Source organism: Rhinoderma darwinii, chromosome 7 (assembly GCF_050947455.1).
Source record: "Rhinoderma darwinii isolate aRhiDar2 chromosome 7, aRhiDar2.hap1, whole genome shotgun sequence".
Lineage (NCBI taxonomy): Eukaryota > Metazoa > Chordata > Amphibia > Anura > Rhinodermatidae > Rhinoderma > Rhinoderma darwinii.
In genome coordinates, this window is record NC_134693.1 from 76,076,147 (window position 1) to 76,148,235 (window position 72,089).

Consider the following 72,089-nt stretch of genomic DNA (forward strand, 5'->3'; position numbering starts at 1 on the left):
CCTGTCAGGAGCGGGGCAATGGCTGTATTACACAGCCGCAGCCCCGCTCTATAACGCCGGAGATCAGAGAACCTCTCATCTCCGCCGTTATTCCCCTGAATGCTGCGATCACAGCGGACTGCAGCATTCAGGGGAAAGTGAGAAGGGGGGATGCCCCTGGATCGCATCACAGGGAATTCCTGTGACGCGATCGAGGGCCATACCATATATGGGCAGACAGCCCAGGGTCTATTGACGGACCCCAGGGCTGTCTGACCATATCTCTTGTTGTCAGGACATACCCAAGTATGTCCTAACAACAGCCTGTGTGCTATCTGTCCACAGGCTAATGTACTGGCACATATCTGATATATGTCTGTGTGTTATCTGTCCACAGGCTAATGTACTGGGATATATCTGATATATGTCAGTACATTAAAGTTTAAAAATAAAGTAAAAACAAAGTATGGTTACATTTTTAAAAAAATATACACCTTCACCTTTTTTACAATAAACATTAAAATAAGTCTCAATACATAAAATACACACATTCAGTAATGGCGCGGACAACAATGTTTTTGCATCATTTATGATGTGTACGCTGTAAAAAAATGAAATAAACACGGCTTTCATTCACTTATTAATGTGAGGCGCGAGGTGCGATGAATTTACCCTCCATGTTCCTCACATTAATAGTAATTAACCCCATCATGTACCTCGCCTATCTGCGCATGCGCGAGTTCAAAGAGACAGAGAGTCCTGGGTCCTGCCGCCGATGGCCATAGTGAAGCGCTCCTGCACGAAATGGTGAGTATATCTTAAATTCTATATTTTAAGGGTAAAAGTTGGGGGTCGTCTTATACGCCCAGTCGTCTTATACACCGACATATACGGTAGTTCTTTGATGGCCTGATAAGCATTGGCGGCAGTGGTGAGCGGCAGGGAGCATGGACTACATTTCCCATAACTCCCTGCATAGCCGCGCCGTCTGCAAGCACGCACCTGCGTCCCCTAGTGAAGCGGCATCTGCCTCCTCCCTTGTGTCTCCCTTGGACGTTCCAGAAACCCCTGGCTGTGCTGCTGCTTTGAAGGTGAACATTATAACATGGAAATTGTTACACAGCCTCATGGTCAGCAGCAGTGAGCTGCATCAATAAAGGGGCTGTGTAATACAGTGTGTCCCACCAACCCCCCCTTCCCACTTCACCCCTGAAAATAATCCCACATAATCCATAATATAGCCCCCCCCCAAAAAAAAATAAAAAAATATGGCCTTAAAAAACATCTGCCACCCATATTACACTCTTGGGGGCTTTAAATTAATCTCTTGTGGGCATAAGAAACTGATTTAAAGGACCACTATCAGGGCAAAAATCTGTTCTGAGCGCTTTATTACAGCTCTGGAGGTCTCCCAGATGGGTCTGAGCCTCTCTTTTTTGTTCATTTTCTGTAAGACCAACACTTTTAAAAGGGCCACTGACAGATACAATTGCTCCAGCGGTCACTTAGTACACAAAGGAGTGTTCCTCTCTGCTGCACTAAGCCACCGCTGGACCTAAACAATAATTCGCTGTAAAATAATAAAATAGATAATTGACATAACTGACAATGCGTTGTGTGACATGTCCAACATTCCAGCTTCTTTCTTCTGCGAATGCCTCAAAGCTGGCATTCTCTCAACATCAGGTGGGAAGAATGCCAGCTTCCAGTCATGCGCAGGAAAAAGAAGAAGCCAGACTGCTGGACTGATGTCATGCATCGCAAGCTCACAATGTAAGTTATTTATTTAATTTTTTTACTGCTAATTACCATTGTTTCAGTCCAGTTGTGGCTTTATACAGCAGGGAGGAGCATTCCTTGCTGTACTAAGTGAACATTGGAGCGATTGATCTGTCAATGGCCCTTTAAACATATTGTACGGCTCTCGCGGAATTATATTTCAAAATATGTGGCGTTTACGGCTCTCTTAGCCAAAAAGGTTCCTGACCCCTGGTCTAGACTATTCAGGTACCCTAGAGCGGGACTTTGTATTGATTGGGTGCTCTGTTGTTTGGCCAGCTGCCTCCCCACTACGGCCGTGTGCGGCCTAGTGGGTCCACATACCCACAGACCGTGACAGTACGCTCAAGTTATGGACCCCGCTGGTCAACCTGAGACCTTGACGACACAAGCCATGCTGGCAGAGATGCAAGAACTTTAGTCATGGCAAGACCAACTTCTCCTGTCGGTGAACGCTATTGCACATCGGTTTGTTGCTCAAGCCACAGTCGTCACCGCTTCTATTCCTCCTGTTACACCTCCTGTCTGTACCAGTGCCGATCCCCTATACTTCCTGCCACTACCTCCTCGCTATGATGGAGACTCGAGGTCCTGCAGGGTATTTCTGAATCAGTGCCAGATCCATTTCAGTCTACATGCCAGGGCTTTCTCCTCTGATGACGCTAGGATCGCCTTCATAATCTCTCTCCTTACTGGCAAAGCCCTGGCATGGGCAAATCCTCTGTGGGAACATCAGGGACGAGAGACTCGTGACTTGCAGTGCTTTTTACAGAATTTCCGTTCGATATTTGAAGAACCTGGGAGAGTTTCTTCTGCTACTGCATACCTGCTGATCCTACACCAGGGAGATGTCTCCGTGGGCGAGTACGCCAATCAGTTTCGTACCCTGGCTGCTGAACTAACCTGGAACAACGAGGTCTTGGTGGCCACATTCTACTGTCTTCTGGGATTAAAGACGAGCTGGCCGCTAGCAATCTGCCACCTACCATGGACGATCTCATCCTACTAGCCACGCGGGTTGACATGAGGATCCAGTAGCGTTCCCAAGAGGTTCTGCGGGAGAGAGGATTTCCTAGCCTGGCTTCTACTTTCCAGCAATCCCTACTGTCCTCTTCAGTCGTCCCACCAGAGAAGCCTATGCATATGGACCGGGCCAAATTATCTACTCAGGAGAGGAAACGCAGACGCACTTCAGGACTTTGTCTGTATTGCGGCCTCGTAGGCCATGTTGTGCGTTTGTTTCCCCAGAGGCCAGAGAAACTCCAGTGCCTAGGATTGGTTGGAGAGACAACCCTAGGCGAAATGGTACCAAATAAAATATTCAATAGACGAACCAGGTTTCTGCCTATCTGGACTCCGGGTCCGCGGCAACCTTCATCCAAAAGGATCTAGTGGATCATCTCCAGTCGCCCACAGTTCCTCTGGAGACATCTTTGGCTGTTGCCTCGGTGAATGTACTGCTTCTGCCCGATCCGATTGTATCTGAGACAAAGCCGCTGAAGCTCCAAGTTGGAGCCCTTCATTCAGAACTGATTTCGTTTCTTGTTTTGCCCAAAGCCATCAGTCCTGTTCTGCTGGGTCTGCCTTGGCTTCGACTACATGCCCCAGTCCTGGACTGGAATTCTGGAGAGGTTCTCCAATGGGGCTCCAAATGTCTCAATTGCTGTCTGTTGCAGATCCATCCTGTCCAGCCTCCTCTGCCTCGGTGATTGGCAGGATTACCCCATAATTTCGCTCAGTTTGCAGATGTATTCAGCAAGAGGGAGGCTGAGACGCTGCCCCTACATCGTACTTATGACTACCCCATTGAACTGGTTCCTAATGCCTCTCTTCCCCGTGGACGAGTATATCCTCCCTCCTTGCCAGAGACTCAATCCATGTCGGTCTATATCAAGGAGAATTTGGAGAGGGGTTTCATACGAAAGTCTTCCTCCCCGACCGGAGCCGGGTTTTTTTCGTTAAAAAGAAGGACGGATCTCTTCAACCCTGCATAGACTACGGTGGTCTCAACCAGATCGCGGTCAAGAACAAATACCCATTGCCACTTATATCCGAACTGTTTGACCATATACGAAGAGCCAGGATTTTTTCAAAATTAGACTTGCATGGAGCTTAGAATTTGATCCGAAACCATCAAGGTGACGAGTGGAAGACGGCGTTTAACAACCAAGACAGGCACTACGAATACCTGGTGATGCCCTTCAGACTTTGTAACGCTCCCGCGGTCTTTCAGGAATTCAATGATATCTTCCGAGATCTCTTCTATGTCTGTGTTGTAGTCTATCTTGATGATATTTTGATTTTCTTTCCAGATCCGACGACTCATCGGAGACATGACCGGCAAGTTCTGCTGCGATTAAGGGAGAATCGTCTATATGCCAAGCTGGAGAAGTGCATCTTTGAAAATAATTCTCTGCCCTTCTTGGGCTACATCATCTTGGATCAGGGTCTACAGATGGATCCTGAGAAAGTAAAGTCTGTTCTGGAATGGCCACATCCTCAAGGCCTGAGGTCCATACAGCGTTTTTTGGGATACGCCAACTTCTACTGGCAGTTTACCCCAAACTTCTCATCACTGACAGCTCCCATCTCTACCCTTACCAAAAAGGATGTGAACGCCAAGGTGTGGATTCCAGAGGCAGAATCTGCATTTAATAGCCACAAGAAAGCCTTCACTTCAGCCTCGATCCTCCATCATCCTGACGTGCCTCGGCAGTTCTGATTGGAGGTGGACGTCTCTTCTGTTGGTGCAGGTGCACTTCTGTTCTAGAGGAGTTCCAAAGGAAAGGCAGTAGTATGTGGCTATTACTCGAGACTTTTTTCCTCTGCAGAGCGCAACTACTCTATTGGGGATCGGGAGATACTGGCCATCAAATTGGCTCTGGAGGAGTGGAGACATCTGCTAGAAGGCGCAGTTCACCCCATCCTAATCTACACCGACCATAAGAACGTCACCTATCTCCAGTCGGCTCAACGACTAAACCCCCGTCGCTGTTCTTCACCCGTTTCCAATTTGTACTCCACTACCGTCCCGCTGACAAGAATGAGAGGGCCGATGCCCTATCCAGGTAATTTGAGACGGATGACACGGTGGAGTCCCTTCAAAGTATCATAGACCCGTCCTGCATTGTCACTGCCAATCCTTTGCAGGTTAGAGACATCCCTCCGGGGAGGACTTTTGTTCGGTTGGCAGACAGGAGAATTCTCCGCTGGGGACACAGCTCTAAACTGGCTGGGCACGCTGGTGTTTGTAAAACCTGTGACCTGATTTCTCGTCATTTCTGGTGGCCCATGCTACCCAAAGATGTCTGGACTTTGTCTCTTCCTGCACGGTGTGTGCTTCTAACAAGGTTACTCACTCCAAGCCCACCGGACTGCTCCCACCTCTGCTTGAACCCAATGCCCCCTGGCAACACATTGCGATGGACTTTGTCACATACCTTCTTCCCTCAGCAGGATGTAACCCTGTCTGAGTGGTGGTGGACTGGTTCTCGAAGATGGCACATTTTATCCCGCTGACCAGCCTACCTTCTGCTCCCCGACTGATGAATCTCTTCATTCAGCACATCTTCCGCTTGCCCCTTCACATCATGTCCAATCGGGGGGGTTCAATTTACTTCGAAATTCTGGAGAGCCCTCTGTAAACTCCTGGGTGTGAGATTGGACTTTTCCTCAGTTTATCACCCCCAGTTCAATGGGCAAGTCGAGAGGATTAACCAGATCATGGAAATTTATCTCCGCCACTTAATCTCCATGCAGCATGATAACTGGGTACTTCTTCCATGGGCCGAATTCTCGTATAACAACCACACAAGTGAGTCCACCACTTCCACACCATTCTACATTGTATACAGTCAACATCCTAGAGTCCCTCTTCCTGTGCCGGCTACATCTCAGGTACCCTCTGCTGACCCTGCATTTAGGGACTTTCTGCAAATCTGGCAACAGTCCCGGTCCTCTATTTTACTAGCAGGCGATCGCATGAAGCGAAAAGCAGATTTAAAAAGAAGAGAGCCGCCTCAGTATCTTCCAGGTACCAAAGTCTGGCTGTCCTCACGGAATATTTATTTAAAGGTGCCTTCATACAAGTTTGCTCCCAGGATCCTTGGACCTTTTCAGATACTACAACAGATAAACCCTGTCTCCTATAAGCTTTGGCTGCCTCCTACCCTCAGAATCCCCAACTCCTTTTATGTATCCCTCCTGAAACCAGTGGTCTTGAAACACGGTTGCTCCCAGCGGTTCATCTGATGTGTTTAAGGTGAGGGAGATCCCGGACTGCAAAAGGGTAGGAGGAAGAACTTTCTATTTGGTGGACTGGAGAGGGTTTAGTCCTGAGGAGAGATCCTGGGAGCCGGAAGAGAACCTCAGTGCCCCTGCTCTCATTAAGAAATTCCTCATTCGCTCTGGCCCCAAGAAAAGGGGGTGTAAGAGGGGGGATACTGTAGCGTCCATGGCCGCGGACCGTCAGGTTTACTCACCCCCCGGCAGCCGCAGCCATGGATCTGTGAGCGCTGGCTCTCATCTCCTTCCCAGGCACGCTCGTATCCGGCCTTAAAAGGCCAGCGCGCGCACATGGGAAACATTATCATCAATTAGCCCATGATTCCCTGGACTATAAGAATGGCCCTGCCCCTTTGCTCATTGCCTGAGCTTTGGTAGTATTCCCATATCAGTCTTGCAAATGGTCCCTTAGTGTAATTCTGTTCCAGTTGTTTCCCGTGCCCTGCTACCTGTTTCCCGTGCAGTGTCCTTGTTCCTGAGCCTGTTAGTGTTGGAGTTGTGTGCCAACTGAACCTGCTGTCATCTGCCACGTCGTGTCATCTGCCACGTCCACTGTCATCCGCCATGTCTGGCGCAAACTGCTGCACCTGCTGTCATCTGCCACATCTGGTGTAACCTGCTGCACCCACTTTCATCCGTGCTAAAGCCTCGGCCATTGTCTGGACTACTCAGGTACCCCCGAGCGGGACTTTGTATTGATTGGGTGCTCTGTTGTTTGGCCAGCTGCCTCCCTGCTACGGCGGTGCGGCCCAGTTGGTCCACATACCCACAGACTGTGACAAGATAGATATGAGATGGATAGATAGATAGATAGATAGATAGATAGATAGATAGATAGATAGATAGATAGATAGATAGATAGAGATAGATAGATAATTTGATGGAGGAAAAAAAAGTGTTTTTGTAATGGTGGGGGGGGGTAGGGAAACGGACAAGTGAGCCCTAATCTACCCGCCACTCTGTCCCTGCCTACTTGCAACGACCCGCCCTAGACGACGGGGTACAACTGGGCGGCGGTCCCTGCGCTCAGTAAGTGCATGACAAACACGACAAACAAACAAGGGAACACAAGCAAGGGAAATGGGCAGTTGCTCGCGGAAACACCGTGAGCAACAGAGTAGTGAACGAGCCGAGTCAAGCCAGGAGAGTGCGAGGTACAAAGCGAAAAGCAGAAGAGTAGTCGGTAAGCCGGGGTCTGTATGGAGCAGGATCAAAAAGTAGCAGGAGCTGTAGCTGGGCCAGGAAACCTCAGGGAAAGAATTCACAAGCACAGATGGACAGGAAGAGCAGGCTTAAATAGACCGAGGGCGGGAGCTAGCTGAGTCTGGCCAGGTTGCGATAGGCTCTCCCACTCCTAAGCCTGCCAGCCTGAGTGGAGGAAGCTGGTGTCTGTCTCAGGGATGTACACTCAGGTGTTGACTGATTAATTCTGGGAGTTAACCCTGAAGCAGTGCCTGGCAGATCCTTTACAGTACCCCCCCTTTTATGAGGGGCCACCGGACCCTTTCTAAGTGGACCTGGCTTACTGGGGAAACGCAGGTGGAACCTCCTGACCAATACCCCAGCGTGAACATCCCGGGCGGGTACCCAAGTCCTCTCCTCGGGCCCGTATCCTCTCCAATGGACCAGGTACTGGAGGGAGCCTTGGACCATCTTGCTGTCCACGATCCTGGCCACCTCAAATTCCACCCCCTCAGGGGTGAGGACGGGAACAGGAGGTTTCCTCGAGGGGGCCAAGGACGGGGAGCAGCGTTTCAGGAGGGAGGCATGAAACACATTGTGTATACGAAAAGACGGGGGTAACTCCAGCCGGAAAGAGACAGGACTGAGGACCTCAATGACCTTATACGGCCCAATAAACCGGGGAGCAAACTTTTTGGACGGAACCTTGAGACGCAAGTTCCTGGATGACAACCACACCAGATCCCCGACCACAAACAGGGGGTTAGCAGAACGTCTTCTATCGGCCTGAGCCTTCTGTATGCTCTGGGACGCCTCTAGGTTCTTCTGAACCTGGGCCCAGACTGTGCACAGATCCCGATGAACGACCTCCACCTCGGGATTGTTGGAACAACCAGGTGAAACGGAGGAGAACCGTGGATTAAACCCAAAATTACAGAAAAAGGGAGAGACCCCTGACGAGTTACTGACCCGGTTATTAAGGGAAAATTCGGCGAGGGGAATGAAAGAAACCCAATCAAATTGACAGTCAGCGACAAAACATCTTAAGTATTGTTCTAGAGACTGATTAGTCCTCTCCGTTTGGCCATTGGTTTCAGGATGGAAGGCAGAGGAGAAGGACAGATCAATCCCCAACTTATTACAGAAGGCTCTCCAAAACAATGAAACAAATTGTACCCCTCTGTCAGAAACAATATTGACGGGGACCCCATGGAGACGCAGGATGTGTTTGATAAACAAGGTAGCCAACGTCTTGGCGTTGGGTAGTTTCTTGAGGGGCACAAAGTGGCACATTTTACTGAAGCGGTCTACCACCACCCACACCACCGACTTGCCTTGGGATGGAGGCAAATCGGTGATAAAATCCATGGAGATATGTGTCCAAGGTCTCTGGGGAATGGGCAACGAACGCAGTAAGCCCGCTGGTCGGGACCTGGGAGTCTTGGACCTGGCACAAACCTCACAGGCGGCGACGTAGGCCTTAACGTCTTTAGGCAAACCAGGCCACCAATAATTTCTGGTAATGAGGTGTTTGGTACCCAGGATGCCTGGATGGCCAGATAGTGCGGAGTCGTGATTTTCCCTAAGTACCCTTAGCCGGAATTGCAGGGGAACAAACAGCTTGTTCTCAGGAAGGTTCCCAGGAGCTGAACCTTGATCAGCAGCAATTTCAGAGACTAAATCGGACTCGATAGAGGAAATGACTATACCTGGAGGCAAAATACAAACAGGATCTTCCTCCGAAGGAGGGCTGGCCATGAAGCCACGCGACAGTGCATCCGCCTTAATATTTTTAGACCCGGCCCTATAGGTAACCAAAAAATTGAATCTGGTAAAAAACAACGCCCATCGAGCTTGTCTCGGGTTTAGCCTCCGGGCAGATTCTAGGAAAACCAGATTCTTGTGGTCGGTAAGGACCGTTACCTGGTGCCTAGCCCCCTCCAGGAAGTGGCGCCACTCTTCAAATGCCCATTTAATGGCTAAAAGTTCGCGGTTGCCAATATCATAGTTACACTCCGTGGGCGAAAACTTCCTAGAAAAGTAAGCACAGGGGCGGAGATGGGTGAGGGAGCTGGTACCCTGGGACAAGACGGCCCCCACTCCCACCTCGGACGCGTCAACCTCCACAATAAATGGCTCCCTTTGGTTGGGCTGAACCAGCACGGGGGCCGAGATAAAGCACTTCTTGAGGGTCTCAAAAGCCTGGACGGCCTCAGGGGGCCAATGGAGGACATCAGCACCCTTGCGAGTGAGGTCCGTAAGAGGCTTAGCGACGACCGAGAAGTTAGCAATAAATCTCCTGTAATAGTTAGCGAACCCCAAAAAACACTGTAGCGCTTTCAGGGAGGCAGGTTGGACCCATTCAGCCACAGCCTGAACCTTGGCAGGGTCCATGCGGAATTCATGAGGAGTGAGGATTTGACCTAAAAATGGTATCTCCTGTACCCCAAATACACATTTTTCGATTTTGGCAAACAGTTTGTTTTCTCGAAGGACCTGGAGCACTTTCCTGACATGCTCTATGTGGGAGGACCAGTCCCTGGAAAACACCAATATGTCATCAAGGTACACTACAAGAAATATCCCCAGGTAATTTCTCAAAATCTCATTTATGAAGTTCTGGAAGACCGCAGGGGCATTGCACAACCCAAAGGGCATGACGAGGTATTCGAAATGGCCTTCGGGCGTGTTAAACGCAGTCTTCCACTCATCCCCCTCTTTGATGCGAATAAGGTTATACGCCCCCCGTAGATCCAATTTAGAGAACCATTGGGCCCCCTGAACCTGATTAAAGAGATCAGGAATCAAAGGAAGGGGATACTGGTTCCTTACCGTGACCTTATTCAGGCCACGGTAGTCAATGCATGGCCTAAGACCCCCATCCTTCTTCCCTACGAAGAAGAAGCCAGCACCTACCGGAGAAGAAGAGGGACGAATGTAACCCTTGGCCAGGGATTCCTGGATATACTCCCTCATGGCTTCACGTTCGGGACAAGAAAGGTTAAATATCCTACCCTTAGGAAGCTTAGCTCCTGGTACCAATTCGATAGCGCAATCGTATTCTCTATGAGGCGGTAATACTTCGGAGGCCTCTTTAGAGAAAACATCAGCGAAGTCCTGAACAAACTCGGGTAGCGTATTCACCTCCTTAGGGGGAGAAATAGAATTAACAGAAAAACATGACGTACAACATTCATTACCCCATTTGGTTAGCTCCCCAGTATTCCAGTCAAACGTAGGATTATGCAACTGCAACCAGGGAAGACCTAGAACCAAATCGTACGATAATCCCTGCATCAATAGTACAGAGCATTGCTCCAAATGCATGGAGCCAACAAGGAGTTCAAAAACAGGGGTATGCTGTGTAAAATAACCATTAGCAAGAGGAGTGGAGTCGATACCCACTACCGGAACAGGTTTAGGCAAATCAATCAGAGGCATAGCGAGAGACATAGCAAATTCCACAGACATGATATTAGTAGAGGACCCTGAATCCACGAAGGCACTGCCGGTAGCAGACCTACCACCAAACGAGACCTGAAAGGGAAGCAATATCTTAGTACGTTTCATATTTACGGGAAATACCTGTGCGCCCAAGTGACCTCCCCGATGATCACTTAGACGCGGGAGCTCTCTGGCAGCATTCTTACGCTTGGGACAGTTGTTTACTTGATGCTTGACATCCCCACAGTAGAAACAGAGACCATTCTTCCTGCGGAATTCTCTACGTTGTTGAGGGGACACGGAGGCCCCGAGTTGCATAGGTATTTCTGAGTCTTTAGGGGAGAAACGAAGCAACGGGACTTCGGGAGGCATCATGGGGGAGTCGGAGGAAAAAACACATAAACGTTCACGTTGTCGTTCCCTGAGACGTCGGTCAAGTCGTACCACTAAAGCCATAACCTGGTCTAAGGAGTCAGAAGAGGGATAACTAACTAGCAGGTCTTTCAGGGCGTTCGACAGACCCAACCTAAACTGGCACCTTAAGGCAGGGTCATTCCACCGAGAAGCTACGCACCACTTCCGAAAGTCAGAGCAATACTCCTCAACAGGTCTCTTACCCTGACGTAAGGTCACCAGCTGACTCTCGGCAAAGGCAGTTCTGTCAGTCTCGTCATAAATAAGTCCGAGGGCAGAAAAGAAACAATCAACGGAGGAAAGTTCAGGGGCGCCAGGAGCCAAGGAGAAGGCCCACTCTTGGGGCCCTTCCTGGAGCCGGGACATAATTATACCCACCCGCTGGCTCTCAGAACCTGAGGAGTGAGGCTTTAAGCGAAAGTAAAGCTTACAACTCTCCCGAAAGGAGAGAAAAGCCCTCCGGTCACCTGAGAACCGGTCGGGCAACTTGAGGTGGGGTTCAAGGGGTGCGGTGAGGGGAACTACCAAGGTAGTCTCAGGCTGGTTGACCCTCTGAGCCAGGGCCTGGACCTGTAGGGAGAGACCCTGCATTTGCTGAGCCAGGGTTTCACGGGGTTCCATAATGGTGTCAGGGACCAGGGTAGACTAGGTATAAGGCTTGTGAATTTGTAATGGTGGGGGGGGGTAGGGAAACGGACAAGTGAGCCCTAATCTACCCGCCACTCTGTCCCTGCCTACTTGCAACGACCCGCCCTAGACGACGGGGTACAACTGGGCGGCGGTCCCTGCGCTCAGTAAGTGCATGACAAACACGACAAACAAACAACGGAACACAAGCAAGGGAAATGGGCAGTTGCTCGCGGAAACACCGTGAGCAACAGAGTAGTGAACGAGCCGAGTCAAGCCAGGAGAGTGCGAGGTACAAAGCGAAAAGCAGAAGAGTAGTCGGTAAGCCGGGGTCTGTATGGAGCAGGATCAAAAAGTAGCAGGAGCTGTAGCTGGGCCAGGAAACCTCAGGGAAAGAATTCACAAGCACAGATGGACAGGAAGAGCAGGCTTAAATAGACCGAGGGCGGGAGCTAGCTGAGTCTGGCCAGGTTGCGATAGGCTCTCCCACTCCTAAGCCTGCCAGCCTGAGTGGAGGAAGCTGGTGTCTGTCTCAGGGATGTACACTCAGGTGTTGACTGATTAATTCTGGGAGTTAACCCTGAAGCAGTGCCTGGCAGATCCTTTACAGTTTTATTACTACTGTTACTGTTCTCCTTTCCTGACAGACTGCCAGGAGAGGGAGAAGTTACTGCATGGCACCAAGGGGGAGGGTTCCATAAGGGGGGTGGGTGAGTCGGGCAGGCCCCTTTTTTCAGCCATGTGGACGGCCCCTGACGGCAGTATCAGTAGTGCTGTCCTGATGGCCGCCCTGATTGCTGTAATCGGGAGAAATGGCTTTTCAAATGTTGGGGTGCTTTTTCTCCTTTAAGTTTTATTGGAAAAAATAAAAAAATTTCATTTTTATGACCTAATTCCAGTAGATTCAGCAAAAAAACATGTGGGGTCAAAGTGCTCACTATATCCCTTGATAAATTCTTTGTGGGTTGTAGTTTGCCAAATTGTGTCTTTTTGGTGTTGTTTCCACTGTTTTGGTATCACAAGACCTCTTCAGACCTGACATAATGCCTAAAATATATTGTAATAAAAAGGAGGCCCCAAAAATCAATAGGTGCTCCTTTGCTTCGGAGGCCGGTGTTTCAGTCCATTACCACACAAGAGCCAAATGTGGGATATTTATAAAAACTGCAGAATCTGGGCAATAAATATTGAGTTGCATTTCTCTGGTAAAACCTTCTGTGTTAGGGTATGTGCACACGCAAAATCAAAAATGTCTCAAAATACGGAGCTGTTTTCAAGGGAAAACAGCTCCTGATTTTCAGAAGTTTTTTAACCGGTTAAGGACTAGGCTGTTTTACAGCTAAATGACCAGAGCAAATTTCACAATTTTGCTATGCGCTTCTTTAGATGACTATAACTCTGCAGGTGAATAAAGTTCATCTTTGAATTTTACACTCTTTTTAAAGGACAGATAGGGCTTTGTTTTAGTGGCATTTGTCAGTGTATATCATTTTTATTTTTTTCTCTAAAGTGGGCAAAATTGGAAAAAAATGCAAGAATTTAGCAATTGCGTCAGTTTATGGTAGCATTTTTCACACACAGTATGGACCACGGACAAAATTAATCTCCTTTCACATTCTTCCACTTCTCCCGTGCATGGGGATACCAAATATGTGTGCCTTATTCACTGTGCGGGCATGTGCCAGGCCTTGGCATAAAAGGAGGCTTTTTGGCCTTTTCAGTCCAGGAATTTTGCATTTGATTTTATAGCTGCATACTCTATTCTGGGGGGTGTAATGCTGCTGAAACATTAGAAGCACCCCATAAATGACTTCATTCACACAAGTAGACCCTACAAGGTTTCCTTCAAGGCGTTTATCATATTTTTAGACAGTCCAGTTTTCTTCTGAATGTTTCTTGAATAAGATGAAACAAAATAAAATTAGCTTTTTTTTAGCAAATACGTCAGTTTATGCTAGCATTTTTCACACATAGAATGGACCACGGACAAAATTCATCCCATTTCACATTCTTCCACTTCTCCCGTGCATGGGGATACCAAATATGTGTGCTTTATTCACTGTGCGGGCATGTGCCAGGGCTTGGCATAAAAGGAGGCTTTTTGGCCTTTTTGGTCCAGGAATTTTGCATTTGATTTTATAGCCGCATACTGTTTTCTGGGGGGCGTAATGCTGCTGAAAGATTAGAAACACCCCATAAATGACTTCATTCACACAAGTAGACCCTACAAGGTTTCCTTCAAGGGGTTTATCATATTTTTAAACAGTCCAGTTTTCTTCTGAAAGTTTCTTGAATAAGATGGAACAAAATAAAATCATCGCTTTTTTAGTAAATGCGTCAGTTTAGGCTAGCATTTTTCACACACGGTATAGACCACGGCCAAAATTAATCTCCTTTCACATTCTTCCACTTCTCCCGTGCATGGGGATACCAAATATGTGTGCCTTATTCACTGTGCGGGCATGTGCCAGGGCTTGGCATAAAAGGAGGCTTTTTGGTCCAGGAATTCTGCATTTGATTTTATAGCCGCATACTGTTTTCTTGGGGGCGTAATGCTGCTGAAAGATTAGAATCACCCCATAAGTGACTTCATTCACACAAGTAGACTCCACAAGGTTTTCTTCAAGGGGTTTATCATATTTTTAGACAGTCCAGTTTTCTTCTGAAAGTTTCTTGAATAAGATGGATCAAAATAAAATAACCAATTTTTTAGCAAATGCGTCAGTTTATGCCAGCATTTTTCACACACAGTATAGACCACGGACAAAATTAATCTCCTTTCACATTCTTCCACTTCTCCTGAGCATGGGGATACCAAATATATGGGCCTTATTATCACATAGAGATGTAGGAGGGCGGACGATAGAAGAAGCTTATTTCACAAATCGCTTTTTTTCATAGCTGGTTTTACAAAACTCAACAGAGTTTCTATAACACTTCCAAAATATCTGCTCTTGAAGCAGAAATCCCAAAATATTCATCTAGGGGTATAATGGGAATTTATTTTTTTGGGTTTTCTAAAATAAGAAATTGCAGGTTTATGCAAATGGAGCTCTCCAGCAGATGATCTTTAGAAAATATGCAAACATGACATCCACCCTCCACCCATTTCCTCCCTCACCCTTGGAGTAAAATCAAAATAAAAAAGTAATGTAGGGCAAATATATTTTCAACGAATTAACTAAAATCTAATAATGCAGAACAGTGTGGTATTTTTTAAAACATGGCTCAATGCACAGGCCTGGATGCGAGGGACATGAGGGACAGAAATATCGGGAATCTTTGCGGTGCCCGTCTTTTCTGCAGACGCGGCACTTTTTCTGGGGGTTGCTTCTGGTTGGTGTTGGGGGAATCCGACTGATGAAGTGTCTTTCAGTCAGTCGCGTGACATCCTCAGACTGGGGGCATTCTCGGGTGTCCTGAACATCAAATATGAGGCCTTCAATAATTTTCTCCTGGAAATCCAGGTATGTGTCTCTGCCTCTGTTTTTTTTTGTAGAGCACAAATCAGTTGTGGATGGCCACCTGTAACAAATAAATGGCCACTTTTTTGTACCAGGTTTTTGTTTTTCGCTTTACTAAATAGGGCTGTAAAACCTGGTTGCTTAAATCCACCCCCCCATGTACTTGTTATATTCGGACACGCTCACTGGTTTGTGCTTGTCCGATGTTGCCCCTCTTTCCCTCACTGCCACTGTTCCTGCGGTATGAATCGTGCTTAGCACATACACGTCTTTGCGATCCCTGAACTTGACCGCCAGCAATTCCTTGGATGCATAAGCACAGGAGTCCCCCTTTACCATGCGCTTCCCCACTAATTGCTGTGGAAAACCAATTCGGTTTTTGCGCATGGTACCACATGCCCCAGTCCTTGCAGCATGCAAATGCCTAAACAGCGGCACACTGGAATAAAAATTGTCGCGGTACAGGTGGTACCCCTTGTGAAGAAGAGGCTGCATTATCTCCCACACGATCTTACTGCTGGTGGAAAGATCAGGGGGGCATCCAGGAACATTTATTGAGCGGTCCCGCCCTTCATAAATCCTGAAGGCGGTGGTATATCCTGACCCGCTTTCACACAATTTGTAAAGCTTAACGCCATATCTTGCCCTTTTGGAAGGTAGATATTGGCGAAAGCTAAGTCTTCCATGAAAGTTGAGGAGGGATTCGTCCACACTTACATTCTGCTCAGGGGTGTAGAGTTGCAGAAAAAAATTATTCAGGGAATTTATTAGCGGTCTAATTTTGAACAACAGATCCCGGTTTGCATCGGTACTTAGGGGGGCCTGTGCGTTGTCGTTGAAGTGGAGGAACCTCATTATTGTCTCATAACGAGACCTGGGCATTACTGCAGAATATACTGGGGTGGCTTGTGCGGGTCTTGTTGACCAGTAAGACCTAATGGAGGGCTTTTTGACAATACCCATATTTAGGGTGAGCCCCAAATTTTTTTTTAATTCCTGCATATTGGTGGGCGTCCAATCTCTGGCATGGGTGGATGAAGGTTTCTGCCTTATATATTGAGTGGCATATAAATTTGTTTCGTGGACAATCTGATTTAGGATGTCGTCCGTTATAAATAAATTGAAGTAATCCATTTGGACAAAATTTGTATTGTCCACGGTTATGCCAGGAGTGGCAGTAAATCCGTGGATTCTAGGCCCAAAAGATGGGGCAGGTGCCCATACAAGAGCCTGGACTGGAGGGACCAGGCTGTCCCGTGCTACAGCGCTACTTGGCCCTGCGCTTTCATGTTCTGCAGTTTCAACTGCATCAGGGACAACGTCCCCTGAAGATGAACCTGAAGTGACGCTATCATCGTCACTGCCCAAAACAGGTTCCATCTCTGACGCCATCTCTGATGCGGTCTCCGACTCAGACCACAGCATGGCGTATGCCTCCTCGGCGCTAAACAACTTCCTCGCCATAACGTCACTAACACTAACACTAACTAAACTAATTTTTTATTTTATTTTTATAAAACACACAAACTAACTGGTATATATATCTACACTACCGCTAACAAAAAAATAAACCGCTATTGCTATATATATTATATATATGTGGATATATATATATAATTATATACTCCCTACCTGCCTATTCTAATAGAATAAAAGAAAGAAAGGTAGATAGATAGAAAAAAAGATAGATGGATAGATAGATTGTATAGATAGATAGAAATCTATGTATACAGAGAATGTTTTATAGTGTAACTGTATTTTTTTTCACTGTATTCTTCTGGCAGCAATTCTCTCGAGTCTCTTCTTCTCCTCAAACTGAAACAATGTTTGAGGAGAAGAAAAGAGGCAGGAGATTTACTGCCAGAAAAGTAAAAATAAAACAAATGTGGTCGCTGTGATAGGTTTTCACAGCGACCACATGTTCAGGGACCATCAGATTGGTCCCTGATACTCTGCCCAGTGCCCAGAGCTGTTGGTAACAGCGCGGGCACAGGGCTGTGTGCACGCGATCGCGTGCACACTGTTTTATACGTACAAATGCATGTGATCGCTGTGATATGTTGTCACAGCGATCACATGTTCAGGGGCCAAAAGATTGGCCCCTGACATTCTGCCCAGTGCCCATGGCTATTAGCAACAGCCAGGACATAGAGCTGTGTGCACGCGATCGCGCGTGCACAGTCTCTGAAGTGCCGCCGTAATTAGTCTATACGGCGGACTTCAGAGACCCTGACCGCTGGCCGTGTATATACAGCCAGCGGTCGGGAACCTGTTAAGCAAAATCGCGTTTTTCCCGGCGTTTTTTACGGCCATTTCTGGAGCTGTTTTTCTATAGTCAATGAAAAATGGCTCCAAAAGTGGCATGCACTTTTTTGTGCGTGCAATTTTTTAAGCGGCCGTTTTTCAAAACCGTATTTCCCATCGAAATCAATTGGCATATGTTTGGAGGCGCTCTGCTTCGGGTTTTTCGTCCGTTTACGGCCCGAAAAACGGCCGAAAATAAGCCGTGTGAACATACCCTTACAGAAAAAAAATGGATTCAAATGGATTTTCTAAAAAAAAAAGTAAAAATGAAATTTGTAAGTTTCACCTCCACTTTAATTCCTGTGAAACAACTTCAGGGTTAAGAAACTTTATAAATGCTGCTTTGAATACTTTGAGGGGTGACTTATGATTGGTTTCTTATATATAAGGCCCTCAAAGCCACTTCAGAACTGAAGTGGTCCCCAAAAAATAGGCTTTTGCAATTTTCTTGAAAATGTTGATTCAGTCGTTAAAACGGAAACCTGCCGGAATGGTGACGAACGGAAACCATTAGCAATGTTTCCATCACCATTGATATCAATGGTGACTGAAACGGAAGCTGTGGTTTCAGTTTGACTTTCCGTTGCGGGGTTCACCTGACGGAAACCTCAAACTGAACCCCGGAACGGAATGCCAACGCTGACATTGGCCCTAACATGAAGTAGACATATGGGATATTTAAAATAGTAACTATTTTGTTTGGTATTACTATATGTTTTACAAGCAGATACGTTTACATTTATAAAAATGCTAACTTTCTAAAAATGTTGGTGTTTTTCACAAATACTGAATTTATCGAACAAATTTTTGCACTAACATAAAGTACAATATGTCATGAGAAAACAATCTTAGAATCACTTGGATAAAACCATTGCAGTTATTACCACATAATGTAACACGTCAGATTTGAAAAAAAATCTGCAGTGTTCACAAGGTCAAAACAGGCTGTGACCTGAAGGGGTTAACAAATGGCACCTCCCTTTGTTCAATTTGTCACCTGATAAAATTAGACTGACACTAAATAAGCCAACATTCATACATGTAGACAAACGAACAAGACTGCGCTCACATGAAGAAGTGCATGACCAGCTCACTTCCCGCCAACAAGAGAAGAAAAAAACACTTCACTCATTTTCACGAGAACGCGCAGTCAACTTGAAAGGGGCGGAGCCTGACAGTGACGTCATGCGGGGAGGGGTGAGTGGTCTAGACGAGAAAGAGGAGTATTTCTAGAGAAGTGGGCTATTTAAAATGGGCGTGTCTATGCGCCGTAACCAGCTCAGTGACAGGGGGAATGGGTGGGAATACCAAGTTGACAGCGGGAAGGGGCGTGGTCACAGCCGAGGTGACAGCAGTGCTCTAGGAGGAGGAGCTGTTCTCTTGCTGCTGCTGCTGCTAATCTTGCCTGGGGCCGCGCTGAACATGGAGCTTTCTGCAGTCGGGGAGCGGGTTTTCGCCGCAGAATCCATTATTAAACGGCGTATAAGGAAGGTGAGCTGTGGGGACCGTGCATTTAGTATTGCGCTGACGTGTAATTACGGGCACGTCACTGTCTCTACTCCGCTTTCCCCATCTCGTCTTCCGATTGCGCATTCAGCACTCGGAGCTTAGGCCTATGATGCGGCACAATGGCGCGCCCTTGCACCTTTCCTATGATGTTTAGTATTCCCATTACATGCCCGATGCTAACGTTTAGTATAGGAGTGCTTATTTTGTTGTTGGCCCAATGCCAATAAGTTACCCCTTCTATTGACTCGCCCTCTAGTGTCGGTAGTGCAAGCAGCAGCCTGCAATGTGTGTTCTATGATGACTTGCGCTTAGACATGTAGACGGTTACATTCGTGTCTGTAGCGTTATTATTAGTATTCTTTTGAGAACGCATTGTTCTGATGTCATCCAAGGGTGTTTGTGAAGAATTCAGACATGGTAGGAATGTTTCGTTTCTTTAGAGAACAATTCAATTTGCAATTTTAATTTTGCTGCGGTTTGTGACTTTAGACGGTGTGTAGCCCAAGCGTTACTAAACTAAAACTTTACAGCAAGTGTGATAAATGGTCTGAACGCTGGAACGACTTTGTTGGCCTGGATGAAAAGTTCTGTTACCATAAGGCCCTATTCACACAACATTGATTCATGGCCGTGTGATGTCATACGGCCGCATTAGGAACAATAGACCTCAAATGGGGCTATTCACACAACCGTTTTTTTTTTTGTTTTTTTTTGACGGTCTGGTAAACCGGGCCTTCAAAAAAATGGCACATGCCCAATTTTTGGCCATTCCCCTGGCCGCATGGCTGCTATAGCTATCTGTGGCGCCGTGTAAAACACGGCTGTCACTTGGATGTGATCCGAGTGACGGCCGTGCTGTCTACCGCTCGCTCGCTCTCTTCTCACAGTGCGAAGTGCATGTGAGGAGGAGATTTTTTTATGAGCAGAATCCCTAATTCCCGGCCACAGCGTTGCCGAACTGTGGCCAGGGATTCCGCACCAGGAGAAGTTACTGTCCATATATGGACTGTGACTTCAGGGATTTCTCCTATAGACGTCCCCTACTCCTGAAGCGCAATCCCCGGCCACAACGGCCGGTGATACCGCTCCAGGAGGAGTCCCTGACGTCAATGTCCATATTCAGGGACTTCTCCTGAAGCGGAATCCCCGGTCACAGGTGTCCCTGACACAGCTATGGCCAGTGATTCCGCTCCAGGAGAAGTCCCTGACGTCACTATATGGACAGTGACGCCAGGGACTTCTCCTGGAGCAGAATCACGGGCCGCTGTGGCCGGGGATTCCGCTTCAGGAGCAGGGGGCGCTCCAGGAGAAGTCACTGTTTATATACGGACAGTGAAGTCGGGGACTTCTCCTGTAACGGTCACCTACAGTGGTGCTATATACAGGAAGGGGGGTGATATGTACTGGGGGGGGGGCAGTGTGTGGCATTATCTACAGAGGGAAGTGTGTGGCAAAAAATTATCAAATTAAATTACTCAGTTTTTAAAAATGACAGGGAAAAAAACTGATTCAAAATTGGTCGTTAAAAATTGAAACCCGTCCCGGAACGGGTGCAAAACGGCCGAGAAAAACGGACCAAAACGGCCGTTTTTATCAGCTGACACTCGGACCCTGTCGTTTGAATAGAGCCTAAGGCCTCCTTCACACACACAATTTTTCAGACAATTTTAACATAAAAAAAAGCTAGCTTTATTGAAATATAACGTGTTTTTGGTGGTGTTTTTAATTTGGTGGCGTCTTGTACATGGGTTTTTTTTTTTCTCTAAGTCCTATAGAGAAGCCTATGGGAAAGCGCCTGAAAAGCCGTACACAGAGCATTCTGCATTTCGAAAAAACCGCCACTTACCACAAAATTGGCTGTTGAATGCCACAGTTGTGTGTAGGGCGTTTTATATTTAACTATAGACTTTAATGTAACATCTGGCTGCACTACAAAAACACATAAAGAAAGCTGCCGGAGGATTGGTTAGAAGAGTATAATGCTTTTTTGAAAGTGGAAAAAAATAATAATAATTAGCTGCTGGAGCAGCACAAGGAAAATCCGCAACAAAAGCCACACAATTCAGTGCGGAATTCTGCAGTTTGTCCGTTATGTGGGAACTGAGTCTAAAGATATCCGCAGTCAGATTGAGTAAAAAAAATCTTCACATCTGTTTGCAGCTTGAGTAGACTAGGACGCCCCGTCGTGCCCCTTATGTATGGCCTCGCATGCCCTTGTGATGTTTATTAAAATTCTTTCCTTTTCTAAGCTCGGTTATTGTGTAGGAAATGTTTTCCGCTAAGCAAGGATATGATATGTATGTAGCTGTTCACTTCTTCCCTTACGAGTAACTTCAATAGGAGCAGAAATGGTCTGTGCATGTTTAGTAGGTGTATTTGCAGAGTTAAACCGGGACGCGCTACATCACTTTTGGCAGTGGCTCAACGCTAAGTACTGTATGCTGTTTAGGTTTTTTCTTTCCTTTGTCCTGATGAAATGCTAGCGTTTATGCATGTTTTCCATGACCTTTACCATCGTAGGGGGAGATCTACAAGTGCAATCATTGCTGCTCTCTGCGGTAAAAGTGTTCACTTTATTAGGCCTCATGCACACGGCCATGCCCGTAATCACGGCCCGTGATTGCGAGCACGGCCTACTGCCGCGGGCCGCATTTTCGTGCCGTGCTCCCATACAAAGTATGGGAGCACGGCTCATAAAAATCGAAACGTAGGACTTCTACCATAATTCCCGGCATGGTTCTACGGCACCGTAGCGCTACGGAAAGATGTCTGCGGCCAAAGGAACCTTGCGCGTCCGTAATTGCAGACCATATTGTGGTCTGCAATTACGGAGTTTTTTTGCGTTCGTGTGCATGGGGCATTAGAGTCATATTTAAAAGTCTCACTACAGAGAGTAAATTAAAGGGGTGGCCATCCAGGTTTTTTTTTTAACCTGGTATAACCTGACATTGTTCAACGACTATGCAGCTTGTTAGGATATATGGGACCATGGCTCCGAAACCTAAAAATTTAGCAGCGAAATTATGTTTTGGTTGCCAAATCAAAAATCTAAATTATTACATGCAAAATAAAGAAAGCGTTTGCACTGGCCTGTGGGCTGACTGGAGGCAGCGAGCGTTTGCACTGGCCTGTGGGCTGACCGGTGGCAGCGAGCGTTTGCACTGGCCTGTGGGCTGACTGGCGGCAAGTGACAATTCAATAATGGGTTGAGAGCGTTTCTTATGTTCTGTTCTCTCCTCTAATTAAAGGGAACTTGTCACCAGCATTTCACCTATTAAACCGACTATACCTGGTGGTAGTGGGTGAAAAATAATTTCTATATAACCTAGAATTATCTTCTTAGTCGGCTCTGTAGCTTTAGTATTTAGCTTTTTAGTGTTCCCACACCGTATGCTAATGAGCAGAAAAGAGTCAGATCTTCATTTGAAAAGAGTCAAATCTTCGTTTGGAAAGAGTCATATCTTCATTCCTCAAGTCTTTCCGAGTTTACCCCGCCTCCTTACTTTTGATTGACAGCTCCTCGCCTTCCCCCAGCACACAAAATCCTGCGCTTGTGCATTGATGTCCTATTCTGGTGCGTGCGCACAAAGGGACACCTCATAATTACGATAAAAGGCGCAAAACGTTTGCAGACCGATATTTACAGTCGGAAGAGGAGTTTAGGAGCGGGAATAACGGCAATGAACTTTTTATAGCAGCGGCCAGTGAGGGAGAAGTAAAGTTCAATAGGTGAAATGCTGGTGACAGGTTCCCTTTAAGCATTGAGCATGTTTCCATCTCCTTATCTGTGCACTATTTATTCAGTACATTATTAAACAATTGCGTGACTTACACTTTTTTATTTTTATTTATTTTTGTTATACTACATGTGCCGGATTCCCTCCTTCCATCAAGAGATTGGAAATCACTATGCCATGTTCGCACAGGGCGGATACGTTGCGTAGAAATACAGAGCATATCCGCCCTGGAACCTGCAGGGAATTCCGTGCGAAAAAAAACGCACAAAATTGTAATTTTTTTTTTTTTGGGCAGAATGTCCGCTGTGAAAAAAAGCAGTTGAAATAAGAAAGCTAATACTTACCCCGTTCTCCATCGTCATGGCGACGCTTCCCTCTGTTGTCCTGGCAGCCCAACCTCCTGGGATGATGCTGCAGACCATGTGACTGCTGCACCGTGTGATTGGCTGCAGCAGTTACATGGGATGAAATGTCATCCGAGGAGGCCGGGTTGGATGGACAAGAGAAGAATCCGTTGCTATGACAATGCCCGGGTGGTAAGTATAAACCTAATTATTCATTTTTTCTGAGATTTGATGTTTGCAGAGGAATCACAGCTTTTCCACTGTTAGGCGGGATTCACACGACCGGGTCCTGCCCGAGTATCGGCCGGTAAAATCGGCCGTTTTTCCCGGCCGGTTTGCATTATTTTTGCTTCCGGGCCGGGCAGATCTGGACAGTGACATCAGCGGCAACTTCTGAAGGGGATTCGGGATTCGGGGATTCCGCTTCAGGAGTTTCCCCTGATGTCACTGCCCAGATATGGACAGAGACATCAAGCGCTCTGTCCAGGAGCGGAATCCCCGAACACACGGGGATTCCGCTCCTTCAGGGAGCTAAAATGGAGCTAGCCAATAGCAGAGCGGGGAGATACCTCCCTGCTCTGCTATAGAGGCGTCGCTACAGTAGTAGCAGCCGCAGCAGCTGCTAGCGGCGCCATGGAAGGTGTCGCCGGGCCAGGGCGCTTTTAAAACAAGCAGGGGAAGAGAGCCAGCGCAGCGCTCCCTTCCACCGGCTGTACACCCCGGCCCTGCCACACAGTGTACAGCGTAGCCATTCGTCCGAATGGCATAAACTCCTCCTCCTCACATGCACTCTGCGCTGTGAGGAGGAGGAGATAGAGCGCAAGCGACGGAAAACCCGGCCATCACTCGGGACACATTCCGGTGATGGCCGTGTATTACCCGGCCACATAGACTTCTATGGGAGCCTGGCGGCCGGGTACCCGGCCGAAAATACAGCATGTCCTATTTTTTGACGCCCGGTTTTCCCGGCCATCAAAAAATCGGTCGTGTGAATAGCCCCATTAGGGGTCTATTATTCCTAATGCAGCCGGGTGCTGGCCGATTTATGAACGGCCGGCACTCGGCCGGGAAACCCTGTCGTGTGAATGAGGCCTTAGGCCCTGTTCACACAGGGTTTTTTGACAAGTTTTTTGGCGTGGAAACCGCTCTGCAAAACACGAAAAAAAAAAACGCCCGAAAATGCCTCCCATTGATTGCAATGGGAGTTGGACGAGTTTTTTTACCGCGAATAAAAAAAACGCGTCGCGGTAAAAAGAAGCGACATGACCCATCTTGAGGCGGTTTCCGCCTCCAAAACCCCATTTCAATCAGTCAGAAAGGGTAAAAAAAACACCTTGATGAGTTTTTGTCTAACCACTGTGCAAAAAAAACGTCTGGAGCAGTTTTTGCAGGAGGAATTTTCCTCCTGCAAAAAACTCAGTGTGAACACAGCTTAAGATCTCAACATTTATTTGTTCCGGTTTTACCTCCTCATTGAATGCAATGGGGAAAATCCACAACAGAGAAGCAGCAATTCTGAAGCATTAATTGACATGCTGCAGATTAAAAAACCGCACCGTAGGTCAAATTATTGGTAGTTTTTCGGCAGATTTTTTACGCAGTGTGGGGATGAGATTTGTTCAAATTTCATCCACTCTGCTACTGCTGTAATAAGCTGCAGGTTTTCGAAAATGAAATCCATTGCGGAAAATCTGCAGTGTGAACATATCCTTAAATGAGTTTGTTTTTTTTGTGTGCAGGTGCATTTGGGTATACGTTTACACAGAGCATTGCCCTTTTGCACTAATTCGATCAAACTTATTGAATAAAAGCAATGCTTCTAGTGGAGAATACCGCTGCACATATGCAGTCCAAAGGAGCATGCCGTTTTTTTTTCTGTGGATTTGTACGGAATCCAGCAAAAAACAAAACCCTGTATGTCTCTATGAAATCGTAAGCAAACAGAGGTACGGGAGGAGGGCATTTTCACATTCTCTTCTCAAGGTCCGCTTTCCCATACTTTGCTTTGTATTTTTGTCCCTTGGATTTTAATTTAACCCTTTAGTGGTCAGCTTATTTGGGGCCTTAATGACGGAGTGATTTTTATTTTTAATTTTTTTTTTTGTCGCCTCATTTCGAAAGCCATAACTTTTTTTTTTTTTTTTCTTTCCCGTCAACCTATCTGTATGAGGGCTTGTTTTTTTTTTTTACAGGACAAGTTGTAGTTTTTAATGGCATCATTTTGGGTTTACATATAATTTATTTTACTGTTTTGGGGGGTAATGTGAAATAAAATGGAAATTCTGCCATTCTTTTTTGTGTCTTAAATTTATGGCATTCACTGTGTGGTATAAATAAAATAACTTTATCCTGTGGGTCGTTCCGTATTCCGGTCATACCAAATTTATATTGTTTTTTGTTTTACTACCTTTTTTTTTTTTTTTAAGTATTTGTTCTTGTGGGGCCATATTCTAAGAGCCATAACGCTTTTTTTCTTTTTCCACCGATTTGTAGTTGTATGAGGGCTTACTTTTTGCGGGATCACTTGTAGTTTTTATATGTACCATTTTAGCGTGCATATGACTGATTGCTTTTTATCTAATTTTTTGGAGAAATGCGAGAAAACCGCAAATTTGGCGTTCACCGTTCGGGTTAAATAACATTATAGTTCAGTTCGTTACGGACGCAACAATACCCATTATGTTTAGCTTCTTTAATTTATAAAGCATTTTGTAAGGGGCGGGGGGAATTTATTTTTTATTTATTTTTTTTACTTGGGATTTTTCACTTATTTATTATAAGGCTCTGTTTAAACCTCCGTTGTGATGTCCTGTTCTGCTCCGTGAGAGGAGCAAAACAAGAGAATAACGGAACCAACGTAGACTGCCAGTTGCCGACAGAACCTACTGACTTTAATAGGTTCCGTCGTGGTGTCTGATTTTACTGGACACAATAGCGCTAATCGCCTAACGGAGCCTCCGACGCAGGTCTAAACTGTATTAAAAATGTTTTACTTTTACGCTATGCAATTATATGTATCTTCTATATTGCAGTGTATTAGGCCTTTGGCATGGACTAACAGGGATACGCTGAAGGCAGACATGGGCTCCTTTGTTAGACCCGCGGCTGCCATAAAAACCATCTGCACCCCACAATTGCATTGTGGGAGTTTTGATGGGGTGACAGAGGGAGCTCCCTCCCTCTGAAACCACTTACATGCAGCGGTCGCTATTGACCGTGGTTTCTAAGGGGTTAAACGGGCATAATCGAAGATAACTTCACTCCCACCCGTTAGAGCAGGACCCCGGCTGTCTTTAGACAGCCTGACACCCGCTGTAGCTGGCACGGCACACGCAGGCCGAGCTTATGGCACAGCGTAGTGAAAAGGCGGCGCTATGGCAAAAGTACCCTTAACCCCTTAGTGACCACCAATATGCCATTTCACAGCGGTCACTAAAGAGCTTTAGGCTGGGCTGCCGCCATTACATGGCAGCCTAGTCTAAGTCTTGCACGGGTGTCCCGTGCATGCTGCAGCGGGTGCTCGACTGTCTGATGGCAGACGGGGTCCTTCCCCAATGGTATCGATCTAAATTTACTTTGATTGCGGCCGTTTAACCCCGTAAATGCTGCAGTCGATAGCGGCTGCAGCATTTTACGTCGATTACAGACTTAAAATGTCACCCATCGGCGTCCTGCAAATGCAATTGCGGGCCTCCGATGGGGTGCCATATTAGCCAGAGGCCTAACAAAGGCCCCAAGGCCTGCCCTGACTACATGCCTATTAGGCCGTACCAGAGGCATGTGCTAATAGATTGTCAGTTTTAGGGTATGCTCACACACAGTGGTTTCAGTCATAATTCGGGCGTATTGCGGCTGAAAAAAACGCGCCTAAAATGCCTACAAACATCTGCCCACTGCTTTCAATGGGAATTACGATGTTCTGTTTCCACGAGCCTTTATTTTACGCGTTGCTGTCAAAATCCGGCGCGTAAAATGACGGCTCGTCAAAAGAAGTGCAGGACACTTCTTGGGACATTTTTGGAGGCGTTTTTCATTGACTCCATTGAAAAACGGCCGTAGAAAACGCAGCGAAAAACGCGAGTTGTTAAAAAAAAAAAAGTCTGAAAATACGGAGCTGTTTTCGCCTGACTTACACTGACAAAGTTGGTTTTCTTTAGTAGAAGAGAAATAAAAGTACACATGTATGGTATCGCCGCAACCGTAATGACCCAAACAATAAACTTAACGTGTAATTTAAGCCGCAGGGATAACACCGTAAAAAAAACCGCAAAAAACTATGGCGGAATTGCTAATTTTTTCCATTGGCCCCCAAAAAAGTAATAAAACTTAATCAAGAAGTCCCATGTACCCCCAAAAAGTACCAATAAACTGCGTCTCGTCACGCAAAAAACAAGCCCACGTGTAACTAAATTGACGGAAAAAAAAAAAAGTTGTGGCTCTTGGAAAGAGACGATGCAAAAACAAATAATTTCAGTTCAGTTTATTGTGCAAAAGTCGTACAATATAAAAAAACTAAACCTATCTGGTATCGCCGTAATCGTACCAACCAAAAGAAAAAAAGGTAACTTGTTTGCGCCGCACGGTAAACGGCGTCAATTTAAAACACATAGAACAATGGCGAAATTGCTGTGTATTTCCCCCCCAAAAGAAAAGTATATGTACCCCAAAATGGTGCTATTAAAAAAAAAAAAACTAATCTCACCAAAAAAGTCCTCATGCAGCTATGTCGACGGAAAAAAAAAAAGTTTTAGCTCTTTTTAAAAGCGATGATGGAAAAACGAAAAAAAAAAAAAAATAATTGCTTGGTCATTAACCCCTTAAGGACGCAGCCTTGTTTTGGCCTTAAAGGGAATGTGTCGCAAATGAAACCTTTTTTTTTTTAAGTGTCGTTACTTATTTCTATTATATTTTTTAAGTTTTTTGCTGTATTTTTTTTTTTTTTCCGTATGGTGGAAAGTATTAAAAATTAAATAATAATTTGACATGTTTTCCAATGTTGGCCACCAGAGGGAGCACTTCCCAGAATTACAGCAAGGTGAATAAGGCAAAGCAACCTGACTCACAGCTGCTGTAAATGTGGGAGGGAACCTCACCCCCCCTCTCACAAGCCAGGTAAAGATGTCTTCAAATTGCTAAGCAGTGTCTGGCAGCCATATTGGGTGTGATTCTGCAGCTGGAAGAAGTTAGGCTTTAATTCAGACGAACGTGAATTACGTCCGTGCAACGCGCGTGATTTGCACGCGCGTTGCACGGACCTATATTAGTCTATGGGGCCGTGCTGACATGTCCGTGATTTTTACTCAGCGTGAGTCCGCTGAAAAAAAGTCACAACATGTCTGTGCTTTGGGCGTTTTTCGCGCATCACGCACCCATTGAAGTCAATGGGTGCGTGAAAACCACGCATGTCGCACTGAAGCACTTCCGTGCGAACAGCGTGATTCGCGCAACAGCTGTCAAAAGGATGAATGAAAACAGAAAAGCACCACGTGCTTTTCTGTTTACAAACATCCAAATGGAGTGTCATAATGATGGCGGCTGCGCGAAAAGCACGCAGCCGCACATCATATGCTGCTGCCCCACGGAGCTGTTAAGTGGCTTTTGCGCACACAAAAGCCGCGTTTTTGCGTGCACAAAAACGCCACGCTCGTGTGAATGAGGCCTTATAGGACACACCAAAAGGCTAAGTGTATGTTCACACGCTTACTAAACAAAGGGAAAACAGCTCCTGATTTTCAGCCATTTTTTAATCAAACTCGCGTTTTTTTAACGGCCGTTTTTGGAGCTGTTTTTCTATAAAGTCAATGAAAAACGGCTCCAAAAACGTCCCAAGAAGTGATGTGCACTTCATTTTGTTCGGGCGTCTTTTTACGTGCCGTTTTTGGAAAACTACCACGTAAAAAACGCCCTGTCGGAACAGAACGCCATATTTCCCATTGAAACCAATGGGCAGATGCTTGTAGGCGTTCTGCTTCCGATTTTTCAGCTGAAAACATTGTGTGTGAACATACCCCTAGGGTATGTGCACACGCTAACTGCATTTACGTCTGAAATGACGGAGCTGTTTTCAGGAGAAAACCGCTCCGTCATTTCAGACGTAATTGCTCGTACTTGCGTTTTGCAAGGCGTCAATTACGGCCGTAATTTGGAGCTGTTCTTCATTGAATTCAATGAAAAACGGCTCAAATTACGTCCCAAGAAGTGTCCTGCATATAATGTATATAAGTGTCCTGCACTTCTTTGCCGAGGCTGTTATTTTACGTGCCGTCTTTTGACAGCGACGCGTAAAATTACAGGTCGTCGGCACAGTACGTCGGCAAACCCATTCAAATGAATGGTCAGATGTTTGCCGACGTATTGGAGCCGTCTTTTCAGGTGTAAATCGAGGCGTAAAGCGCCTCGTTTACGCCTAAAAATAGGTCGTGTGAACCCAGCCTTAGAATGATGAAAGTGAAGTGAATGACTTTTCAGTTGACCGGTTCACACGCCGTGTATTTGACATGTTGTTTTTTTTTTTGCACATTTTACGTGCAAAAAAACCACATAAAAAACGCTTGATTACACTTGATTTTGTGTGTTTGGGGGATGTGTGTGTGTGTGTGTGTGTTCTCGCCACTGATTCTTCAAAACAGCTGATAAGCGGCTATGAAGTATCAGCGGCGGCCGTGCACACTCCACTCTGCCACGCGCACACACACGCACACACACACACACACAGGAAAAGTCTTAAAGGGGTCGTCCAGGAAAACATGGCGCCGCACCTGTCCTCAGGTCGTGTGTGGTATTACAGCACTGTCCTATTCACTTCAATGGAGGTGAACTGCAATACCAGACACAACCTGAGGACAGGTGCGGCACTGTCTCCAATCCGGACACCCCTTCTGTCCTGAGATGACCCGACGGGGGAGGTGGGTGTCAGAGCCACCCACCGCCATCACCGCAGACAGAACCACACAACTATGGCATGAGGGCAGGGCTTGTCCTGAGTGCACTGTCTCTTGTTATGGACAGAGTTATAGTCACATGAACCCCGTCTGATGAACCGGTAACCTAGGTCCGATCACATGACAGAGGGGGTCACCAAAAACCCTGTGCACCCTCAGCCCGTCCATCCAGCCCTTTCCTGGTTATATCTGCGTCTGGGAAAGCTGGGTGACCACCATTACCCCTCAAACTGGAGTGTTAAGGGATGTGACTAATGAACCTCTCACACTCCAGTAGGAGGGGGTAATGGTGGTCACCCAGCTTTCCCAGACCCCTGAACGGTAAATCTGTCTAATTGTGCTGAGACTGAGAGGTTCATTAGTCACATCCCCAAACAGTCTCAGAACAACTAGAGGGATTTACCGTTCAGGGGTCTGGGAAAGCTGGGTGACCACCATTACCCCTCCTACTGGAGTGTGAGAGGTTCATTAGTCACATCCCTAAACACTCCAGTATGAGGGGTAATGGTGGTCAAACAGCTTTCCCAGACGCAGATATAACCAGGAAAGGGCTGGATGGACGGGCTTCACACAAGGGAGGGGGGGGGGCCGTGTCGGTGGTGGGGGTGCCCGTCGGGGGGTCATGAGAGCGGGGGTCTGTGAGGTAGAGAGTGGGACATGCAGAGACACACATATTACCTGCAGTTCAGCTGGTCTTCAAGATGGCGCCTGCTCTCTCCCTGCAAACAGCTGCTCTGTCTGACTCTGACCTGCGTCTGCGCAGGACAGAGCCATAGTTCAAAGTCAATGGGACGGGTCCCGTTCATTGACTCCTATGGACTGAGCTGCCGTATTCCATGTCTGTATGTGTCGTTAATCGACACATACAGAAATGGAAAAAAAAAATGGCAGCCCCCATAGGGAAGAAAAAGTGTAAGAATAAAAAAAAGTAACACAAACACACAAATTAATACAAACGTTTTTAATAAAACACTAACATCAAACTGATATTAAAAAAAAAAATTTGGTGACACTGTTCCTTTAAGGCTCAGAGCACATTTTTCAAATCTGACATATTTCACTTTATGTGGTAATAACGTCGGAATGCTTAAACCTATCCAAGCGATTCTGAGATTGTTTTCTCGTGACACATTGGGCTTTATGTTAGTGGTAAAATATGGACGATATATTCAGTGTTTATTGGTGAAAAATTGCAAAATTTAGAGAGAATTTATAAAAAATTGTATTTGTCAGAATTTAAATGCATCTGCTTGTAAAACAGACGGTTATACCACCCAAATAGTTACTAGTTCACATTTCCCATATGTCTACTTTAGATTGGCATCATTTTTTGCACATTCTTTTATTTTTCTTGGACGCTACAAGGCTTAGAACATAAACAGCAATTTCTCATATTTTTAAGAAAATTTCAAAAGCCTTTTTTTAAGGTTCCTGTTCAGTTCCGAAGTGGCTTTGAGGGGCCTATGTATTAGAAACCCCCATAAAACAACCCATTTTGAAAACTAGACCCCTCAAATTATTCAAAACAGCATTTAGAAAGTTTATTTAACCCTTCAGGCATTTCACAGAAATTAAAGCAAAATAGAGGTGAAATTTGCAAATTTAATTTTTCTTGCTGAATTTCAATTGTATTCAATTTTTTTTCTGTAACACAGAAGGTTTTACCAGAGAAATACTACTAAATATGTATTGTCCAGATTCTGCAGTTTTTAGAAAAGTCCCACATGTGGCTCTACTGCGCTCGTGGACAAAAACACAAGCCCCAGAAGCAAAGAAGGACCTAGTGCATTTTGAGGCCTCTTTTTTTACTACAATATATTTTAGGCAGCATGCCAGGTTTGAAGAGGTGTTGAGGTGCCAAAACAGTAGGAATGCCAGCCATTTCAGAAACTACACCCCTGAAGGAATTAATTTATGGTTGTTGTTACCATTTTGACCCCACAGTTTTTACACAGCACGTATTTGAATTGGGCTGTGAAATTTTAAAAAAATGAAATTTTTTTCCAATAAGATGTCATTTTTGATAAAAAAAAATTTATTTTCACAGGGAACAAAATACCCCATTTTGTTGCCCAATTTCTCCTGAGTACAGCAATACCCCATTTGTGGCGATAAACTGCCGTTTGAGCCCATGGGTGGCCTCAGAAGGAAAGGAGCGCTGTGTGTTCTTTGGAGTGCAGATTTTGCTGCATTAGTTTTCGGGTGCCATGTCGCATTTGCGGAGCCCCAGAGGTATCAAAGCAATGGAAACCCACCAGAAGTGACCCCATTTTGGAAACTACACCCCTCAAGGAATTCATTTATTGGTGTTGTGACCATTTTGACCCCATAGTTTTTTCACATAACTTATTTGAATTGGGCTGGGAATTCAAACAAAATAAATTTTTTCCAATAATGTGTAGTTTTGGCTGAAAATTTCTTATTTTCACAAGAAATAAAATACCCCATTTTGTTGCCCAATTTGTCCTGAGTACGGCAATATGCCCAATTTGTGGTGATAAACTGCCGTTTGGGCCCATGGGAGGGCTCAGAAGGAAAGGACCACCATTTGGCCTACTGGAGATTTTCTGGTGCGAAGTCATGTATTCAGAAGCCCCTGAGGTACCAGTACAGTTGTGACCCCGTTAAAAACTACACCCCTTAAGGCATTCATCTAGAGGTGTAGTGAGCATGTTTACTGGAGACATACACCCCATAAACTAATGTGGGTTCTCACGGGTATGGCAATACCCTCAATGTAGCTGTTATCAGCTGCCTGGGCACAACGGCAGGGCTCAGAAGGGAAAGATGAGGGGGATAAGATGTGCGGAGTGCATCAGGGTAAGTCAAACTGGGATAGATTAAAAATCTAGGGATGTATGATACATTTTGAAGCACTCTTTCATACGGAGCCTTAGTTTTTCGGGACACGTGTCACATTGATATATTGTGTCCTTCCTTATCCCCCTCTTATAGCAGACTTTGTACCTCTTTTGACTTGTTCATTAGGAGAAGCGAAGTATTGCCTCATTTTTATTTATTTTTAGGTTCCAGTTCTGTTCTGAAGTTGCTTTGAGGGGCCTAAATATTAGACACCCCCATCAAACACCCCATTTTAGAAACTAGACCCCTCAAAGTATTCACAACAGCATTTAGAAAGTTTATGAACTCTTTAGGTGTTTCACAGGAATTTAGAGCAAAGTAGAGGTGAAATTTACATATTTAATTTTTGTCAGAAAAACATTTTTTTACCATTTTTTTCTATAACACAAAAGGCTTTACCAGAGAAACGCAACTTAATACTTATTGCCCAGATTCTGCAGTTTTGAGAAATATCCCACATGTGGCTCTAGTTTGATAATGGACTGAAGCACCAGCCTCCGAAGCAAAGGAGCAACTAGTGGATTTTGGGGCCTCCTTTTTATTACAATATATTTTAGGCATTATGTCAGGTCTGAAGAGGTCTTGTGATATCAAAACAGTGGAAACAACACCAAAAAGACACAATTTGGAAAAACTACAACCCACAAGGAATTTATCAAGGGATATAGTGAGCAGTTTGACCCCACAGGTTTTTTTGCTGAATCTACTGGAATTAGGTCATAAAAATGAAAATGTTTATTTTTTTCCAATAAAACTTAAAGGAGAAAAAGCACCCCAACATTTGAAAAGCCATTTCTCCCGATTACAGCACCTAGTGCATTTTGAGGCCTCTTTTTTTATTAGGCACCATGTCCGGTTTGAAGAGGTCTTGTGGTGCCAAAACAGTGGAAACCCCCCAAAAGTGACCATTTTGGAAACTAGACCCCTCGAGGAATTCATTGTAGTTTTCTTGGGATTCATGCGACTATTTGATCAGTTTTTATTCTATTTTTAGTTGGCGTGGTGACTAAAAAAACAGCAATTCTACTATTGTTTTTTATTCTATTTTTTTTTACAGCGTTCACCGTGCGCTAAAAATGACATTCACTTTATTCTGCGGGGCGATACGATTACGGCGATACCAGATGTTTATAGTTTTTTTTATGTCTTATGGCGTTTGCACAATAAAATAAGTTTTGTAAAAAAAATCATTCTTTTTTTTTTTTGTGTTGAAAAACACCGAAAAAGGCCATACTTACAAATGGACACAGCCAGGTCAGAAACGCTGATGGAGAGTGAGCAGGTGCTTTAAATAATAGCCACTCCCACTAGTCTTGAGGGGAGTGGTGTGTGTGGTGCATGGGATGTGTATTAAAAAATAATAAATGGTGTGTGTGCAAGTGTAATACTATAGGTGAAATATAGGGGGCAGTAATGAGAAGTGCCTCAATAGAAATAACTGGATAATGGGGTGCAAGTGTGGGAAACATGGAGGGATAGTGTGTACGTCATGAGGCACAACGTGTATAGCCGGGTAGAAGCCTATTTGTTACGCCTTGATAGTTCATAGAGCGGGCTACCCTGCTTGCTATGCCAAACAACAACACACCATGCTCTCCCAGCATCAAAGACTCAAGACTAGTGGGAGTGGCTATTATTATTTAACCCTTTCACGACCAAGGACGAAAATGAACGTCCTGGTCGGCTGCTAGTTCCCGCACCAGGACGTTCATTTTCGTCAGCATTTCAAACTGTCACTCTGTGTAAACACAGAGTGACAGGCGCGCGCTGACAGCTGTCCTAGACAGCTGACATATCCGTCTCGCCGGACAGCGGACTATCGCCGCTGCTTTCGGCAATTAACCCCTTAAGTGCGGCGACGGATTGCCGTCGCCGCATTTAAGTGGTTTAAAGCACATCGGCAGCCCCCACGAAGTGATCGTGGGGGCTACCAATGCTTGTCACGGCAATCGGAGGTCAGATAATGACCTCCGGGTTGCCATTTACGGATGCCTCGGAGGAGCAGCCTCCAGCCGGTCCTCCGAGGCTTCCTGTCAGTGTGACAGTCACGTCACAATGACAGAGTACATTACACTACGTGTGTAGTGTAATGTACTCTAGCAGCGATCAAAGCTGCAAGTCTAAGTGTCCTCTAGTGGGACAAGTGAAAAAGTAATAAAAATGTTTTAAAAAAAGTGTAAAAATAAAAGTTATAAGTTCTATAAACACTAAATTCTTTTTTTCCCTATAATAAGACTTTTATTATAGAAAAAAAATGAACACGTTAAAAAAGTACACATTTTGTATCACCGCGTTCGTAACGACCCCCAACTATAAAACTGTATTGTTATTTTTCCCGCACGATGAACACCCCAAAAAAAATCAATAAAAAACGACAATCACAGTTTTTTTGGTCACCACCGCTCCCAAAATAGAGAATAAAAAGTGATCAAAAAGTCGCATGTACCCGAAAATAGTACCAATAAAAACTTCTATCCGTCCCGCAAAAAACAAGCCCTTACACAGCTTTTTTGACTAAAAAATAAAAAAAATATGGCTCTCAGAATATGGTGACACCGAATTTTTTTTATTTTTATAAATAAGTCATTTTATTGTGCAAACGCTAAAAAAAAGGACCAAACCTATAAATATATGGTATCGCCGTAATCGTACCGACCCGCAGAATAAAGTAAAAATGTCATTTATAGCGTACGGTGAGCGCCGCAAAATGAAAACCTAAAAAACGGTGTCAGAATTCCTGTTTTTTGCTCAGGATTGCAAAAAAATTGAATAAAAAGTGATAAAAAAAAATCGCATGTACCCCAAAATGGTACCAATGAAAACTACAGATTGTCCCGCAACAAATAAGCCCTCACAGGGCTCCGGTGGTGAAAAAATAAAGTTCTGGCTTTCAGAATATGGCGATGCAAAATGTGCAGAGTGTCCAAAAGTGGATAAGATTGGGCGCCATTTATCAGTGTGACACCGGCCAAACATCTATGAAATATTATTTATTTACCCCATTATTATACCCTCCTATCATGCCCTGATGTAAACTGAAATACCAGCGAAACCCAAAACAGAAAAACTACCAAACAAAATCTGCGCTCCAAAAGCAAAATGGCGTTCCCTCCCTTCTGAGCCCTGCAGCGTGCCCAAGCAGCAGTTTGCGCCCACACATATGGCGTCGCCATACCCGAGAGAACCCGCTTAACGTTTTATGAGGTATTTGTCTTCTGTGGCACAAACTGGGCACAACATATTATGCACTAAAATGGCGTATTAGTGGAAAATTGCAATTTTCACTTTGAACCATCCGCTGCGCATTAACCCCTTTGCGCACTGACATAATTGCCCGGAGCCGGCTCTCGTGCTGAGCCCGCTCCATACGCTGCGGGTGTCGGCTGTGTATTACAGCAGGCCCCCTCGGTACTAACGGACAGGTACAGCGATCGCTCTGTCACCGAAGCCTGTAAGAATAACAATATACTGCAATACATTAGTATTGCAGTATATTGTACCAGTGATCCAATGATCGCTGGATCCAGTCCCCTAAGGGGAGTGATTAATAAAATGTGTAGAAGAATTATAGTTATTAGTAGTGAGAATTTTTTTTTTTTAAAGTTAAAAAAACAAAACACCTTTTTGCATTTTTCTTCTAAAGTAATGTAAAAAAATGAACAAAATTGGTATCGATACGTCCGTAAAAGTCTGAACTATTACAATATACCATTATTTAATTTGCACAGTGCACACCGTAAAAAAAAATGTAATAATTGAAACCGCCAAAATCGCATTTTTTTTTTTTTTTTTGTCACCTTCGCTCTACAAAAAAAAAAATTTAATACAACTTTTGAATCACTTTTTATGTACCAAAAAATGGTACCAAGAAAAACTGCAGCTCCTCCCACAAGAAATAAGCCCACCCACCACTCTATTGATGGAAAAATAAAAAAGTTATGGCTCTTGGAAAGCGGGGGGTGAAAATCTAAAATATGAAATCAAAAAATGGATCAGTCCTGAAAGGGTTAATTCATTTCTAATGAAAAACCCGTATGATCACATGTGGGGTATTTCCGTACTCGGGAGAAATTGCTTTATAAAAAATGGTTGTTTTTTTCCTCCTTTATCCCTTTGTGAAAATGAGAAAATTCAACATTTTAGTGGAAAAAATTTTGATATAAATTTTTCGCGACCTAATTCTAATAAACTCTGCAAAAGACCCGTGGGGTGTAAATGCTCACTATACCCCTAGAAAAATTCCTTGAAGGTTTTTGGGTTTCCACTGTTTTGGTCCCTCCAGTGCATTGCAAATGCGACATGGCACCGAAAACCATTCCAGCAAAATCATAAATCCAAATGGCGCTCCTTCCCTTCTGAGCCCTGCTGTGGGTCCAAACAGCAGTTTATTACCACATATGGGGTATTGTCGTAATCGGGAGACATTGCTTTACAAATGTTGGGGTGCATTTTCTTCGTCGTTCCTTGTAAATAATAAAAATTTCAATGTTTCAGAAAAAAAGTACATTTGAATTTTTACAGACTAAGGCTGCAATACGTCGGCAAACATCTGCCCATTCATTTGAATGGGTTTGCCGACGTACTGTGCAGACAACCTGTAATTTACGCGTCGTCGGTTGACAGCTGTCAAACGACGACGCGGAAATGGATTGCCTCGGCAAAGAAGTGCAGGGCACTTTGCCATGTAATTTGAGCTGTTCTTCATTGAACTCAATGAAGCACAGCTCAAGATTTACGAGCGTCTCAGACGCCTCGCAAAATGCGAGGAGGAGCATTTACGTGTGAAACGAGGCAGCTGTTTTCTCTTGAAAACAGTCTGTCTTTTCACACGTAAATGACAGCTAGCGTGTGCACATACCCTAATTCCAATATATTTAGCGAAAAACCTGTGTGGTCAAAATGCTAACTAGTTTTCGAAATGGGGTCGTTTATGGGGAGTTTCTATCGTTCTGGCAGCTCAAAGCCTCTCCAAATGTACAGTGGGGCCTAAAACATTTTCAAGCAAAATATGAGTCCTGAAAGCCTCCGGGTGCTCCCTTCCTTTTGGGTCCTGCCGTGTGTCCAGGCAGCGCATTAGGGCCACAATGTGGGTATTTTTGAAAACAGGAGAAACAGGGTGATAGATTTTGTGGTGTGTTTCTTCATTCTCATGGTCGCTTTACAAAGAAATTTGTCTTCAAACTGATGCTTTTATGAAAAAAAGTTTTTTTTTTTTTTTGTTTTTTTCACCTGCTATGTATTAAACTTAGCAAAAAACTGTGGGGTCAAAATACTTACTCTACCCCTAGGTAAATACCTTAAGGGGTCTAGTTTTCTAAATGGGGTCATTTGTGGGGGTTTACATCACTGAGACCTATGAGCCTCTGAAAACCTGGCTTGGTGCAGGAAAACAAAATGTACTTCAAAATTTATAAAATTATTATTCAATTTCTAAGTCCTCTAAATTGCTGAAAATGTATTTAATTTTTTCAAAAGTGCTGCCAAAATAGAGTAAAGAGATAGAAATATATATTTAATTAAAAAAATTGTACAGTATGTGTACATATGTGACACATTGCAGTTAAAAATAGGGGAAAATGGTAATTTTTACAAAATTTCTTCAATTTTTCTATTTTTTAATTAATTTCCGCAAATTGTATCAGTCTACTTTTACCACTAAAATAAAGTACAACATGTGACGAAAAAACAATGTCAGAATTACTTGGATATTCAAAACTTTCACAGAGTTATTCTCTGATAAAGTCAGACATACCAGATTTGACAAATCTGGCTTGGTCATTAAGGTACAAACATGCCCGGTCATTAAGGGGTTAAAGCACCTGCTCACTCGCCTTCATCAGCGTTTTTGACCTGGCTGTGTCCATTTGTAAGTATGGCCTTTTTCGGTGTTTTTTGTATATGTCCCCTTGTTTTTATCTTTATTCTAAGAGCCAGAACTTTTTTATTTTTCCATCAATAAAGCCGTGCGAGGACTTATTTTTTGCGTAACAAACTGTAGTTTCTATCATTACCATTTTTAGGTACGTGCGACTTTTTGAACTCGTTTTATTCCATATTTTGGGAGGTGAAGTGACCAAACAATTGTGATTGTGATACGGTTTATTATTATTTTCTTTTACGGCATTCACCGTGCGGGATAAATAACAAAATAGTTTTGTAGTTCAGGCCGTTACGGACGCGGCAATACCAATTTTGTATAGTTTATTTATCGATTTTTATTAATAATAAAGGACTGATAAGGGAAAAAGGGGGATTTTTTACTTGTATTACTTTTAAAACTTTTATTTTCATTTTTTTTTTACACCTATTTTTTTTAAACTTTTTTTACTTTGTCCCACTAGGGGACTTGAGGGCAGGAGGCCCTGATCGCTATTCTAATACACTACACTACATGCGTAGTGCAGTGTATTAGAGCTGACAGCAAGCATAGTGGGTCCTGACTTTGTCAGGACCCACTAGGCTTCCGTCGATGGCATAGCCAGACGCCATTGTTTGGTGTCCGGTTGCCATAGTCACCATCACCGGCCGCTATCGTGTAGCAGGCCGGCGATGGTAGCTTAACCCCTAAAAAGCCGCGATCTCTATTGAACGCGGCTTTTAAGGGGTTAATCAGCGGGGACACAGCGATCGGTCCCCGCTGTAGGAGCTGCGGCAGCTGCTGTACGAGACAGCAGCTGTCACAGCTCCTGTATGTGTCGGGAGGACGGCCGAAACGTCCGTTACTCCCGAGACGTACTATTAGGTCATGGAGCGCGAACGATACAGCTACCATGACCTAATAGTACATCCAGGAGCGGGAAGGGGTTAAGGCCTAAAATAGGCTGGTCACTAAGGGTTGAAAGGTTTTTTTTGTTTGTTTTTTTTCTTCCATCAGGGACATTTACGAGATATCCACAGGATGTGTCATAAATGTCTGACATACCATGTTTTTCAGACTATGAGACGCACCCAGGGTTTAGACCACAGAAAATAGGAAAAAAATATATTTCTTCATCGATTTGAGCCGTGTGAAGGCTTATTTTTTGTGGGACGAGTTCTAGTTTTTATTGGCACCATTTTATTTTTATTTTTTTTTTCATTTATTTTGTATTTTTTTTACGCCATTCACCGCGCGAGTTAAATAACGGTATATTGTAGTAGTTCTGACTTTTACGGACGCAGCGCTACCAGTTTTTTTAATTGTGCTTTGGGAAAAATGGGAGAAGGGTGTTGATTTTTTTTTTTTTTCAATTAAATTTTTTTAACTTTACTATTTTTGTTCTTTAATGTTTTATTTTTTTTACACTCTTGAAAATGTATCTAACTTTTTTTTTTTTACACGTTTTATTAGTTCCCCTATGGGACTTGAACCAGGAATCATTAGATCGTTGCTGCAATGTATTGCAGTATATTGTCATTTCTATAGGCTTCTGCTAAGCCCTGCAGGAGGCATTGCTTAGCAGAGGCAGACAGAAGGGAGATCTGGGGGCCTTCATTAGGCCCCCAAGCTGCCATGACAACTCGCTGAGCTACGCGGTTTCTGTAACAGCCATAGTAGTGAATAGCAGTTAGGGAAGCAGCACAGCTTGCGAGCTACGCGGTTTCTGTAACTGCCATTCAGCTCTATAGGACTTACGGAAACAGCATATCCCAGCGGGCTACGCTGTTTCCTTCTTCATAGTCGGAAATCACACGAGTCAGCTGGAGAACAGCGAGAGAGAACGGGGTTTAGAGGGCTCCGTTCTAGAGATGGGTGCAAGTCCCATAGGTGGAACCCACATCTATCTGACGTTTATGACCTATCCTGTGGCTATGTCATATATGTCCCTGATGGGAAAACCCCTTTAATGAGCTGTGAAAGTCATATGGGCAGTTAAGGGGTTTAGCATCTGTGCATTTAACTTATGTGCCCGCAAGATCCGCAAACCATGCTGTACAATTACGTCATTCCGCATTAAGTGCCCCAAACTTGAGACAGTGGCACTTTACATAAGGGCATCGGTAAGGTGTCCTTAAAGCAACCCTCTGGTCTCAGGACAAAATTAAAAATGTGATGGGGTTTGTGGAGTAATATTCCCTGGTGCACACCAGCTGTACCCTTAGGCCTTATTTACACGAGCGTAGTTCACGTCCGTGATACGCGCGTGAAAATCACACGCGTCGCACGGACCTGTGTAAGGCAATGGGGACATTCAGACATTCCGGGTTTTTCACGCAGTGTGTGTCCGCTGCGTGAAACTCACGATATGTCCTATACTTCAGCTTTTTTGCACATCACGCACCCATTTCAGTCAATGGGTGCGTGAAAATCACGCGCAGCACACGGACGCCCTTCCGTGTGCTGCGTGTGATTCGCACAACCGTAGATCAAGAAACGAAGGGAAAAATAAAACCACCTCCTTCATTTCTTTTTCTAAACCTCAAAACCGCGTGTCATAAGGATGGCATATGCGTGAAAATCACGCAGCCACGCAGCAAACACTGATGACACACGGAACTGCAGAGTGCAAAAAAACGCAGCGCTTTTTGCGCGCGCAAAACGCACACGTTCGTGTAAATAAGGCCTTATGCTGTGAATCTGCTGTTTTTTAGGGTTTTCTCTGTGTTCTCTCAAAATGGCCAGAGCGCTTCTCAAACTGAGTCTAAGGGAGGATTTACACGAACGTGGTGCGTTTCTGTTTTCAATCCTACTTTTTACTGCTGTTGCGCGAATCACGCGCGTCCCACGGAAGTGCTTCCGTGTGGTTCGCGAGATTTTCACGCACCCATTGACTTCAATGGGTGCGTGATGCGTGAACAGTGCACAAATATAGGTCATGTCGTGCGTTTCCGCTGCGTGAAAATCACGGACTGTCTGCACGGCCCCATAGACTAATATAGGTCCGTGCGAGGCGCGTGAATATCACGTTCGTGTAAATTTTTTTTTTTTTGTAGGTTGAATTGGCGTTACTATGCTTTTCCATCCCAAGGGATCCCGCAAATAAAACATATACTGCGCAGTATACTTATTATTTTTTATTTTATTTATTTTTTTAAACATGGGAGTCTTTGGGTGACGTGTGCCACTGTATGGCATATGTCACAGGCATGCACTTCACATATACACCATGGGCTTTTCAATAGCCATTCATGACGTACCTGTTAAACGGATACCGTTCTAGCGTGTGCGGTATATCCATTACCCATAGACATTAATGGTATCTGTTTAACATATACCGTATTTTTTGGACTAGAAGACGCACCCAGGTTTTAGACAACAGGAAAATAGGAAAATTCTTTATATTTTATTACTTTTACAAAGAAAAACGAGGGATGCTGGTGGTATTATTGTTCAGGGACTCCGATCATCCTGGTATATAAGCCTCATCTGTGAGTATATACACTGCCGTTCAAAAGTTTAGGGTCACTTAGAAATTTCCTTATTTTTGCAAGAAAAGCAGTTTTTTTTTCAATGAAAACATTAAATTAATCAGAAATACACTCTATACATTGTTAATGTGCTAAATGACTATCCTAGCTGCAAACATCTGTTTTTTAATGCAATATCTACATAGGTGCATAGAGGCCCATTTCCAGCAACCATCACTCCAGTGTTCTAATGGTACATTGTGTTTGCTAACTGTGTTAGAAGGCTAATGGATGATTTGAAAACACTTGTGCAATTATGTTAGCACCGCTGTAAACAGTTTTGCTGTTTAGAGGAGCTACAAAATTGATCTTCCTTTGAGCTAGTTGAGAATCTGGAGTATTACACTTGTGGGTTCGATTAAACTCTCAAAATGGCTAGAAAAAGAGAGCTTTCATGTGAAACTCGACAGTCTATTCTTGTTCTTAGAAATGAAGGCTATTCCATGTGAGAAATTGCCAAGAAACTGAAGTTTTCCTACAACGGTGTGTACTACTCCCTTCAGAGGACAGCACAAACAGGCTCTAACCAGAGTAGAAAGAGAAGTGGGAGGCCCCGCTGCACAACTGAGCAACAAGACAAGTACATTAGAGTCTCTAGTTTGAGAAATAGACGCCTCACAGGTCCTCAACTGGCAGCTTCATTAAATAGTACCCGCAAAACGCCAGTGTCAACGTCTACAGTGAAGAGGCGACTCCTTCAGGGCAGAGTGGCAAAGAAAAAGCCATATCTGAGACTGGCTAATAAAAGGAAAAGATTAATAATATGGGCAAAAGCACACAGACATTGGACTGAGGAAGATTAGAAAAAAGTGTTATGGACAGAAGAATCGAAGTTTGAGGTGTTTGGATCACACAGAAGAACATTTGTGAGACGCAGAACAACTGAAAAGATGCTGGAAGAGTGCCTGACGCCATCTGTCAAGCATGGTGGAGGTAATGTGATGGTCTGGGGTTGCTTTGGTGCTGGTAAAGTGGGAGATTTGTACAAGGTAAAAGGGATTTTGAATAAGGAAGGCTATCACTCCATTTTGCAACGCCATGCCACACCCTGTGGACCGTGCTTGATTGGAGCCAATATCATCCTACAACAGGACAATGACCCAAAGCACACCTCCAAATTCTGCAAGAACTATTTAGGGAAGAAGCAGGCAGCTGGTATTCTATCTGTAATGGAGTGGCCAGCGCAGTCACCAGATCTCAACCCCATAGAGCTGTTGTGGGAGCAGCTTGACCGTATGGTACGCAAGAAGTGCCCATCAAGCCAATCCAACTTGTGGGAGGGGCTTCTGGAAGCATGGGGTGAAATTTCTCCCGATTACCTCAGAAAATTAACAGCTAGAATGCCAAAGGTCTGCAATGCTGTAATTGCTGCAAATGGAGCATTCTTTGACGAAAGCAAAGTTTGAAGGAGAAAATTATTATTTGAAATAAAAATCATTATTTCTAACCTTGTCAATGTCTTGACTATATTTTCTAGTCATTTTGCAACTCATTTGATAAATATAAGTGTGAGTTTTCATGGAAAACACAAAATTGTCTGGGTGACCCCAAACTTTTGAACGGTAGTGTACCATTGAGGCTAAACCATAATTAAATGGGGCGGGCATTGAGGACTCTGTGGACCAATAAACTGCCTGAAACTTTGATATATGGCAGAAATGCGACGGACTCTGAATACATTTTTGCTGAGCCACACATGGCTCAGCACAGACTGGCATGAGTCAGTGTCGTCATCGTGCCTGTCTGCATTAAGAAACTAGCGGCCAGAGTTATACATTGAATAGTAGAGCAGGGAGCTGACTTTTTTCTAACGGAAATTCCGCTGCGGAAAGAAGTGTTGGGGAGAAAAAAATCTGATCATGCTTACACCCTCCCTCTTCTCTGCGCGTGGTCCAGCATACCTGGATGAGGTTGCATCCCTGTGAATGGCTGCAGTGGTCACATGAGATGCAACGTCATCCCAGGAGGCCGGACTGCAGGAAGGAGGAGAGCGTTTCTGTGTAGGTTTTTTATTTTTTTAATATTTTTTACCTGAGTTGGATTTGCAGCGATTCCGCTGCAAAAATCGCATTGCAACAGTCGCAACACATGGCTTTCTGTTGCGGGTATTGTATCCCCCATTGAATTCAATGTGGAAAACCTGCAATAGAAAAGCAACGAAAACGCAGCATAAATCGACATGCTGCAGATTAAAATTCCGCAGCGCAGGTCAATTTAACGTTTACGCTGCATTTATTTTTCCGCAGTGTGGGCATGGGACTTTCTTAAGCCCCTCCACTTTGCTGCTACTGTGTATGCTGCGGAATTTCTGCACAGAATTTAGTTGCTGTTTACGCTGCGTGGGAACCCGGCCTTAGAATGTTAAACTGATCTAGCCCTACAAAACAGGAATGTGCTGTAAACGTTGCCACTATTTTATCTTATGCAAGAATTAAGTTGTTTCTGATTTCTGTTTCAGGGCCGCATTGAATATCTTGTGAAATGGAAAGGCTGGGCTATCAAGTAAGATTCCAGTAATTGCTTTATTTTTTTTGTATCTTTGTCATGGTTACTGTATACTGGTTTTATATATACTCAAAGCAGTGTCATTTATTATGGCAATAAATATAATTTTTTTTTTTTAGAAATTCCCCTCCACTTTTATTTACAGTTCTACATCAGCAAGAGTGTTGACCAAAGAACTTTATACATTATGGGGAAGATTTAGGCTATGTTCACACGGAGTATTTTGCAGGAGGAATATCTGCCTCAAACTTCCAAACGGAATTTCCTCTCCCTGCCCGCCGATTTTCGCGGAGTATTTTGCGGCGTTTTTCGCCCGTGGCCATTGAGCGCCGCGGGCATAAAACACCGTGAAATACGCTTTCTCTGCCTCCCATTGAAGTCAATGGGAGGTCAGAGGCGGAAACGCCCGAAGATAGGGCATGTCGCTTCTTTTTCCCGCGAGGCAGTTTTACTGCTCGCGGGAAAAAGACGCCGACGCCTCCCATTGAAATCAATGGGAGGCATTTTCGGGCCGTTTTTGACGAGTTTTGTGACACGGTTTCCTCGTCAAAATACTCCGTGTGAACATAGCCTTACTTTCATGGTGTGCCAGAATTGAGCCAAAAATCTGGGCCACGCGCCACGTTTATGTCGCATTTGCATCACTTATTGCGCATCACTAGACCCTTTTCAAAAGTGTCTACAAATGGAGGCGGGGCTAAGTGGATTCGTAAATTGCACCAGATTTAATATAGGCGTGCGCTATTTAGGTTCAAGTTAGCGCCATAATGTAAACCACCCAAGACGTGGTGAAAAGTGTAAGACGTGCCAAATGCGTCAAATTTATCAGAGCGTGCACCACTGTGTTAAATCTAGTTTTATGTTTCAGACATTATTAATAAATCTGCCCCTTAGGCCTCTTTCACACAGCAGTGTTTTGGTGAGCATTTTGCATCCGTGTTTAGCAGCAAAAACCAGGAGTGGATCCAAAGTAATGCAAGAGGTGCAAATTTTTCTGTGAAGGGTCACTCCTGGTTTTGGCCTCCAAATACTGATCTAAATACTGCCGTATGAAAGTGGCCAAAGTCTAGTGAATAGGGATGACGGGGGCTTTATCGACTGGGAAGCTACTTCACCTCTGTGTTTGGTAAAACTTACTTCTCAAGGGGTTCAGGTTAAAATAACTGATGCTTCCCCACATAGTAGATATTTTCTAACTAAAGTATTTGTCATGAGTGCCGGTACTACATATGTGGCGCTAACCCCAATATCTGACAGGAGTGGACTAATGCTTAAAGCCGGGTCATCTTTCTTAACCATTCACTTAAATTGTATTTTGATGTTCCCCCTGAAAAAGTTAATGAAATAACTAAATTCCGTTGTTCGTGTCTTTATTTTCTTGGTAATGGACAGATTAAATTGAGTTGTTGAACATGTATTCTGATAATTACAGATACAGCACATGGGAACCAGAGGAGAACATATTGGATTCAAGACTTATTGTAGCTTTTGAGCAAAAGTGAGTTCCAAATACTGTTATCACTTCTTCATTTGTCTGCTTAAAGAGGACCTGTACTAGGTCATATAAGTTGAACTGGTTTACTGACCTGAATAGTGCGGTCTCCCTGATTCCAGCACTGTTTTATTTTTTTCCTAGGACCCCCCCCCCCCCCCTTCAGAGAGATGGCCCAAAGTTGTGTTGGCTCCCTTTATGCAAATTTTTTTTCAGTTAGCCAACAGGGAGTGAAAAACCCTTAAGCTGCCTTGTGCTGATTGGTCAGCATCAGAGGCAGGGAAGCTAGCTCCACCCTGTTGGCAAACTACAGCATATTGGCAGCCAACACAAAAGTGGGCCATATCTCTGGAACGGTGGGGTGGTCGAGGAAAAAAAAGAAAAAACGTTCTGGAATCAGGAAGACAGAGCAATTCAGATTAGTTAACAAGTTCAATTTTTATGACCTAGTGACCGGTCCTCTTTAACAGTATGCTTAAAGGGAAAGTTTACTTTTAACACAGAGGGCTTATTGGACAACTGAGTTTTCCTGGAAGTAGATGTCAGGCAGCGGCAGTATTTGCATTAAAGTAAGCTGTATGTGTAAGGCCTAATGTGCATTATCGTGGTGATTTTTGCGGTCCGCAAAACCACGGATCCGTTGTCTGTATTTGCGGTCCATTTGTCTCCAAAAAAACCTTCCGTAGTGCATCAGTGTGTCATCAGTATTCACAGATCGGCAACAAAAAGGAAGGCTGGAGTTGATGTCACCAGTTTGGTCACATGATCCACAAATACGGACAGTAAAATGACATTTCCTGAGTTTTTGTGGCCCGGACTCGAGGCCCCTACACAGATCCATGGATATCAGGGTTGTGTGCAGGGGGCCATATAAATAAATGAGTTGTACGCTATTTGCAAAATTATGGGTAATACACGGACAAAAAACAACGGTTGTGTGCATTAGGCCTTTGTGAAATTCCCCTTTAAATCTTTTGCACGTGTAGTCCTTTTTAGGTGTATGTTTGTGATCCTAAAATGAAAATGTCCTTGTGCATCTGATTTACAGCAGATATACAAATTTTATATATTAAGGGCTTGTTCACAAGGCGCTAAATAAACTCGATGTGTAAACGTGTCAAAGTGGTTTTTAAAATACAGACTATTTTGATGCGTTTGTGATGCGTTTTTTGATACATTTTGCGTGCGCATTTTGTTGGTGGGTAAATAGAACTCCCATTGACTATGGCAATCGGGTGCGTTTTTGGCGCTAAAGATTTGCCCCGATTTCTTAATTTACACATCGTTTTTTAAATACGCTTGCGTAAATATTGTGTTGCATGCACTATCAATTGATGTCAATGGGAAGCTTAAATCATGCGAAAAATGCATCCAATACATGCCGTGTGAACAGGGCCTAACTGTTGAAATGCAATATTGTGTTACATGTTTATGTTATAGCCATATCTTTGCTTATGTGGAAAAAGTAACTTTTCCTAAGGCAGAGTTCAGATCTGCTTTGGAGGCTTCATTAGGGGCTCTGTTGCAGATCTTGCCGAGATTACTGGAAACAATAGCGCAGCATTCTGCGCTAATGCTTCTGGTAAAACCACGGACGCCCTGATGGAAAGCCCACGGAACCCGTCATAGGCTATAGTCTGCCGCCAGTGGTATCGGTTGTGTAATGGAACCGTCGTTTCCGATTCAAGGAACCCCCCCCCCCCCCTATGCATGAACATAGCCTAACACCGTTTATTTCTGTGTATACACAGAGAGAGAGAACAGGAAATATATGGACCTAAGAAGAGGGGCCCAAAGCCAAAAACATTTCTTTTAAAGGTAAGCATGTAATTTTTTTATGACATGGGCTGCTCTTTTACATTACTCCATCCTGAATGTTAAATTGTGCAAATCTGCTACGCAAATAATATTTAACCATTTCAAGGCCAGAGCCTATTAAAATGACCCATTCTAATAGTGAATATTTTTTTCCTTTCTTGTGACACAGATAGGATTTTTAATGTAAATCTAAAGCGGAACCAGGATCTCTGCATTTTTATATAGTCAAGACCCTCCACACACTATGGGTCGAAACGTTGCCTGTTCTATTCCGATGCTTTGACAATCAAATTCTATCTTTTGATTCTACTCCTGCAGTTGTGAGCTGATGTCTATACCTTTTGACGATCTCCACAGGATATGTCCGATAGATGCGGGTCCCACCTATCCCCATTCTAGCTTTTTGTGCTCGCGCTGACACCCGGCCACTTCCTGATTTACATGGTCAGGAGTCCCAAAAATAGCGTAACTCGCTGAGCTACGCTGTTTCTGTAACTACCATACAGTTCTATGGGGCTTACAGAAACCGAATAGCTCAGCAACTACCATACAGTTCTATGGGGGCTTCAGAAACAGCGTAGCTACGCTGTTTTCTCCTTCATGGTTGGAAATCGGCAGGAACACAGAGGTACAATGGGGCTTAGGGGCCCCATTCTAGAGATAGGTGCAGGTCCCAGAGGTGGGACCCACATCTGACATTTTCGACATATCCTGTGAATATGTCATAAATGTCACTCATGTGTTAACCCCTTTAACCTAGTTTAACCAAACAAATGTATGCCACAAAATAGTCCCTGCTCTCTCATTCACACATATATATATATATATATATATATATATATATATATATATATATGTATTACGTGTTCTCTGCTCAACCTACATCAACACAATTACACCTGAGAATACAGGTCACTTTTTTTTTTTTTTTTTTTTCTTGCGATCTCTAGCCTGCCTTTATGTTGTATGTGGAATCTGTAAACTGGCGCAAAGCACTCGTGTGCAGGCATTTTTATTGTAGCCGTACAATAGCGCAGATATGGGTGGGGCTAGAAGGACCAAAACAAGTGACGGGTAATAATTTATCTGGATCTGATATAATAATCTCTTATATGGAGACATTCTATGGGTCCATGATGAACACATTTTAAATGGACATGTCGCAGAACATGGTACCAGGCAATGGCAATTAGAAATTCCATTTTGATCCCTTCTTTTTTTTTTTTTTTTTTTGATCTTTGTTTCTTCCCTGGGGCTGGAGGAAGATGGGATAATATGATGTGTCCTCCCAGCATTTAGTTGTATGCAAATCCTATATAATAGCAGCATGATGGTTCAGTGGTTAGCACTGTTGCCTTAGAGCACTGAGTTCAATATGTTCTCCCTGTGTTTGGGTGGGTTACCTCTATGTATATTGGTGCGTAAGTAACCGAAATAAATAAAATAAGTGATTAAAATGCCTGTTAGGCATAAGATTGCAATTATCAGGGATCTGCATAATCCTGGGAGGACACAGATCAGGCTCCTCTGCCTTTTGTGACCGTTAGAGGCCCAAGACGTCATTGTGATACAATGGGTTTCCATGGCAACAGCCCGAATGCATGAAATTTTAAACACTGTTTATAATTTTTTGTGATGGGGTGCTGAAATGATCAGTGTTAGCCCGATCTCTTTAATGACAGAGGGCTAAACCGTGCGATCTGCCGTTAATAAAACCACCCATAAACTATATGGACAAAAGTATTGGGACACACCCCTAATCATTGAATTCATGTGTTTCATTCAGTCCCATTGTCACGTGTATAAAATCAAGCACCGAGCCATGCAGTCTGCTTTTACTGACCTTTGTAAAAGAATGGGTCGTTCTAAAGCGCTTACTGAATTTGAGCATGGTACTGTAACCGTTCAGTTCATGACATTTCTTCCCTCCTAGATATTTCACGATCAACTGTGAGTGGTATTCTTGCAAAGTGGAAGCTTTTAGGAACCACTGCAACTCCGCCACAAAGGGGCAGACCACCTAAAGTTACAGAGCAGATCACTGAGTTCTGAGGCACATAGTGCATAAAAATCGGCAAGGCTTTGCTGACTGCAGAGTTTCACACCTTCTGCGGGATTAACCGCACAACAACCGTGCTGGGAGCTTCATTGTAGGGATTTCCAAGCCTTACATCACCAAGCACAATGCCAAGCGTCGGATAAAGGGGTGTAATGCATGCCGCCAGTGGAATCTGGAGCAGTGAAAGCGTGTTCCCGATTCTCTATGTATGTATTAGCCTGGGTTTGACGAATGCCAGGAGAACGTTATCTGCCGGACTGCATTGTGCCAACTGTAAAGTTTGGTGGAGAAGGGATGATGCTATGGGGTATTTTATCAGGGATTGGCCTAGGCCCCTTAGTTCCAGTAAACGGAAGTCTTCGAGGTTTGCCCATCAGGGACATTTATTGAATATCCACAGGATATGCCATAAATGTCAGATGCGGGTCCCACCTCTGGGACTGGGCCCCCGTGCACAAGGGAAGGTCAATAAAGGCAAGGTTTGGTGTGGAAGAACTTGACTGGCCCACACAGAGCAATGACCTCAACGCCATCTAATATCTTTAGGGTGAAATAGAACGGAGATTACGAGCCAGGCCCTCTCGTCCAACATCAGTGTCTAACCTCACAAATGCTCTTCTGGATAAATGGGCAAAAATTCCCACAGACACGCTCCAAAATTGTGTTGAAAGCCTCCCTAGAAGAGTGGAAGCTATTTTTATTTAGCTGCAAAGGGGAACTAACCATATTAATGCCTAGGTATTTAGAATGGGTTGTCATAAAAACTCCTGTAGGTGTAACGTTTAGGTCTCCCTTTTCTTTGGTACATCTAGTGTATTTATGTTCTAGTTGCACGGAGCAGTGGCCATTTGCAACGTGAACATATGGATTGTGGCCTTCTAGGGGTTAATATATACTGGGTCCACTACAGGTTACAGTAGCTCGACAGTTGGTATGCCCACAAGCAGTAGCAATAATTTATTGCATGGATGTCCCATCGTATGGTGCGCTGTACGGTGCCATTTTATGAGGATATTCTGCGCTGACTGAATTGGACAGAAAAAAAACACATGAAATCAGAAGTTCAGCAAGGCCCTGTAGAAGTCTATGGCGTTGTATTGTGGGCATGGGCCTGTAAAACTTTGACGTTTATGGAGCCATAATGCTCCTGTGTGCATGAGGCCTAAAACTTTGCACCCCGTATCGTTCCATATATTGAGTGGTCGTGCTCATTAAATTGCTGCACCTTTGGGACTTGAAACATATTAATGAACCAAGATATTTTAACAAAACTTTTTTGTTTTGTCTTTTTTTTAATAAACAAAGTTTTATTGAGCCAATATGTTTACAATGATTGCATACAGAAATGAAACATTAGGATTGAGAGAGAGGCTGGCGCTGCCCCAATGCAGGTAAAATACAGTCTCTGCGTGTGAAAACCTATTCGCTTGAACACGTGGAAATGCAGCTGTCAACTTGTTGCCCGTGAGGTGCTCATCGGTAGAGAACAGTAAATGTATAACTTGAATATAGAAGGTAGAAAATACGAGGAACTCGCCGCGGTGGCAATAAAAGAATTTATTGACTTTGATCTCGGTCTGTTTGATGTGGAGGATGCCAGATCAAACAGACCGAGATCAAAATCAATAAATTAATTTATTGCCACCGCGGTGAGTGCCTCGTATTTTCTACCTTCTATATTATAGTAATGAAACATTGCATATACAGTGGAGCGCAAACCGTTGGATCAAAACCTGTTTTTACACACAAACATAGAAGTAAAACATACATAGTCTATGCGAGGCATGCTGAGATAAATGAAAATATTTTTACAGATATATTAGAAGTGTATTAACCCCTAGGCGCACCACGACGCAACTGTACATCCATGTGGCCAGTGTCTTAAGGCACAGGGACGTACAGTTACTGAGTGTTTCCTGGTGCCCACTGTCGGCGACAGTGTGCACCGGGAACCGTGAGGCCAGCTGTCCCTGACAGCTGACACTCCACTGTATGCCGATCAGCGCCTTTTTTCCGCTGAGTACGGCAATTAACCCCTTAATTGCGGTGATCGATTGGAATCACCGCATTCAGGGGTTTCTAGCAAATCGGCAGACTTCACGATGAAATCAAGAGGTTTGCAGGTGGCTAGCATGGCGATCGGAGGCCAAGTAATGGCCTCCGTGTCTGCCATGTACGGAAGCCTATCAGGACCAGCCTCCTGATAGACTTCCTGTCAGAGTGACAGGACGTCACTGCCGTTCGCGATGCACACTGTCGGCGACAGTGTCTGTGACAGTGTGCATCAGGAATCGGGAGGTCAGCTGTCCCTGACAGCTGACACTCCACTGTTGCCGATTAGCGGCTCATTGCCGCTGATTTAGGCAATTAACCCGTTACATTCGTGGCTCGATTGCGATCTCCGCATGTAGGGGGTTTGTATCCCATCAGCAGCCCCCATGCAATTGTGGGGGCTGGTGATGCTTGTGATGACAACGGCCCCCGGGTCTGCCATGTATGGAAGCCTGAGGATCAGCCTCTGCTGGTCCTCGTAGACTAACTGTCAGAGTGACTGTGACGTCACGCTGACAGTTGGAATACGTTACACTACCTATGTAGTGTAAATGTATTCTAGCAGCGATCAGAGCTGCAGGTAAAAAAAGAAAGTGAAAAAAGTAAAAAAAAATTTAATCAAAAAGTTAATCAATGTTTTACGAAAGTGTAAAAAGAAAAGATTTTTTATTTTTTTCCTATAATAAGTCTCTTATTATAGGTAAAAAATGAAACCGTTAAAAAGAGTACACATATTTGGTATCACCGCGTTTGTAACGACCCCATGTGTAAAACCGTTCTTTTTACCGCACGGTGAACGCCGCAAAAAAAAACCAAACTAAAAACAATGCCAGTATCACTATTTTTTGGTCACCCTCCCAAAATATAGAATAAAAAGTGATCAAAAAGTCGCTTGTACCCGAAAACAGTACCAATAAAAACTACAACCCGTCCCGCAAAAAACAAGCCCTTACACAGCTTTTTTGACTGAAAAATAAAGTTACGGCTCTCCGAATACGGTGACACAGAAAATAAATTATTTTATAAAGAAGTGATTTTATTGTGCAAACGCTGCAAAACATAAAAAAAAGCCTATATACATATGGTATCGCCGTAATCGTACTGACCCGCAGAATAAAGTAAAATTGTCATTTATAGCGCATTATGAACGCCGTAAGAAATAAAGTATTTAAAACTCCAAAATCACTGTTTTTGGTCACCAAGGCTCTAAATAAAATGTAATAAAAAGCGATCAAAAAGTTGCAGGTACCAAAAAATGGTACCAATAAAAACTACAGCTCGTCCTGCCAAAAATAAACCCTCACACCGCTCAATTCATGGAAAAATAAAAAAGTTATGGCGTTTGGAAGGCGGGGAGTGAAAATCTAAAATGGAAAAGCAAAAAAGGATCAGTCCTGCAAAGGTTAATTAATTTCTATTAAAAAAAATTAATTATTACCACATGTGGGGTATTTTCATACTCGGGAGAGATTGCGTTACAAATATAGGGCAACTTTTTCTCCTTTATCCCTTGTGAAAATGAGAAAATTCAACATTTTAGTGGACAAAAATGTTGATATTCATTTTCATGGCCTAATTCTACTAAGTTCTACAAAAAACCTGTGTGGTATAAATGCTTACTATACACCCCTCAAGGAATTTTTCTAAGGGTAGTTTCCCAAATGGGGTCACTTTTGGGGTGTTTCCACTGTTTTGTTCCCCCCGGGGCGTTGCAATCGCGACATGGCACTAAAAACCAAACCAGCAAAATCTGCGCTCCAAAATCCAAATAGCGCTCCCTCCCATCTGAGCGCTGGCGTGGGTCCAAACAGCAGTTTATTACCACATATGGGGTATTTCCGTAATCGGGAGAAGATGCTTTACAAATGTTGGGGTGCATTTTCTTCTTTATTCCTTGTAAATATTACAAATTTCTATGTTTTTTAAGAAAAAAGTAGAATTTCATTTTCAGACTAACTCCAATAAATATAGCAAAATACCTGTTGGATCAAAGTGCTAACTATACCCCTAAATTAATTCCTTGAGGGGTCTAGTTTCCAAAATGGGGTCACTTTTGGGGAGTTTCCACTGTTTTGGCACCACAAGACCTTTTCAAACCTGACATGGTGCCTAAAATATAATCTAAAAATAAGCAGGCCCGAAAATCCACTAGGTGCTACTTTTGCTTCTGAGGCCGGCGTTTCGGTCCATCAAGACACAAGGGCCGCATGTGGGATATTCCTAAAAACTGCAGGACATGGGCAATAAATATTGAGTTGTATTTCTCTGGTAAAACCGTCTGTGTTACACAATTTTTTTTTATTACAAATGAATTTTGGCAAAAAAAAGAGAAATTTGTAAATTTCCCCTCTATTTCTTTATTTCCTGTGAAACGCCTAAAGGGTTAAGAAACTTTCTGAATGCTGTTTTGAATACTTTGCAGGGTCCAGTTTCTAAAATTGGGTGATTTATTGGTGTATTCTAATATATAAGGCCCTCAAAACAACTTCAGAACTGAACTGGTCCCTGTAAAAATCGCCTTTTGAATTTTTCTTGAAAATTTTAGAAATTGCTGCTAAAGTTCTAAGCCTTGTAACGTCCTAGAAAAAATAAAAGGATGTTCAAAAAACGATGCAAATATATAGTTCACATATGGGAAATGGTAACTAGTGACTATTTTTTGTGTGGTATTACAATCTGTTTTACAAGCGGATACATTTAAATTTAGAAAAATGCAAATTTTTGCAAATTTTCTCTAAATTTTGGTGTTTTTCACGAAAAAAAATATTGAATTTATCGACCACATTTTTCCACTATCACATAGTACAATATGTCACGAGAAAACAATCTCAGAATCGCTTGGATAGGTAAAAGCATTCCGGAGTTATTACCACATAAAGTGACACATGTCAGATTTGAAAAAACGGCTGTGCCACAAGGCCAAAACAGGCTGCGTTCTACAGGGCTTAAGCCCATTATGCACTGAAAATATTAAAGTGTATTTAGTTTGCTTGCAAAATACAAATCTATTTTTACTACTGATTTTATATTCAGCCAGAGCCTGATAACTGTGTCACATGATTGCATAGATGACTTGCAAATTATAGACTGTGCATAGATGTACAACTTTTTTCACAAATGACCTATTTTTGTGTTTATTTATAGGCAAGAGCCCAGGCTGAAGCTCTTCGTATAAATGATGTCCACTTTGGCATTAAACCAGGCTCAAGTCCTTCCCCTAAGTTGCACTCCAGTGCTGCTGTGCATCGCTTGAAGAAGGACATCAGACGCTGTCATAGTATGTCTCGTCGCCCTCTTCCCCGTCATGATCCTTCAGCACCCGCTGGAACTACTTCTGGTCTGCGTGCCCCTGTGTCTCCTTTTTCAGAGACTGTACGGATCATCAATCGCAAGGCCAAGCCTAGAGAGCCAAAGCGTGGAAGAATCATTCTTAATCTGAAGGTAATAGACAAAGGAGCAAAAACCTCTCTAGGTCGTCCTAAAATTCCATCCCGAAATAGAGTTATTGGGAAAAGCAAGAAGTATAGTGAGAGTATGCTTCGGAATCAGATTCGCCATTTGAAGTATGGAACCTTTTCTCTGTATAACAAGCCAACTCTTCGGGGCCCAGAGGGGGAAAAGGCCGATGATGAAAGCACTAACCAAGGTCTTGGTGATGAGAGCTCTAGTACATCTGGGTGTCCTTCTCCAGCTCCATCTGATGACCGACCTCCTAAATTATTGCCTGAGACCCTTAGCCCTGCTGTTCCTGACTGGCGGGAATCTGAAGCTTTGGATCTCTCCATTCCACCAGAATCTTCTGCAAGCAAACGTGGGCAAGGTGAGCCTAATGAATCTGAGCCTGAAGAAGAGGCTGGAGATTGGCGTCCAGACATGTCACCATGCTCCAATGTGGTAGTGACTGATGTTACAAGCAACCTTTTGACAGTCACCATAAAGGAGTTCTGCAATCCACAAGACTTCGAGAAAGTGGCAGCTACTGGCAAATAGTAGGGAGAAGGAATTGTAAGAGTAAAGGCAATTCAGCAATTTAAAGGTTAATTCACTCTTAAGCTATTGCTACACCACCCTACCCATTTAGTAGGTATTTTAAGGTCCTGATTTACATGTGGTGCTGTTCTGTAAGATGGTGTGCATCACCTTGACCTCTAGGTTAGTAGATGTCTGTACAAATGGCTCATCTTATGTCCTTGCTTATAATGGTATAAACTATATATATATTAGAGTGTGATGGCGGTATGTTTGTCATTCTTAGACATTTAATATGTAGTGAAGCAGAAAACAACAAATATTATTGTGAAATGGACATTTTTGTGGCTTTTAAACTGTATTGTTAGAGCTTGTAAGCAAACGTTTCTATGGTATAATTGTATACAACAGGAGGTATACATATTCTATACGGCTGTAGATTCATTAAGTAAAAAGGACAACTTCTTTATGTGGAAAAATAATATTTTCTACTAAATGGATAGATTCATATTTTGTATGCTTTTTCATATTCTGCTTATTTCATTTCAGTAGTGGCAACTTTTTTTTTTTTTGTTTCGTTCCCGTTCCTATGAGACATGCGTTAGTGATTGTCGTCATGTACAGATTGAGGGCAGTGCTTAAGACACAACGGGTGAAATAGGCAACGTTGTTATTTCATACAGAAACACAAAAGATTTTCCAAAAGCGAATATATATATATATATATATATATATATGTATGTATATTTGAAATGCTGAGACACAAGACAGAAAAACAAGCTACTAAACGCTCCCATTTATATTATATAATGAATAGTTGATATTTTTAATGATCACCACATATACATGGTCTACAGCTGTGCATGATAGAGATGTATGTGTACTGTAATATATCTAAGCTTTCTATATGAACGGAGATGTGATCACGCAACTGTTCATCCAGCTATTATTTACAAGGACGTATATAATGGTCACAACTGTAAATAAGCAAAGTCCTATGATGTAAAAGCACAAGGTTTTACGATCTATATTTACCCAAGCTGAATTCTAATATCTTATCATTTATAGTCAGGATATCCTAGTCCCATAATAATATCGAACAGGGAAGCAACTCAATCTTCTTTTATTTACAGGAGTCTCTATAGCCGCATCATTTCCATTGTGTGTATGTCCATATGAATGAAATCTATAATCGAATAGTATTTTTTACTATGAGATGAGTCGTTCATAAGTTTTACATCCGCTCTGATAAACAAGCTCTTGGAGTAATACGTTGCACTATTCCTGTGTCTGTTAAACACAAGACCCTCTTAACCTAGTTGAAGGGGTTGTCGAGGATTTAAAAAAAAAAAAAGCTGCTAAGATCAGGAAAGCCGATAATCATATTAAATAAAAGTAAAAATACTCACCTGTTCAATCCACCACTGATGACATGCGGTATATGGCTGGGTTCACACATAGTTTTTTGCAGGCAGAAAATCTGAATCAAAATTCTGTTGGCTCTGCCTGCACGCCGATTTTCGTGGCGTTTTTCGCCCGCGGCCATTGAACGCCGCAGGCAAAAAAATAACGTAACGAAATACGCTTTCTCTGCCTCCCATTGATGTCAATGGGAGGTCAGAGACGTAAACGCCCGAAGATAGGGCATGTCTCGCGGGGAAAAAACGCCTCCGCCCCCCATTGAAATCAATGGGAGGCATTTTCTGCCATTTCTTGGCGTGTTTTCCGACGCGGTTTCCGCGTAAAGTGTCAAACTCTGGGAACTGTCCCTAAGGCCCCATGCACACGACCGTAGTTATCATAATTACAGATAATCTGCAGACCCATTCATTTCTGTAGGCCACGGTCCTCTTTCTGTATATTGACGGATGTGTGTCCGGGCCGTATAAATGATTTGCAAAATATAGAACATGTCCTATTCCTGTCCGCAATTGCGGCACTGACTCGCCCATAGAAGTCTATGAGCGCAAGCAAAACGTGCTTCCGTAGTCGGCCATAATTGCAGAAGCTTTGCGACGGCAGGGGATTCCCCAAAAAATGGCGACTGAGCAATCGTGACCTTTTTCAAGATGTTGAGACATGTTGGTGACATCATTTGTAGCCTCCTTCTTTTTTTTTTTTTTTTTTCCCTTGCGGATCCGTAAATACGGATGCATTACGGATCGTATTTGCTGACCGCAAGCCAGATTTGCAGAAGACTACGGATCCGTATTTGTGGACAGTAAAAAAAACACTACGGTGGTGTGCATGGGGCCTTAGTGAATGAAGTTTGTTAAAATCCCATTCACTTATATTGTACTATACATTGTTGCTGAATTTCAGTGCCGATTTTGTAATCAAAATTGTGCGCCAAATATGTGATGTCCGAACAGGTCTTCATACATTTCATGTATCAATCTTTCCTGAAATGTTCCTTTTTAAGGACATAAGTTACAGCAATATATATATCTTTCTTTGAGACTGAGAATCTATAACGATTTGGAGGAGCAAAAATAAATTTTGGTAAGGTAAATGTAAGTTTTGACATAGAGAAAAATATGTTCATAAGGATGCCTGTTAATTTAAAAGAAACAAAGACCAGTATTTCTCTGCCATCCCGTTTTACGGTTAGTTTCTTGGGTAAATTGGGTGATCGAACATCTGTACACAAACCTGTGAGTATAGAAGGGAGTTGCAAATCCAGTGAATATGCTTGAAAGGGTGGTGTAGGTAATGGCTTTTTAGTGAAATGGCTAACTTATTGGCTTGAAGAACGAAACGCTTATTTCCGGTGTAAAATGTGAAGATTAAGCTTTTGAGTGAATGCATCTTTAACTATTTAAAATGAGCTGTGGACAAGCTAGTACATGACCTGGAGAAATGTGATCTCTGGAACGCCTTTGAGGTTTATGGTGTTATAAAATTCACTGGTTCTGAAACCTATTTATGTCTATTTTGTAAGTGAAGTGTTTATATCACCACATGGATAAAGTGGTTATTTAGCCTGTCAGGATCTGCCTCAACCACAAACTGACACTGCTCTACAATACCGCCTAAATGTCTGTCAATAGGAAGCCAATATAACTCCTGGTGCTAACATCTATCTATATTTTTACATTTACTGACATTTAAGTGGATGCACTTCCAATGCGTTTCTCTAGTAAGTGGAGTGGTAAAAGTTTACCGTTTTTATCTTTTTTTTTTTTAATGTTCCAGCTGCCTGCGGGCATCGGATGTTATTGCACAGCATGTAATGTACGGAGCCGGAAGCAGTTGGCTCCGTACATTGATAGCGGCCAAACTGCAGCTCTGCTATTCACTTGAATAGGGGCAGCTCGGCCGCTATTCCGTGGCCGGAGCCATCTGCTTCCGGCATAGATGTCCGGTGCACGGAGGCAGCTGATCGATGCGGGGTCTGGGTGTTGGACCACCACCAATCATATAGTGGTGACCTACCCAATGGATAGTTCATCAGTTGTCTGGTAGTTGACAACCCTTTTAATTGTATGGACTAGAACTTGTAGACTTGTACAGAAAGGGCTTGGAACAGTTTTACATTCATTTTTGCTGAACAGCGAAATCGAGGCTATTCTGACAGCACAGTCAACTGAACCGCATACAGAGGAGGCTATTAAATTATCGAGCCTCCGACGAATGTATATAAGGAGGCATCTTGGTCAAAATACACAGATGAAATTCAATGTAAGGCTTCTTGCATTTCAGAAAGCTATTAGGGCATCCCACTGAGTCCTTAGGCAGCAGCATGCTCATTCTTGGGCGGAAAAGACGCCAATTTTCAGAGCTGATTTTATGCTTTTCAATACATAGGATAAGATTCACGACGAACCCACAGCAAAATCCGCATGTAACCTGCAGATTTTGCTGCGGAATGACCACAGGTTCGCAGTGAAATCCGCAGAAGATTTCTTCTGTACGTGTGGACCCAACCTTGCAGTTCTGTATTCTTCAATACCTCCCGTAATGCAGCATGGGATATAACATGCCACAATGTTTTTGTTTTTTTAAATTTGTGCCTTCATATGAAATCGGAGGTACAGTATGGGCCCGTAGATTTCATTGGGTGCACTATTATGAATCTGTACAACACAAATTAGAAATTTGAACGTGTACATAAGGCCTTACGATCGGTTCACAGCTTGATTTTTTTTATTTATTTTTTATTACGCTATGCAACTGAAGTAAACTGTTTAAAAAAAAAAATTGCATTTTTTTTTTTTTTAATCTTTTACCCATTGACCTCAATTATTTTATTTGGTATGGTTACTGTGAGAAAAAAAAAAAGGAAAACCTTATGATAAGTAGTTGGAAGACAATTGCTAAGTAATCCAAAGGTCAGTGGCTTTTATATTAAGATTGCTTACCAGACCTACCACTTCCTATGGATTTGAAATTAAACACAAGGCTTTGTCTCCACTGGTATATGTGGGGCCGGTTGCCCCTGCGCTAAGGTTATTTTAAGGAACAATAGAGCAATGCATTTTACAGTCTAGAGTAGAATAGAGGCAAAAGTACCAGTGTGCAAGACCTATAATGGGGTAACAGCCCACAAGGCTAGGTCCCGGCTTCAAGTACACAAAGAAAAGGTGGTATTTTTTTGCTTTATTTACAATTTTACTTCTTTACCTTTTTGTAGAAAATGTCTGTCTGATCTGCAGTTCTTGGGGTTGATTGTGTTTCTAGCGCAACTCGATGGAAAATGTAATTGTGGATTGGCCGATAGGTAGATTAATTTTCACATCTGGAAGCCTTTCAAGCTTTTTCTCCTCTTTGAGGCTAGTGAATCACTATTATGGCTTCGGCCGGACTGTAGGGCTTTTTACTACTTTTATTCAATAGCAAACGAGAACTTGATTGGTTTTAGATTTCAAGCATAAATCCGCAATGTCCCATTGTTTCTGATTGCATATAGGGCATTTTTAATTCTAGTAGATTTGTTTGGTTATTCCTATTATATATTACATATTACAATGCCTAATTAGCATGTCCCTTAGTACAAAGAAAAAGGGAAATAACTTTCCTTGCTGCTTTCCTGTACATTATGTCTTGTGGCTGGAATATAAATTCCACAATTTCATTAAAAAAAACAAAACGTTCTAAAGTATGCACTTATTTTTCCGTCCGATCTCTCTATTCTTGGCCTGCAAAATAGTCTAAACTAATGTGTTTAATTTATTCTAACACTGGCCATAGACATACAATAGATGTTGGCTGAACATTGGCTCTTTCCTGACTCTCCCATTATCATTTGTCACATTAAATCTATGACGGGAGTGAGATAAATGACTACCAGGCATCTTTGGCGCTGCTTATCTTGAAAGCCAAACTGTCCAAGCATCAAAATCTTCTCTATGGTCCGTGTAGGGTGTTGTCCGCTTGAGGAAAGGGATGCAATGGTGCACTTTGATAAAAAAAAACTATATATATTGTAATGTAATTGTATAGACAGGTTTTGAAATTGCACAGGTGAAGCCTGAAGACCTTTTTATAATCTATATGCACTTGTACAAGGGACATATTTTTTTTTTTTTAAGTATTTCAGAATCGACATCCGCTTGTATCTAAGTAATGTTGAATAGCTCGTAAAGTGTGTTCTTGTCTGAACATGTGATGTTATGAACTAAGAATTGCATAAACGAATGATCTAGTGTAGGGGTCTCCAGCTGTAAAAATACGGCTTGCAGGCTGTTAGGGCATGGTTGGGAGTTTCATGGGTTGAACACTGGTATAGCAGTTGACTAGGTGTTTAGGGAGGGATGGCTTTAAAAGTGTTGTGAAACTCCCGAATTTGATGTTCGGACGGAGGGCGACGGCTCATCTACATCTAGAGTAGTAATATCATTTTAGAGGAAAAATTGCTCATTATCTTTTGCACTTCTTTTGGTAGTAAAGTACCCCGTATTTATGCACAAAAATGACCAAAAGAAGGGAATCCAAAGAATGTGTTTAATACAAGTAGCTCCTATCTTGCCGGACAGCAGAACTTGTATATTTGATTTAATATCTGGTGAATGTCTGTAGCTCTACTTTTACCTTTTACACATAAAGGGCAGATATTTTGGTTGTATAAGGATGACAGCCAAAATAAAATAAAAAATTAACATTTTTCAGAGCCGCAAGAGATAAAGTATAGTAAGTCCAGGTTTTCTTCTCGCCCTTGTGAAAATAAATTGAAACTTTGCAGCTATGGTGTAACCTTGAGTTTCACTCAGTGCGGACATTCCTGCTGATGGTCACATGCTTACATTTTTATATATATATATATAATTTCTCATTTTTCTTTTACCTATATAACTGATATTATCCGGTGTTTTTTAAGTAAACAATGTAAACATTTTCATGGTCAGTCTTTGACCGACTGTCGACAACCCCTATATAGATGTGATAGACCCCCTATATAAGCCAAACCGTGAGGTTGCTGTGGCGCACCAAGCCTTTCCATGCATTATAAGGTGGGCCATACTTTTGCAGTGGTAGCTGCAGGAAAAATGTCTGGCCACGTGATTCTTCCTCTGGCAATTATCAGCTGATCGCCAAGGGTTAGAGAGACAAATCACTTTAAATATTTTTTTTTTCCCCCTATTACTTCATGGTTGTCATTAAGACCTAGAATAGCAGTGAATAATGCACTGTGTTTTATACCGTAACCTTAAACACTGTGTGTGTGTGTGTGTGTGTGTGTGTGTGTGTGTGTGTGTGTGTGTGTGTGTGTGTGTGTTTTTTCTATATATTTGAATGCACAGATATTGATCACTCTTATTAGTTCAGTTGATAGTGTTCGGATAAAAATTAGATCAGCTAATCTATAGGGTTGCATTTATATTCCGGTCCCGTAATCGTAACCACGCGTCTGGTCTAAATTACACGAAAGTTTGCAGCTAATAATATTGTTAGTCAGGGCCTGTTCACATCAGCGCTGGTTTCAGTTGAGGGGTTCTGTTGGACCTTTCCGTCGGAGGAACCCCTCAACGAAAAGGCAAACGGAAACCATAGTTTTCCGTTTGCATTACCATTGAAATCCGTGATCATGCAAACAGAAACCTACGGTTTCCGTTTGCCTTCCGGAAACCAACGCTGATGTGAGCACAACCTTACCAATGTACATAACAATATTAGAAATTGATAGTATATGAAGATGAGCAGTTGCATAGATCGTGAGGCTCTCGGATTGTAACATTATTTCTACCCATTCCACATTACTAAGAACCAATTCTGAAGTTATGACCGATCAAGTTTTAGTTGTTTTTTTTTTTTTTTACATGTCCGACAGACCTTTTAGTAATGATTCTCAGCATAACTAAATCAAATCTGCAAGTTGCCTTTTACACAAAGGGTTTCAGATGATTACCGCAAAATCATTATTTCAATTAATTTTTGTGCAATGTTTTGTTAGGCAAAAGCAGGCGTGAACCCGTCCGGGAGGAGTACAAGTAAAGGAAGGCTTTTTAAAGTAGTATTTTCTGGATCCATTTAGTAGCTTTGGCAACAAGAACTGCATCAAAATGCAAAGTGTAAACTGGACTTTGTACTAATGTCTACATTTACTGGTGTACATATGCGATAGGGGCCACAAAACAAAGATCAAGATCGGCCCCCGATTATGGTGCTTAGTTTTGCAACCCTCCACACGCTTTCCATGATCCTTGGGTCAATTCTTCACTCCTTTTCTTACAATGCAGTTCCTCTTATGAGGGGTGTCCTGCACAGGTTCTCGATACCCAGTAGCAAAGGTAATGGGGCCAACCAGGACTGGGCCCCATAGCAGCCACATGGTTTGCCTCTTTGGTATGTACACTCTTGTACAAATGTAGCAATTATGTTACTTGCATATACCATAAACACAGTGAATGTATGCAAAAAAAAAACAACATTTCATATTTCTATTGCAAGATATGGTGTTTCTGCATTTTGTTATTGGTTGATGACTTTTTGCTCTGAGGCATCCTTAATAAAATTGGCAGCAATTAACAGGTTGTCCTGGACATGAGAATAATCTCATAAATACGTTTTCATATGTATTAAATGAAAGCGGTCCTGTAGCCTGGATCTTTAGGGCCTCTCTGCATGGACACGTGTCCTTATGATTATGGTTGAATTGTGTACAGAAGTTTGTATGCAGCTTGTCCATAGTATGGAGATGCACGTGAAAACAAAAATGCACATGTCGATACAGTGTTGTCTCTGCTCTGGGGCCATATTTATACTGTGTATTAGAGTTTAAACTTTATTATTATTATCGCTTCTTATGTCCAGGAACACGGTGAACCAAAGATTCCTGAGATAATTCTAATTGAGAAATGTGGACGTCTGACCTCCATTGACATTTAACATAACCTAATGGGGTATGAGAGCTCATTGTTTATTATACTTAGGTCTGATTTCACACGAGAACGTGTCTGTTTTGCATCCGCAAAAAAAGACCGTATTTAACGCATTTCTGTTCCGTGTGGCATCAGTTTTTAATGTACAAGGTGGTGCACGTTTTTTGTTTTTTTTTATTTCCACACACGGCCGTATACGACTTTCGTCTGAATAAGGCCTTAACAGGTTAAAGATACTATTCTAGATTTTGTGTTTTTTTGTTTTGTTTTTTATTCAGCGATTTTGTGAATTGGAGTTTTTTGTTTTTCTCTGATTCAGATACTCCAAATCTTTATGCATAGCTATACAGTTAAATGATAAAACTGTTTATAAATTGGACTTAATAACTTTGTATGCAATAAGCTTCCCCTAGTGGTGGCAAAATTGTATATTTTTAACGAAATTATGGCTATGTAGGGGATTTAAAGCTTTCTGTAAAAACAAAGCTCCAGCATCTTTAAAGATATATTCTGAAATTAATCCATACAGAATGTTGGACCTAAAGATTCACTTTAGAGTAGCTTTGGTGTAACCGTGTTCCCCATAGGATGATAAAATCTAATGTTTGTGTAAGAATCAGGATGTACTGTATTACCAGGGAACATAATGTTACAATAAGGAAGCAGTCTCCGTTTTCACATTTTTGTGATAATCTACCTGGCTCTTGAAGTGTATTCGGCCCCATTCACATCGCGTTTGAGCTATCCGCCGGGCGTATACGTTTTCTTTATAAAAACGTGGACCATTGATAACGTATACAAACATGTACCCTTTTCTGTTTACGTCTGTTTTTTTTATAGCGTGTACGTTTAGCATATACTCCTACGTCGGTATATGTTTCTGTCCGTTTCTTACCTAAAAAAAATTATATATTTTTTTTTAAAGTGAACGCTGATAGAGAAAAAAAGATGATTTACTGTATGTAAACAGATACAAACGTATAGCATTACATTTGCACACGTCCATTGAGATCAATGCTAAAAAAAAACGTAGTGTATATGTTTTTTTGAAGTACAGGATAGCGTAGTAGACTACGCTTTTCAGTACTTTAAAAAAAAACAAACAGTATCCCAACGTAAACCATGACAAACATAGACCAAATGGATGCGGTTTTGGTCTAAGTTTGACCTGTTCGTCTATGTATATGCCAAGCTATAAGTTTCAATACTTTTTTTAGTGTTTAAAAACGTATACACCCGGCGGATAGTAGAAACGCGATGTGAATGGGGCCTTTCTTTGTTTTAAGGTGCATATGGGACACTGAAGTATTTAAGTTTTCTGTTGGTGCTGTTTAAATATATGTAAGCTACAAAAAGAGAATAATGAAGTGGGATTCATGTTGGTTCTGCTTAACAAGTAACATTCTGTATTTTTATAAGAAAATGGAAAGTACAGAAGCAGACAAACATTATATATAAGAAATAAGTAGAAGCAAATGCTGCTCACAAGCTCCATACTTGTGTGTGTAATGCCCATGTAACCAAAGCCCCCATATGTTGTATGCTTATATTCTTCTTCAGATGCGCTTAGTGTGTGTAGATCTTCTGATTGGCTGGTGATGTAGCGTTTTTTTTTAAATATTTGTTGTATTCCCTTATTGCACATATATGATTAATGTGACCATTGAGTCGTTCATCTGTATGGCCATGTGCAGTGATGGTTAATCTATAGCAGTTTTGCGAATTGTCACATATGCTTTACAGCATGTTTGGTTTCTAGTGGACTTTCTTGTTTCTGAACTTTACAGTTGCACTGGCTATAGGCTGTCTGATTTATTCTCTACTTTCAGAGCTAGTAAGCCATGCATTTCTGTTGCCCTGCATCCTAACATTGATTGTTACTATAATATTGATATTTGCACATGCATTTCCCTTTAAATGTACTGCACATAGGTGTATCCTTCCATACCTTTCCTCTTATCTCAACGTTATCCTTAAGGCCCCATGCACACGATTGTAAAAAATCTCTCGGTAATTGCGGACCCATTCAGTTCTATTGGCCGCGGACACCCGTCCATATCGCTACGGATAGGTGTCCGTGCCATAGAATTGTCCCGGGAATTATGGAGCATGTCCTACTTTTTGTATTTTAGGGGATGTGCTCCCATATTTTGTATGGGAGAACGGGCCAAAAATGCGGGCTGTGGCCAGCCGCGACCACAATAGCGGGCTGTTATTACGAGCACGGCAGAGTGTATGAGGTTGTAATGTGTGGCGTGATATGACCAGCTTTGAAAAAACAATTTTGCGATACTCTGTCATGAGATGTCTATGCTGTGTGGCACCCAGTGGCTGTGGTTGTTGAATTGCAGCCTGTCTAGTGTTTAGCATGTTGCGATATTGTATTGAATTTGTTTCATGAGAAGTTTTAAGTCCTTATTCAAATTCAAGTAAAGGTGGATGGACACATCTGTAAATTATTACACACGCTTTTCCTTCTCCTAAACCTCTAATTAAAGGGGCTGTTTATGAGCCAGAAGAGCAGACCTTATTATTCTGTGCAAAAAAATGGTACCAGATTTAAAAATAAAACCTGATACATTAGCTGGTCGAGTAAGATCTTTTCCAGCAGTATGTTTTCATGAGATGTAGGGAAAGCCTGAAAGTTAAGAAAATCTTCTTTCTCTTCTAAAATATCAAGAGTAGTGGATGCTTTGAGTCAACTTCTCTTATCGAATGGGAACAAAGTCTTCCCCCATCTAAAAAAACAAATGAAAATGTATTTTGTAATTAACATGTTAATCTAATTGGTTTTGTTTTTTTTTTTCTTGCATGGAACAGGTTTGTTTGTCTTTATTTTGTATTTTTTTGTTAAATGGTATGTGTATAATAAAAAAAATATTGATATGGTGTTTCAGAAATTGGTGCCTAGCTGGCAATAATAGACTTGTGGGTTTGATATTAGCAGGCCAAGCCTGCATCTATGTAATTCGGCTCTGTTTTCTGGATTTTTATATTTCTGTTATACTGCATATATAAATATATATAAATATATCTATATGTTATCTGCTGCACTCAGTGTTTTATTGGATTTCGGGATAAAAAAAATAAAAGGACATCTAAAAAAAACAACTTTTTATTTGATCTTTTTAACCATGGATTGATAGATATATATCCGTCCTTATGTGAACAAACCATAACGTTTTCTCAAAAGACATAAATTAAGAAAATGAGAAGTATGAAATCCCATTGCCCATAAAATGGATTTACACTATAGACTAGTCTACCTCTTGTTTTGAGTTACTTTCGTCAAATAGAAATGAAAGGGGTATTCCCAAAATCATAAAGGATCACCTATCCATAGGATAGGTGATAATTTCCGGATTGCTGAGGGCACCTCCCTTGGTACCCTCAGTGAGGAGGACTTTGAATGGAGCAGCAGTCAAGCTTATGAGCTGCCATTGCATTCAAAGTTAATAGGAATGACGGAAGGGGAGTACAGCGCTCGGCTGTTACCATAACGGCGTGCACATGCTCGACCTCCACTCAAGCTGCTGCTCACTGCGGGGATGTAGTGGGGTGGGTCTCAGAGTATGGATCCCCAATCTCACGATAGGTGGGGGTCCCAGCAATCTTAAAATCTCCTAGCCTGTGGATAGGTGATAATTTGATTTTGGGAATACCCCTTTAACTGGAATATGAGAAATTCCTAAAGTGGTTTATGTAGAAGAGAGAAAAAAAAGAGGGGCTCTCTGGCATGAATACTATGGGTATATGGGTAAAATAAATGTGGTAATGACATTTGCCTTTGTGAGCTGGGTACTGGGTAAACATCTTGAGGATCACTATAGATATGTTGCAGAATACCCTATCCAAATGGAAACATTTCACGCTTTCCTATCTGGGAAATGTGAATTTGATTAAAATGGCAGAATTTCAGTGTCTCCATCTATATCCTTCATAACCCCCCTATATATGTAACACCAAAAGATGAGAATGAAATACATTTCCTTTACCAATCATTTATATGAGGATGGAAGACATCTCGTATAGTAGATCACATATTAAGCAACCAAAGGCAAACAAAGGTATTGGTTTTCTTCATCTAAAAGGCAAAAAAAAGGTATTGATTTTCTTAATCTAAAGCATTATAAATTGGCAGCCTTGTTTAGGATAATATGTGATTGGTTCTAGGCCACGTCTTACTACACCTCCATTTTATTAGACTCCATTGTCTGAGTAGTGCTTGCCTGGTCTCTAGCATCTTCCATATAAAAAAACTTTCATCAGAAATGAGGGCCAGTCCACTTCTTATCATGACTTGGAAAGCATGGCAAAAAAATTAATTCACACGTTTAATTGTCCACTTTTTCTGTTATTTCATCAGCCCCTGATATATGGCCATAACTTTTGGGATGTGGACCCTTATGTCGTTTCCAACAGATTGTACTCCAATGGGACTTGGATACTTTTACTAAGGTGTATTAGTTATTTTAGTCTATTATCAGAATGTCGTTCCAACTTTGCCAATTGATCCTTTCCACTAGCTACAAGTTTAACGCTAATTGAAGATGGTCATACCACCTGAGAGAGTGAAACCTCTACCTACAGTAATGGTTCTAGAGACGAAACACTCCACGAGGCCAAATAACAAAAAAATTATAGTTCTATGTATACTTCTTCATTATTCCTAAAACTCCAATTACAAAATGGACAAATGATGACTCAATGCTGATACCAATGACCATTCCAGCAGCACTGGGACAGGCATACAATTGTTTCCTCTTTGCTCTATGCTTGGTAATAGAAAGTCTGAGCCAGAGCCGAACAGAAACGAAGTGGCTCAGGGCTCACACGAGTGCTTCGTTTTAGCGATTGGTGGGGGTCTCAGTGCTCTGACCCCCACCAATCAAAACTTCTGACATGTCACTATGACACGTCAAGTTTGAACGTTTAGTTACCCTTTAAACTGTTCTTTGCAGAAGCAGTGAAATTAATATTCCCCAGGTTTCAGAGTATTAGCCCCTTAACGAGGAGTGACTGATATATCCTTCACAAGCAGGTGCTAGTTCCCGCATTGAGACGCATATAGCCATCACTTGAATATCATGCGTACTGCCACTACCCACGAGATCAGCGGCAGGAGCACGACTGTTATACACAGCCACGCTTTGACTGCAACTGCAGGAATTGAAGAGAGCTCATATTCCGGCAGTTTAACCCCTTAGAGGCCGTGGTCAATAGCGACCGCGGCATCTAAGGTGTTTCAAAGAGGGAGCACCCTCTGTCACCCCATTGGCAAACCTGCTTTTCCATGGCAGCCGGGGGCCTGAGGCATGGCCTGGTAGATTGCTTGTCAGTTTTATACCAGCAAAAAAAGCTTAGTTTTACACCAACCATAACCAGGCAATAATGCTTTGCTATACGAAGTATACCAAAGCATAATATCTGCGATCAGAAGATCGCATTGTGAAGTCCCCTAGTGGGACAAAAAAAAAGAAGATTACAGTAAAAATAAAATAAAACCACTTTTCTCCATAATTAGTGGTCTTATTTAGTAAAAGTTTAAAAAATAAATTAAAAATACACATATATGGTATGGCCGTGATCGTAACCACTCACACAAGGTAACAAATTAATTAAACCGCTGGGTGAACAGTATACAAAAAACCATGTCCCATGTACCCCAAAATAGCACCAATAAAAATTACACCTTGTACCACAAAAAACAAGACACATGTGGCCACAATGACTGAAAAATAAGTTATGGCTCTTCAAACGCGGCGCTGCAAAAATGGTGCAATTTAAAAAACTAAAGTCCTGCACAAAACAGGTCCTCATATTGAAACAAAAATTAAAACGTTATTACTCCTAGGGTATGTTCAGCCATTTTTTGGGCCGTAAATGCCCCAAAAAACAACAAAAAATACGGGGGGCTGAGCGCTTCAACATCAGGCCATTGATTTCAATGGGAAAAACGGTGTTCCGTTCCCACGGGGCATTTTATACGTAGCCGTTTTTAAAAACGACCCACGTAAAAAAATGCCCCGTAAAAAAGTGCATGTCACTTTTTCAGCTGTTTTTCATTGGGTCAATAGAAAAACAGCTGTAAAAAACGGCTGAAAATCAGAGGCTGTTTTCGCTTTTGAAAACGGTTCTGTATTTTACAGCCGTTTTTAGTTTAGCGTGTAAACATACCCTTAAAAATGTGACGGTGAACAAACGGAAAATAGTGCTTGGTCATTATGCCAAAGAAGAATAAAAAAGGTTTTAATCGCCTGTATAATATCAGGAAAAGGTGCTCCAGCAGGACACTCCTTTGTTAATTTATATCAGGGTTCAAGGTCTTCCTGGTGGTGACTGTGCACTCAATCGTCTTTCTCCCCTCTTCAGGGGATGCTGCAATATAGTTGGTGTGCCATGTGGGTTGGGAGGTCAGCTGGTCCACGATTGACTTCTCTGCCAAGGATGTCGGTGCCCTGTGAGGTTTGAGAGACACAATTCTGGTAGTAAAAACTTGTATGAACTAGATGATGACTGTACAAAGAAAGCGGTCTATTTCTTTAGTTCGTGGTTAAAACAGGAAAGGTTTTTTTTTTTTTTAACCCTTTCACCTATGACCGTACACCTGGAGAGACCTCTCATTCGCTGGACAGGAAGCCTGATGCTATAAAAAAATAAAAAAAAGCCACACCTCTCCACACACCAAATCAGGTTTCCGGTCCTCTGGATGGTATTGTCCTGTGGATCAAGACACTCTCTCCAGGATTGTAGACCCTCTAGCAGGTATTCTGAAGGTGTAAGACTCTTAGGGAGCAACCTTCAGTCTGGGGGTGGTATCCAAACTCATTAAAAGGGAATGGAAGAACCCTGATAGAAAGTTAGGCATTTCCAAAATTTTGAAAAGCAAGTATTCCTTTGAGGATGAATTAATCAAGGACCGGGATAGTTTTCCCAGACTGGATGCCCCACTAGCTAAGATATCCAGGAAGAATGCCTAACCTTTTGCAGATCTGGGTTCCCTCCCTGATCCTATAGATAGGAAGGCAGACTATTACTTAAAGAGGACCTGGGGAGCCTCTGCAGGGGCTTTTTATACCTACTATTGCGGCCACATTTCTAGCCAGGTCCCTTTTTAAAATTGGATAGCTCAACTAGAGCTTCATCTCTGAGACAAAACTTCTAGGGATCAGATACTGGCTTCCCTCCCGGTTTTGTCTAAAGACGCAGACTTTCTGGCTGATGCCTCCGTGGCCTCGCTCTGTCTGTCAACTAGATCTGCAGCCCTATCTAACTTCATAGGGCTGAAGACATGGAAGGGAGATACGGGCTCAAAAGGGAAACTGTTCTATCCCTTATTCAGGAGACTTTTTGTTTGGTCCTCCACTGGATGATCTACTGGAAAAAGCATCTGACAGGAGGAAAGGGTTTCCTACTCCAAACAAACCAGACTCCTTTCGTCCGAGGAAGTTTAATTTTAAAAAAAACAATCCCAGGGGGCAGAAATTTTAGATCCTCATAAATTCCCCAACAAAAATAGGTGCTTCTTGTTTAGGCCTCAAAACGATCCCAAGAATAAGGATCTACAACGATGATGGCTGAAGGAGTGGGGTAGAAGGTTATTTATCCCTATTCTTCCA

General features: G+C 42.9%; 1 protein-coding gene across 1 annotated transcript; it reads left to right on the plus strand.

The window, feature by feature from the left end:
* The first annotated feature begins 18,809 nt into the window (after positions 1-18,809).
* On the plus strand, positions 18,810-57,893 carry CBX6 (chromobox 6). The gene is made up of 5 exons (XM_075833558.1): positions 18,810-18,968; positions 44,716-44,759; positions 46,195-46,260; positions 48,006-48,072; positions 55,328-57,893. The coding sequence occupies exons 1-5, from the start codon at positions 18,900-18,902 to the stop codon at positions 56,171-56,173; spliced, it is 1,092 nt and encodes a 363-aa protein (XP_075689673.1). The 5' UTR covers positions 18,810-18,899; the 3' UTR covers positions 56,174-57,893.
* The last annotated feature ends 14,196 nt before the right edge of the window (positions 57,894-72,089 follow it).

Bases quoted from the DNA above. Each gene is read 5' to 3' on its own strand.
- CBX6 (XM_075833558.1), top strand. From the start codon at position 18,900: ATGGAGCTTTCTGCAGTCGGGGAGCGGGTTTTCGCCGCAGAATCCATT. The intron at 18,969-44,715 runs GTGAGCTGTGGG...TTTCTGTTTCAG, and splicing joins TTAAACGGCGTATAAGGAAG to GGCCGCATTGAATATCTTGT. The intron at 46,261-48,005 runs GTGAGTTCCAAA...GTGTATACACAG, and splicing joins ATTGTAGCTTTTGAGCAAAA to AGAGAGAGAACAGGAAATAT.